At 38.6% G+C, this 72,089-nt stretch overlaps 1 protein-coding gene across 1 annotated transcript; it reads right to left on the bottom strand.

Annotated features, from left to right (window-relative positions):
- Positions 1–32,172: 32,172 nt before the first annotated feature.
- Positions 32,173–56,152, bottom strand: TSPAN8 (tetraspanin 8). Its single transcript, XM_060167032.1, has 8 exons — positions 56,054–56,152; positions 52,560–52,622; positions 46,633–46,770; positions 44,556–44,630; positions 44,355–44,456; positions 40,294–40,428; positions 36,863–36,946; positions 32,173–32,226 (listed from the first exon to the last, which is right to left on the bottom strand). Exons 1-8 carry the CDS (start codon positions 56,150–56,152, stop codon positions 32,173–32,175), a joined length of 750 nt encoding a protein of 249 aa, XP_060023015.1.
- Positions 56,153–72,089: the final 15,937 nt, after the last annotated feature.

Below are 72,089 nucleotides of genomic sequence, written 5' to 3'. Positions count from 1 at the left end.
GTTATTTAAAGCTCCCCATTTGACTCCTATCTTGCAAAAACGAGGAGTTCACCAGTTGTCCTCAAGTCCACGTGTTTGTAGCATCTCTGGCTGAGTAAAATGGATGGAAGGGGTACCAGTAACCAACTCAACCAGTCAACATACTTATGTTTTTAGGGGCAACAGCATGCAAGAGCATGAATTTCTTTGAAATCACTCAAACCTGGATCTTAATCCCAAATCACACTGGTAGTACCATCTGTGAGCTGTGGGACTCGGATTTTAATTGTAGTAATTGCATTATCTCACAATAATCCTTTTATTTTATTATTATCCTCTTTTATGGATAGAAAAAAATCAGGCTCAAAAGAAACCACCCCAAAATGTTTTCATGAGGGATATAAGAACAGAGCTGTGTCTTGACTGATCAATAAAATAGAAAGAAAAGACTTGCCTAGAGTATTATGAGCCAGAGGCCAAGGACAGAACCCCAGAAAGCATGTTAGGGGCATCAGATTGCATTTGTTGGTGCATAGGGCTCATACAGAATAGGAGATGTCAGCATTTAACCTGTATAAGGATTATTTGAAGAGCTTGAGTTTCAACTTGAATAAGCATTCGGTTTTATTTTGGTACATGTGATCCGAGGACCATACTTTAAGAATGAGTGATAATAATAAGAAATAAGAATGGAAATCTAGATTACAGAGGCTCTTGAGTGTCAGACTAAGGAGTCTGAGCTTAATCCAGAAGATAAAGAGAAATTAACTAAATACATTCCAGCACGAGAATGGCACGAGTCAGGCATTTATTTTTACGCAAGGTAATTCAGGTACCTCTGTGCTTCGGAGGAAATATTATCTGAAACCTTCTCAGCACAAAGAGAAAATCTGAAGTTAGTATTTTCTCAGATTTATGATCAAATCTAGCTTCTCTACTTCTGTGGTTACCTTAAAGCTTGCTTTTATAAAGTGCCTAAAAAGCTAGTTTAAAATTGCCTGATTAGATCTCCGTGCTGTGGGCACTGTAGACAGAAGACACGATTAAAATGGTACATTTCAAATAAACTATTCCCTCATTTCTTCTTTTTAGTTTTTTTTCTAATTTGAAGAGTTATTTTTCAAATATAGTCAGTAATGGTCTTTTTGATCCATCTTGTTCATATAGTCATTATGCGCAAGGATTGAAATTCATGCCTAGACAGGCATGAGGCATGATTGGAAATAATGATATTGTTTCCACAAGCCACTCATGAATACCAACCTCATGACTTAAAGTATCCTCTTATAGTTATAAAAATATATCTGGAAAAAATATTTATGTTTATTGAGCACTCAAAGAAAAGTAACATACAATACTATAATATTGTCCTTATTTGTTTACAAAACTTAAAAAAGAGGATACTTCCGTTCCAATGCAAAAGCCTCAAATACCTGACACCTGATTTACTCTTATCACTTAGAAATCATTTTAGCCCTAGTTAAATCACACAAAGTCCCCACTGATCTCTTCTATAGGATGCTCTTTGTTAATCTGGACCTCACTCCTCTTTTCTTGATTTATTTTCTTTCTATAATAAGTCCCAGAACGATAATGGTGGGTCATGTGCCTTGATCTTAAATTGATGATCATTATAGGTCAAAAGTCCACAGAAGAAAGAAAGGCAACATTTGCTGATGAAATCACATGAGTTGATGAAATCCATAAAGAGCAGCTGTTCTTCTAGTCAAGTCAACCAACATTTCCCTAAGAGTCACCCCCAAATTTTTATCCTGTGGGATTGATGGTGGCCCAAGTTTTGTGCTTTGGTGTGTATTTAGGAAGTTTCCTATGTGAACTTAGGTAAGATTTCACAGAAATGAACCTAATAAGGTACTGATTACCTGAGTGGATTCTGTGATTTCTTCAGGAAATTCTTGATGGTAGAAAAAAACACTTTTGTTCCTTCACTATTTGTTTATATGTCCTCTTATTTGCCTTTTATTATCAAGTTAAAATATCTTTCTTTCTTTCTTTTTTTTTTTTTTGACCTTTCCACAAACCAGTAAAAACTGCTCTGCTCCACAAGAAAGAAAAAGAGACCAAGAGTTAAGCCAGATGCACAAAGATTCAGCACACACGCATGAAACTCTCTTTGGTCTTATCTCCACAGAATACCCTTTCCTAATGCTTCAAAGACTGCCCGATACAAGCTCACACATACATTATGCCTAATATTTGATGATAATGTTCCTTTCACAGCTAAGAAAGTAATGAACAGAGTCTTCCACGGTAGTTTGTCCAAACCAAAGTTGTACAATTTGTAAAGATTTTTTTTGGAAGAACGCCCAAGTGGACTAGTGAGAGTCCACTCCACTTAACTTTTTTTTTTTTTTTTTTTGGCTGTGCCACGTGGTTTGTGGGATCTTAGTTCCCCCACCAGGGATCGAACCCGGGCCCTGGCAGTGAAAGCACTGAGTCTTAACCACTGGACCGCTAGGGAATACCCCCACTCTACTTAACTCTTAACTACAACCTTTTTTACCCACAGAATTTACATAGTAAAATTTAAAAATGACATAGAATTATTTTTTTCCTTGGGAAAGAGGAATATTATGGCCCTTAAACCCACGTGGTTTTAGAAATACAAAATCATACAGCCTACAGTGTTTAGAAGAGTGCAGGGATGGATTGTATGATGTTTCCTGCCCTTTTTTTCTTAAAAATGATTTAAACTTGTGGATATTTGCACCTGGGAATGCTTTTCCCACTAATCAGCCCGAAAAGACTATGAAGTTGGTATTTCCAATTTACTGGCAGACTCTGAACTGAAGTGGCATTTCACACATAATGTAACGGTCTTCCTTGACTCAAAACCTCCAAGCAGGGCTTGGAAACAGGCCAGCACATCTGCTATATATCCCTGGATATATCATCACCATCTAAATAGAGATACATTTTGAAGCTTGAACATTTTTAGAATAAGTTGTTTCTTCATTTCTTCTTTAGAGAATTTTAAATTGTTTCCTCGTCATTTTACTTCCAGATTGCCAGACTGGAACATTCACACAATTTGATTTTTTAAAATATTTTTAAATTAAATGTCAGGATAAACATCTATATTTTTGAACTTTGTTTCATGCACTATGAGACATCAGGGATTTTATAGAAAGCATTATTTTTAAAATTTCATACCAGAATTAAAATATGCTCTAAAATCTAAAGTAAATCCTTTTGGTTCTCTTCACACAACAGGTTTCCTTTCTGCTTATGTGAATTCTGGGGACTATCTCTTCTTCCTAGTGCACAACAGATTAAATATTTGTGCATGCCACTCAAGTTTTGAAGAGGATCTTTAAACAAAATGTTGAAGTCCCTCCTATAAACCAGTAGGAAAAAGACAGAAAACTTATTAGAAAAATGGGCAAAAGACTTGAACAGATTATTTCACAAGAGGATTTCCAAATGGCCAATAACTGTGAACACATGAAAAGGTGCTTACGTTAACCATCAGAAAAAAAACAAAAAAACCTGAATTAAAACTACAATGAAATATCAGTGCACACTAACAGTATGGCTAACACAGACAATACAAGTAATGATGTGGAGCAACCAGAACTCTCACATTGCTATTAGAAAGGTAAATAGATAAAAAACACTTTATAAAATAGTTTGGCAGTTTTCTAAAGCTGAATATTTGCATTTCCTACAACCCAACAACTCCCTATTTCGGCATATGCCTAACAGAAATTCCTACATATGTTCACCAAAAGACAGGTACTGAGTCTTTTTGGCACTACTATTCGTAGCAGTCCAAAACTGCAAACTATCAAATGTTTTTCAGTAGTAGAATGGATAGATAAATTGTGGTATTGTCCTACAATGGAATTCTAGCAGGAGTGGAACAAACGATCCTCAACTATATGCCGTGATATGGATGGACCTCACAAACAATGAACACTCTATGACTCCATCTGTATAAAGTACAAAAGCTGGCAAAATAGTTTATGGTCCTAGAAGTCAATGTAGTGGTTACCCTTAGCCAATGTAGTGGTTACCTTAAAGAGGAACACAAGGAGGGGTTGTGGGATTCCAGTAATATGCTACTTCTGGTTCTAGATGCTGCTTTAATAAGCTGTACACTTATGGTTTGAACACTTTTTATGAGTTATCTTAAACTCCAACATAAATATCTTTAAACGCTCTGATCGTTATTCCTACCAAGTCTCGTTCTAAGTATTCAACCTGAGGAACAATATTACAGTAAAGTTCAAATATATATCCTGTCCTACAAAGATGTTCATTATGACGTTAATTTAGATTGAAAAATTGAAAAAATTCCAAATGTCAAATAGTAGGAAATTTGTTTAAAATTTTGATACATTAAAAAATGAAATACAGTTAGTTATTTAAAAATATATTTGAGATACCTATTTATTTTACATAATAAATGAAAATGAAATAAAATAAATGAAAATGAAATAAATGAAAATAGGTTACATGAATACATATATGAATACATTTGATACATTTGATACGTCCCAAGTATGGGTGTCAGGGCTATGAAGTGCACAACCAGTCTAATGGTACATGACCATCCTTCCAGGAACCTACCAAACGTTTAGTTTAAAAACTGAAACAGGGAATTCCCTGGAGGTCCAGTGGTTAAGACTCCATGCTTCCAATGCAGGAGGCACAGTTTCCATCCCTGGATGGGGAACTGAGATCCCACATGGCATGTGGCATGGCCAAAAAAACCAGAAACAGGTTCACAGATACAGAGAACAAACTAGTGGTTACCAGTGGGGAGAGAGAAGTGGGGAGGGGTACAATAGGGGGAGGGGATTAAGAGGTACAAACTGCAATGTATAAAATAAATAAGCTATAAGGATATATTGTACAGCACAGGGGATATAACCAATATTTTATAATAACTTTAAATGGAGTGTAATCTATAAAAATGAATCACTATGTTGTATACCTAAAACTAATATATTAGTTTTATTGTAAATCAACTGTATTTCAATAAAAAATTTTTTTCTTTATCTCTCTGGAGAGATTATAGACATTTTTATTTTCCTCTTTGTAAATTTTCTGTGCTTTCCAGAAATAAATTTTTGTTTCTTCTTTTTTAAATTAAAAAAGAAGTTAAAATAATTCAAATCCCAGAACACTTACTTCAAATGTTATACAAGACAGCTAGAAACTACAATTTCATTATTTACTATTTTCACCAATTATATTTATAATTAAAAGTGAAAGAAAATTTATTTTTTACCTCCTGGAACCTGTGATCAAAGTCAACCTACAATAATGCAATGGATATATGGATATAAAGTAGAAACATATAGGAAAATGAACATTGGACATAGAAACCATGCTGAAAAAATATACCTTTACAAAACTCTCCCCTTTTCTTGGAACTCTCCACATTTTTCAATGGCCAGTTTAAGTCCCAGACTCCTTTATGAAGAACTTCTGGACCAAGCCACCACAAATGATCTGCTCTCCCTTCTCCAAACTCCAGTTTCATTTTTAATCACTACAACTTGTTCAGTTCTTAGAAAATTCTACCTAAGTTGTCTTCCCAATTAGAAGTTAAGCTTTTTGAAAGCAGGAAGGGCCAAGGTAAATTTTTACTTCTGAATAACTTCTTCTCTCCCCTACTTCACCTGTCATAATGCTTTGTATTACAAATAAAATATGTGTTAGTGCCCAATATTTGTTAGTGGTCATTGGTGAATCTTAGTGAAGGCTTCCATTAATACTAAGTTGTTAAGGAGGACACCTATGAACTCAATAGGAAGGAAAGGATGTAAGAAGATACTCAGGATCAGCTCTCACCAATTCTCAAAAAGTGACTGCTTAACCATAACAGGACCAAGAATAGAGGTCATCCATTTAATTAAATCATTTCAGAGAGAGTCCAGCTCTTCCCATGGACAAGAAGGGCCAAATACTGTGGGAAGGAGGCTTCTGGGACACCCCAAGTCCTAGCACCCAGCCTGCAGGTGGCAGAGATTAAGAGGGTGGCTTCAGATGGAGAGTACCCATCCATGGCAACTGGATTAAAAGCGCTTTTATCTGAGCCACTCTAGCCAGATTATCGTGGAGTGATAGTCCTAAAGAAGATGAAAGCGAAACTATCAAAAAAGCATGTATTCAGGAATATAAGTCTGGGTGAAGTTACTAGTATTAAAAACTCTGGACATTATGGTTAACAGAGACAGGAAACAAGATGGGAACCACGAGTAGAGTCCCTTGGACAAGTGAATTTCAGGGGAGGAGTTTCAGGAAAACAAAGTCAGGTGTTTACTAGTCGAAGCAATTACATAAATAGTGGAAGCATCACATCAAGTTCTAATGCTGTAAATGGGTGCTAGGAGAAGTGAGGATGGGAAAGAGACAGAAAAGGAGTAGGGAGTTTGGAAAGGGGTCCAACATGAGGCTGGGCCACCAGATGAGAGAGTTCCCGGGACTTAAATAAAGATCTTCCAGTACCTTTTCTATCTGATCCAGGCTCCAGCTCACCTGCTCTGTTTCTTTCAAGTTTCCTACATTTCTTAACAGAGGTATCAATTTGCTTGTATTGTATAAACTCAACCACTGTTGGAAATCTAAGAGAATAGAGAGAAAGCTTTTCTAATTCCATGGCTCAAGGTCACAAGCCTTGCAGCCTGCTGTGTTTAAAAAAAAAAAAAAAGAGAGAGAGAGAATTTCAACATGATTATGGCTGTATTTCCTCACTGAAAAAACTGAGAATCAAAAGAAACTCATGTGTTTTTTTTTCTTTTATGGCTGTTTTATTGATCAAAGTTTAGCTCCTATTCCACTAAAAATAAAGTCAGCTGTCCTAAAATCTTCATTACTTGCAGGTTCTGCAACTGACCCATAGCGAACCAGTTAGTGAGTGCAGATGGAGAACTGGAAGAGAAGGGGTGTGGGTTTATAAAAGTTTCTCCTGGACTTTAACTAGCCTCAGGCTACAATAAAATGTTAACGAAAATGCATTAGAAGAAACAGGACAATAATAATTAACCACATGAAACAACATCAAATTATTTAAAACAATGCCCACCCCCCTCCACTATTACACTTGCACAGAGAGAAAAAGTCAGATGGAAAAGATCTCAAAGCTTTGCCTGAAGGTCAAGGTCCTAGGGCAAACTACAGAGGGCAAAGAATTCCAGAGGACAGGATGGAACATCTGCCTGAGGTCAGATCTGGGGAGGTTACCGGAAGCACATCCCCCTGGATGCTGTCTTCAAATCCATGTTCAGATCCCTCCTGAAGGAGAAGTGTTTGGAGGATGGTCAGAGCAACTCAGTCTCTGCTGAAGATGTAAAGAGTTTACTTGTTAGTAAACTTAACCAAAATAATAGGAGTCAGTTGATGACTATAGTTTTCCACATAAGTATACATTTCTGTGTTTATCCTCTATCCGCCACCATACTGAACACAATACTAATTTGTCATACTTTGAGAAACAGAGTTTTGAAATCGCCTCATTTGAAGTGATGGAATGAAATGAAATGTTTTTGTAGTGCAGACAAGAAGAGTAAGGTGCTCTTTCAAATGCACTCATGCCCTGACCTGACACGTTCACAGGCCTTAAGTCCCACAGAACTCTTCACACAACAGAGTGACATTTGTTTTCCTAACCACAGGAGAAGACACCCTAAAGATGAGAAACTGTCCCCAGGGACGCAAAGTACTGGTAAAGCAACATGGCAACATGCATAATGCAAAAAATAGGTTAAATTTAGTGATCAAACATCAAACAATTTCTAGCTCTGTTTCAATTTAGATACTTACTCAAAGCATGTCGAAATGATATAAACCTCGTGAGCCTACATAATTGAGCTTAAAAACTTTTTTTCTTGAGCAGTTTTTCCTCACAACATTCTCTCTCTCTCTGTCTCTCTCCTTCTTCTTTTCTTGCCTCTCTTTGCTTCTCTGTATTTAATCTGGAATGTAAAAGTCAAGGGCTACACAAATATGAAAACAAACATTACAAAGTTTATAAATATGGTTCTGTTTGCTAAAGTGGGATTCAATTTTCATTCAGCCACTTTTCTACACCATCATATTAAACCCGTTTTCCTCATGCCTCACAGGATGGAGAGCCAACATGACCCCAAGATCCCAACTGTCTGCCGAGGATACTTTGTGGGTAACAAGGAGATATGTCATTCTCTTGGATAAAATAATACCTTCCTTTCAAATTTTTGATTTTAATTTGCTTATTTTTCTAATACTACTGTAATATATATAAGAATACATATTTATGTCCCAGTTAAGAGTAATGTAAAGGACAGAAGATTTGGAATCAGTTGGCCTCCCTGAGAGTCCAGATTTGCCACTTGGTTTCTTTACAGTAAAGTGTTCCCTTCAGTAAACTTGGAAGATGCCTTTGAAGTTAAAGTAAGAAAGTAGAAACGGTCACACCTGAAAGATCTGAAGACCGTTGTAGTGCTGTGTTTAAATATAAAGACAGAGAGACTCAAGGATTTGCCCTAGAATCGAGAATCCCCAGAAATCCTAGACAAAAGCTCCCAAACTTTTGAAGTTCTAGTCCTGGCCCTCACTCAATACCAGATGCCAATGTTTTGAAATATGCCACATGAATTACTTACTGAGTATACTTCACTCACCAGAAACTATACCTATCAACAGAATCAGAACCAGAAGGAAGAAAGGGTAAGGGAAACCTAAAAGCAAGTCTCTGAACAATACAAAACCAAGATTCTAATTCCACGCACATTTCTTAAAAGAGAACCACTTAAGCTTTCTCTACAACTATTTACTCTTACTTTATATAGAAGTCTAACAACATTAATAATACGGTTTGCCAACCCAGAAAAAATTAGAAAAGAAAAAAGGAACTCCTAGACACAGGCAATTTATAGAAGACATTCACTTTTTTTTTTAACATCTTTATTGGAGTATAATTGCTTTACAATGGTGTGTTGGTTTCTGCTGTATAACAAAGTGAATCAGCTATACATATACATATATCCTCATATCCCCTCCCTCTTGCTTCTCCCTCCCACACTCCCTATCCCACCCCTCTAGGTGGACACAAAGCACCGAGCTGATCTCCCTGTGCTATGCGGCTGCTTCCCACTAGCTATCTATTTTACGTTTGGTAGTATATATATGTCCATGCCACTCTCTCACTTCGTCCCAACTTACCCTTCCCCTTTCCTGTGTCCTCATGTCCATTCTCTACATCTGCGTCTTTACTCCTGTCCTGCCCCTAGGTTCTTTAGAACCATTTTTTGTTTTCGTTTTTAGATTCCATATATATGTGTTAGCATATGGTATTTATTTTTCTCTTTCTGACTTACTTCACTCTGTATGACAGACTCTAAGTCCATCCACCTCACTACAAATAACTCAATTTCATTTCTTTTTATGGCTGAGTAATATTCCATTGTATATATGTGCCACATCTTCTTTATCCATTCATCTGTCGATGATCATTTAGGTTGATTCAATGTCCTGGCTATCGTAAATAGAGATGCAATGAACACTGTGGTACATGACTCTTTTTGAATTATGGTTTTCTCAGGGTATATGCCCAGTAGTGGGATTGCTGGGTCATATGGTAGTCCTATTTTTAGTTTTGTAAGGAAGATCCATACTGTTCTCCATAGTGGCTGTATCAGTTTACATTCCCACCAACAGTGCAAGAGGGCTCCCTTTTCTCCACACCCTCTCCAGCATTCGTTGTTTGTAGACTTTTCAATGTTGGTCATTCTGAACAGTGTGAGGTGATACCTCATTGTAGTTTTGATTTGCATTTCTCTAATGATTAGTGATGTTGAGCATTCTTTCATGTGTTTGTTGGCAACCTGTATATCTCCTTTAGAGAAATGTCTGTTTAGGTCTTCTACCCATTTTTGGATTGGGTTGTTTGTTTTTTTGATATTGAGCTGCATGAGATGCTTGTATATTTTGGAGATTAATCCTTTGTCAGTTACCTCATTTGCAAATATTTTCTCCCATTCTGAGGGTTGTCTTTTCATCTTGTTTATGGTTTCCTTTGCTGTGCAAAAGCTTTTAAGTTTCATTAGGTCCCACTTGTTTTTGTTTTTATTTCCATTTCTCGAGGAGGTGGGTCAAAAAGGATCTTGCTGTGATTTATGTCATAGAGTATTCTGCCTATGTTTTCCTCTAAGAGTTTTATAGTGTCTGGCCTTACATTTAGGTCTTTAATACATTTTGAGTTAATTTTTGTGTACGGTGTTACGGAGTGTTCTAATTTCATTCTTTTACATATAGCTGTCCAGTTTTCCCAGCACCATTTATCGAAGAGGCTGTCTTTTCTCCACTGTATATTCTTGCCTCCTTTATCAAAGATAAGGTGACCATATGTGCATGGGTTTATCTCTGGGCTTTCTATCCTGTTCCATTGATGTATATTTCTGTTTTTGTGCCAGTTACCATACTGTCTTGATTACTGTAGCTTTGTAATATAGTCTGAAGTCTGGGAGTTTGATTCCTCCAGCTCTGTTTTTCTTTCTCAATATTGCTTTGGTTATTCAGGGTCTTTTGTGTTTCCATACAAATTGTGAAATTTTTTGTTCTAGTTCTGTAAAAAATGCCATTGGTATTTTGATAGGGATTGCATTGAATCTGTAGATTGCTTTGGGTAGTATAGTCATTTTCCAAATGTTGATTCTTCCAATCCAAGAACATGGTAAATCCCTCCATCTGTTTGTATCATCTTTAATTTCTTTCATCAGTGTCTTATATTTTTCTGCATACAGGTCTTTTGTCTCCTTAGGTAGGTTTATTCCTAGGTATTTTATTCTTTTTGTTGCAGTGGTAAATGGGAGTGTTTCCTTAATTTCTCATTCAGATTTTTCATCATTACTGTGCAGGAATGCAAGAGATTTCTGTGCATTAATTTTGTATCCTGCTACTTTACCAAACTCATTGATTAGCTCTAGTAGTTTTCTGGTAGCATCTTTAGGATTCTCTATGTATAGTATCAAGAAGACATTTACTCTTTGATGCATATCTTTGACAGCTGGGGCAAAGCTGAGGCTCAATTATGCTTTGTATGAATTTAGGTGATGCCATCACTGGTATCTAACAGATTTCCAAGATTTTAATTGTGCAAAACTATGTCATGGGAAGAACAAGGGCTCTATAACATAACTGGAGATTGGACATATGTCTCCATGTGAGACAGAATGAGAGAGAGATGGTCACAGAATTCAAGTTGCATGGGGCCCTTGCATGGAAAAATCGCCATTATTTTAAAAGTTGGTTTAGAACAGAACATGATGTGCTGATAGTAAGCAATTTTTCTGGGATAGACCATGAGGGCGGCATCTAATTCCTCTTATTCCATCCCTGAAAGGTTATAAATATATATTCAGGAGTCCTAGCAACTCTGCTTTAGGAACACTAAAAGGTGGATGCTAGTCAAAGACAGAAAGTTAAGAGCCTGACATCCAGAGGCCCATGGACCTGCAAGGTACTTAGAGCAGTAGTAGCAGACAGAGCATCCCAAGGAGATTTATATCACCTATTTTCCACCTCCCCTGACTTGAATACCCCAGGAGAGCAGGGATTTTTGTCTGTTTTGTTTAGTGTAGCCCAAGTCTATAGAAAAGTGCCCGGCGAATAGTAGGTGCTTAATAAATGATTTAATAAATGATGATTTTGATGCATTATTCAATTAACAGACCAGTGTAGGAAGTACAGGCAATGAGTAGATCCACAGCAATAATCACAAGAGAAAGTGAGAGCAGCTGGAGCAGAGGATGAAGAAGCTGGGAGGGGTGTGAATGCTATGAAAGGCAACCCTCCCTTGAGGGAAAGAGCTGAGACCCTGTCACCTGACAAGTGGGCACTACTGATTCAGCGGACTTGGACACAATGGTTAGAATGACCTCATTTAAGATCTACTACCTTGGGCTTCCCTGGTGGCGCAGTGGTTGAGAGTCCACCTGCCGATGCAGGGGACATGGGTTCGTGCCCCGGTCCGGGAAGATCCCACATGCCGCGGAGCAGCTGGGCCCGTGAGCCATGGCCGCTGAGCCTGTGCGTCCGGAGCCTGTGGTCCGCAACGGGAGAGGCCACAACAGTGAGAGGCCCGTGTACCGCAAAAAAAAAAAGATCTACTACCTTGTGGGATCCAGGGGACATTCACGTTATAAGTAAAAACAGCATTATGCATATCAAATGTTCTTGAGGACCTTCTTTCCTAGAAATGGAATTTTTAAAAATGTCCTTGATACTATCTTGAGATATAAAAAAGATCTATCATGTTCATTTTGCTTTGGAAAATCCATGATATATTTTAGAACTATTTTCATCAAAAGTATCTAAAATGTAAAGATAGGGAGGCTAGGTTTATGTTATCTTCTGTCTTCTGTAAGTATCTCAACCGCGGACAATGGAGCAGTGGCAATGCAGAACCACAGAACCCGTTCTCTGCCTCAGTCACACCAGAGATGATGCCTCTTGATTCGAGATGAACAGAAGTCTGGCTCCAGAGCTGAGCATCAGCACAGGAAGTGAATACCACAATTAAGCACATTCAGGCCAGAGAGACCTAGAACGAAGTTCCCAGGAAAGAAAACATGCTTAACAATGAGTCAGTGGACCCCGGAAGGATGAGACAAGGAGAAAACTCAACTTCAAAATATTGTCAGGAAACTGTAACGGTAAAGAGAAAAAGAGCTGTAAACACTGCCTTCTAGTAGCTCCTCATGGCCAAAGCTAGAGCAATTTGAGCAATAAATAAATGATGGTGGGATTGGATAACTTGCCAAAGAATAGAACAGACATCCATAAGTCCATACTGATATAAATACATGATTCATTAAATAAATAAAAGACAACAAATATGTATTATAGAAGAATTCAAAATACTAAATGTAAAAGGAACGAGGGAAATAGGAAACCAACATTAGAACACCACGGTATAACTGCTGCAGGCAAGATCCATGGATGAATGCTAAAATTAGTGGGTGAAACTTTTAGGAGAAACAGGATGTTTGAATAGCCTCAATGTAACTCCCCCAAAATATATATTAATTACTGTGGTGGTTTTAACATATGTCCACAAATTCTTTGATACTCCTCTTTCCAGATGTGGAGCTTAATTTCTCTCCCCTTGAGTGCTGGCTGACCTTAGTGACTTGTTTTCAAAGAATAGAGTATGGACAGGAAAAAAAATAGAACCTTCACAGTGGAGAAGCCTGGCAGACACCATTTTCACAAGGTGATCAAGGTCAACATCACCAGTGATGAGTCATGTTGCCATCATGTATCCCTTGATGTGAGAAGGGCACTTCACCTCTGATATTCTTCCCTAAAATACACTACCCCAGTCTAATCATGAGAAAAACCTCGATCAGCCCCAAATTGAGGGGCATTTTACAGAATATTCTTTAAATGCATCAAGGTCATAAAAAGCAAGGAAAGACTGAGAAACTGACACAGATTAGAAGACACTAAGGAGATATGAGTAATAAATGCAATTTGATATACTGGATTGGATCCTAGAACAGAAAAAAGGACATTAGTGGAAAAACTGGTGAAATCTGAATAAAATCTATAGTTTAGTTAATAGTTTAATGCCAATATTAGTTTTTCCGTTTTGATGAATGTACCATGGTTACATAAGATGTTAACATTAGAGGAAGCTGGGTAAAGGGTATAGGGGGATTCTCTCTACTGTCTACAACTTTTATGTAATTCTAAAATTACTCCAAAATTAAATGTGTGTATATAATACAAAAAAAGAATAAAAAATAAATGCCAGGGAACAGGATAAAAAATAAAAATCATTCATGTTGAAAACATAAATTTAGACTCAGCTCTAACACTGGCAAATTGAGGTTGAGAAATCTCAGAAAGATTCTCAGGTTTTTGGCTTCTTGTTGCCAAACAGTTGATCACCGTCGTGAACAAAGGCTGGGACAGGCTACGGAGTGGGTGATAAGTTTACTAAATCTTTATTATATGCATATAAGGTTGAGAGAAGAAGTCAACATCCAATTGATCTATTGATAAAACTAGAGTGTTCACTTACCTAGCTCATTTGTCACTCGAAAGAATGGTAAAGTGAAAAGGTCACATGATTTAGAAATACAGAATTTGGGTTCAAATCTTAACTCTCAGCAAACTATTTAGTTAAGTCAATCCCTTTACTGAAACACAGTTTCCTCATCTGCAAAACATAGGTAATAATAATAAAAATAATAATATCTATCTTATCCACTTCTAAAGTTTTGGGGAACCTTAAAAGAGATTATGTAAGTCAGAGGACTTGGCAAAATTCACCAAATGTAGTCCTACAGGGCCTTCTGCATTCTCTAAAAAGATGAAATTATAAACTGTGTACTTTTAATGATTAACAGATTCTAGGCATACTGTGGGATATGGGAAACTTTCCCATAATAAAGATATTTAGTTAACTATAAAGTCTTCCTCCTTCATGATGCTCAGAGACTTTTCTAAACTGGGTTTCAAGTAGACTAGAAGAACATATAGTTACAATAAAATTTGCTTCATTTCCTGGGGTTTCATCATCTCAGTATATAACAGGGAAAATGATAAACACTCTTCATTTCCTCACCTGTAAAACGTAGAGATTGGTAGGTGATCTCCAAAAATCTTCCCAGTTCAAAAGTTTTTAGGATGTCTATATTCTTCCAAAGGAGTGATAATTCAAGACAAGGCTTTGCCTGATTACAGTTGAGGCATAGGAAAAGAAATGTATAACCTCTGTAAGTGCACTGTAGTTTTCAACACATTACATAAAAAAAAAAAAAAACAGTCTTTGTGGTGAACGTCTTAACAACGAACACACCCTGAGGAGATCCTGAGCAAAATAATCTTCTTATTATAAATTGCAGTTTCCTGCTGAGATTTTTTGGGGATCTATCATCCACAGTGTTCAACCACCAACTGTCAATAATCTAACCAACAAATGAGCCAGAGTAAAAAATGTCACTGTGTTTGTTCTTGTCTCAGATGTTACAACTGAACTCAGTACATTCAAAAATTCCATTTATGTAATCGAGTGTGTGTGTGAGTGTATGTTTTCTTCATATGAGGGCCTCTGAATTAAGTGAAATTCTTATTAATTGTTTTCAGGCATATAAAATTGCCCAACTGACTCCAAATAGGCAAAATCAAAGCAATCAACTCATTTTATTTTCAACTTTGACCACGTCATAGGAAAGGAACTTACAAATCTAGTCCAAATAAATCTGTTACATATCAGTCCAGAATAATTACCAAGCCCAGCTCAATCCCAGTTCAATTGACCAATCCTTTTATCTCTGTGATGTTTACATAAATCTTATCACAATCATCACTCAGGGTTTGGCTTGAAGGCTTCCCAAAGAATAATAATTTTTTTTAACGGTAAAAACTTCATATTAGCCTCCACTTTTACCAGCTCTGGAGTGCTAAAAAGAACCTTCAGGATACATGACTAGATGTTGCCTTCTATTTTCTGAATTAAGAACCATTTAACATGTGAAAAGGTCTTCCTACTCTGTTCAGACTACCTCAGAGGTGTGTTTCCCTGTAAACACCCATAGCTACTGCCACATTTTGGCCTGGGAAAAATAAAAGTACCAGGTGTGGCATCTCCAATCCACCAACCCTAGACAGCATTTTCATTCTTGTAAATTCACAAGTTTGGGCATATTCCTAACGTAAGCCAGATATACTTTGGTATTCATATTTTTCAGATTTTGGAAAGGTAATAAGGATCATATACCAAGTACCATGCAGCGTCCCCAGGGAAGTCTGAGGAAACACCCAATCAGTCATAGGATCATGACTCCGGTGAAACATGAATATTCACACTCAGTAGAATATGTAAAGATTATTAATAGCCTCAAGTCAATTCAGGACAAGTTTTGTCCTCAAATGAATTATGAAAACAAAAACTCACTTTCAAGAATTTTTTGGATTTGGAAATTGAGGCTCATGAATTGTGGACCTGTAGTGGAACTAGGATTTGAGTGTGAGAAGGGAACAAGGGAAAAAAATTCATATGATTTTAGTGTCTTCCTGTCTAAGAAAAGAAACTATTTCTCCACTTGCAACAGTTAAAAGAGTCTTTTGAGGGTTGATCCTCTCTAATTGAGACCTCAGCCTCTCACCTTCAAAAGGATCCTTGCAAGTAGATAGTATGTGTATGTGCTTCCAACATATACTCTACAGTAATTTACTGCTTCCAAACTCCACCCAGTTTCTTTTATGATGTTCACAGTTTCAGAAGACAGTTCTGCTCAGGCCTGAAATAGCAGCCCACCTGGCTCCATTTATCCCCCTTTCATATTAAGGACAACGTAACCCCAAACCTTTACCTTCAACTTTTAAAGATTTTACACAGGCCATTTGGGAAATTTATTGTCGTCTTAAAGAGACTTGTCTTTTTCATTCAGTGAACCCCACTACAAAAACCAGCTTGGTACCTGTCGGCCATCTGGTCTCTGTGTATACACCAGGCCGAAATGTCCAGATTTCCTCCTTTGAGTTTGCTCTGTAGAAGACAAATCCGATTAGGTGAAAAATAATGCTGCAAGACTTACAAGCCATTATTCTGAATGCAAATGACATTTTCTTTAATAAGTGTTCCCAGTCTAAATAAGCTTTGAACTTCAGATCTGCCTGGGTGCTGGGGTTTGTTTGCAATATTCATGTAGCCAACATGACGACACCTTTGGCTGAGACCCAGATATTTTTAATCAGCAAAGCTGTAGCGTATGAAACAGATTCAAATGGCCCTTCCTTTTCCATGTCAGAAATTTCCGGGAACATAACCTAGTGATTCTAGCACAGAGCAAACAAAATTAAACCAAGGTTTATTGTATCATAACAGCCAGTGTCTACTGGTAACTTGAAATCTAGCAGACTCTCGTAACAATAAATAGGGAAGTATTTATTTTTTGAGAATACATAGGGTTATATGACAGTGACAGGTGGCAAGAGTTTTAGGTTCTGAACAAGCCATGTTAGTAATTTACTAACAATTATCCTTTCCTCCAGATCACTGTTTCTTGTCTCTACCTGTATATCAGTATCACCTGAGAAACTCTTTAAAAAATACTAATGTTTCACTCCATAGCAGAAATTAAACCACAAACTCTAGAGGTGGGTTTCAGAGTCTTTAGATTTTATGGTTTTCTTGGTAATTCCAATGCGTAGCTGATTTTGATAACAGTTACTCTGATATTCATTCATTCACTCAATTATTCAACAAGTATGTATTGACTACCAATTATGCCCTGGGACTACTCTAAACACTGGAGATTCCGAAAAAAATATCCAGAATGGCTGGAGGATGGTCATCAAAGGTCACAACTGATGTTGGACAGAGTGCAGGAGCTGGGTCTTGCAGAACCTTGAAGGACTTTGCATTTTATTCTAGGTGCAATGAAAAGCCATGGGGTGGGAAGGGAGAGGGTTAAGCAAAGGAGTGACATGATCTGACTTATATTTTTAAAAGATTATTTTGACTGTCTCCTTGGAGAATATCATTAAAATGAAATCAAGTCCAAGGACAGAACAAACCATCAGTTTGGGGAACAAAACAATAGAAACTATTGGACACTTGCTTTTATTACTGGTTTTGTCTTAGACCAACTGAGTGGTATGCCTGCTGTTTTATAGTCATCATTCCTCTGGGCCACGTTTGGATAAATTACTGCAGCACCAGTGCACTTAGTGAGCTTCCAGTGTTCAGAGGAGACTGCATATGACTTCCTCAGCTACTAGATAGAACTCACCTTCCGAGCACAGCACACATTTCTCATCTTGATTGTGCATGACTGACTGCTTCCCAGCCGAGGCATTCTCTCAGTAATAGGAGGATAAAAAGAATCTAAGTGATGACTCTTCCCAGCTGAGGCTTTATATGCTCATAGCCTAACATCTTCTCTTTGCCAAATATTGTTCGAATTATACGTTCATTAAATGATGTCACGGACAGCATCATCTTTCTGATCTTTGCAAAATGGAATTAAATATTTACTCCATTATATCCTTAAAAGCACTTTAAACTTTAACTATTTAAAAAAAAATGTTTAAGATATGTATTATTGTGATTATAAGAAGAGTAAGCCTCCAGCCTAGCTTGATTCTATTTTTATCCTAATTACACTTTAGAATGATAATTAAACAAGATATCTAGGCAAACTAATTTTAGTTGGCTGCCCAGTGAGGATACATTTACTTACATTTATCTACTACGTTTATTAGTCATTAACTTATGAATAAGTAAGTAGAAAGCCAGTATGTTACTTAAGCAGTGTGGTCATGCCCTCCAGCCCCCAAATACCTCCTTTTAAGCATGGTGCCAAAAATACGAGACATTCATTTGCTTGGGTCTCAGTCAAGTATTCATTTCATTTTGCAGAGCCCTCAGCTTTATTTTCTAACACCTTAAGAGATAAAGAATAGCAGTCAATTAAAAGCAAAAAATGCACATGAGGCTGAAACATCAGTCATAGGCTCTAAGCGTACGGTTACAGGGTAGGAGGAGCAATGGAAAAGAGGGCATTGGAGAAAGCTTTCTGAAAGAGAATGTAGAACAGTACAAAAGAATGATATTTCTGACTTCACAGTTATGTCCAAGATGATCCCTATAGTCCTAGACTTCCACTGTGAGTCAGAGCATAATGTTTCAATTCTTAAAAATATTAGCTTTTCTTTTCATCTGCGCCACCCGTTGATAAGATTACTAAGGGAATAAATGGAATTATTCTTATTTCCTGAGCTCTTTATCCCCTCTCAAAGGGTCAAGTTCCTAGAGGATGGTAATAAATGAACCATGATAGAGCAGTTTGTGGAAATTTTTACTTGACCTGTAACTTAGCTTTATAAATAATTATAAACAGCCATAAAATGACTATGCTTGAAAGATAATTGCTCGTTGAGGTAACAGAAAAACTCTCTCCATGCAATTCAGCAAGAATATAATATCCAGGACTTCCCTGGTGGTGCAGTGGTTAAGAATCCGCCTGCCAAGGCAGGGGACACGGGTTCAAGCCCTGGTGCAGGAAGATCCCACATGCTGCGGAGCAACTAAGCCCGTGCGCCACAACTACTAAGCCTGCCCTCTAGAGCCCACAAGCCACAACTACTGATCCCGTGCGCCACAACTACTGAAGCCCGCGTGCCTAGAGCCCGTGCTCTGCAACAAGAGAAGCCACTGCAGTGAGAAGCTCACTCACCGCAGCGAACAGTAGCCCCCGCTCGCCGCAACTAGAGAAAGCCTGTGTGCAGCAACAAAGACCCAACGCAGACAAAAATTAATTTTTTAAAAAAGAATATCCAAAAAAAGGCTCTCATTTAAAATTATGTTTTCTAGCTATTATTTTTGTATACTTTGCTAATTATATAACTTTATTTTTAGAAAGTATACATTTTACATATTTTAAAGGAAGAGGAAAAAATACTGTTCCAGGATGTTTTGTTTTGTTTTGTTTTGTTTTTGTGGTACGCAGGCCTCTCACCATTGTGGCCTCTCCCGTTGTGGACCACAGGCTCCAGACGCGCAGGCTCAGCGGCCATGGCTTACGGGCCCAGCCACTCCATGGCATGTGGGATCCTCCTGGACCGGGGCACAAACCCATGTCCCCTGCATCGGCAGGCGGACTCTCAAACAATGCGCCACCAGGGAAGCCCCATCCCATAGACTTTGGATCATCGTCTTTTCACTGTCGTTTGTTTCTAGGTAGTTTTTGATTTCCTCTTTGATTTCTTCAGTGATCTCTTGGTTATTTAGTAGTGTATTGTTTAGCCTCCATGTGTTTGTATTTTTACAGATTTTTTTCTGTAATTGATATGTAGTCTCATAGTGTTGTGGTCGGAAATGATACTTGATACTATTTCAATTTTCTTAAATTTACCAAGGCTTGATTTGTGACACAAGATATGGTCTATCCTGGAGAATGTTCTACGAGCACTTGAGAAGAAAGTTTATTCTGTTGTTTTTGGATGGAATGTCCTGTAAATATCAATTAAGTCCATCTTGTTTAATGTGTCATTTAAAGCTTGTGTTTCCTTATTTATTTTCATTTTGCATGATCTGTTCATTTGTGAAAGTGAGGTGTTAAAGTCCCCTACTGTTATTGTGTTACTGTCGATTTCCCCTTTTTTAAAATAATTATTTTTTTAACTTTTGGCTGCATTGGGTCTTCACTGCAGCATGCAGGCTTTCTCTAGTTGCAGCGAGCGGGGGCTACTCTTCGTTGCAGTGCACGGGATTCTCATTGCAGTGGCTTCTCTTGTTGCAGAGCATGGGCTCTAGGTATGCAGGTTTCAGTAGCTGTGGCACGCGGGCTCTAGAGCACAGGCTCAGTAGTTGTGGCACACCAGCTTAGCTGCTCCGTGGCATGTGGGATCTTCCCAGACCAGGGATCGAACCCATGTCCCCTGCATTGGCAGGCAGATTCTTAACCACTGCACCACCAAGGAAGTCCCTCAATTTCCCCTTTTATGGCTGTTAGCATTTGCCTTATGTATTAAGGTGCTCCTATGTTGGGTGCATAAATATTTACAATTGTTATATCTTCTTCTTGGATTGATCCCTTGATCATTATGTAGTGTCCTTCTTTGTCTCTTGTAATAGTCTTTATTTTAAAGTCTATTTTGTCTCATATGAGAATTTCTACTCCAGCTTTCTTTTGAATTCCATTTGCACAGAATATCTTTTTCCATCCCCTCACTTTCAGTCTGTATGTGTCCCTAGGTCTGAAGTGGGTCTCTTGTAGACAGCATATGTACGGGTCTTGTTTTTGTATCCATTCATCCAGTCTATGTCTTTTGGTGGGAGCATTTAATCCATTTACATTTAAGGTAATTATCAATATGTATGTTCCTATTCCCATTTTCTTAATGGTTTTCAGCTTATTATTGTAGGTCTTTTCTTTCTCTTGTGTGTCCTGCCTAGAGAGGTTCCTTTAACATTTGTTGTAAAGCTGGTTTGGTGGTGCTGAATTCTCTTAGCTTTTGCTTGTCTGTAAAGGTTTTAATTTCTCTGTCAAATCTGAATGAGACCCTTGCTGGGTAGAGTAATCTTGGTCATAGGTTTTCCCCTTTCCTCACTTTAAATATGTCCTGCCACTCTCTTCTGGCTTGCAGAGTTTCTGCTGAAAGATCAGATGTTAACCTTATGGGGATTCCCTTGTATGCTATTTGTTGTTTTTCCTTTGCTGCTTTTAATATTTTTTCTTTGTATTTAATTTTTGATAGTTTGATTAATATGTGTCTTGGCGTGTTTCTCCTTGGATTTACCCTGTTTGGGACTCTCTGTGCTTCCTGGACTTGACTGACTTTTTCCTTTCCCATATTAGGGAAGTTTTCAACTATAATCTCTTCAAATATTTCCTCAGACCCTTTCTTTTTCTCTTCTTCTTCTGGGACCCCTATAATTCGAATGTTGGTGTGTTTAATGTTACCCCAGAGGTCTCTGAGACTGTCCTCAATTCTTTTCATTCTTTATTCTGCTCTGCAGTAGTTATTTCCACTCTTTTATCTTCCAGGTCACTTATCTGCTCTTCTGCCTCAGTTATTCTGCTATTGATTCCTTCTAGAGAATCTTTAGTTTCATTGATTGTGTTGTTCATCATTGTATGTTTGCTCTTTAGTTCTTCTAGGTCTTTGTTAAATGTTTCTTGTATTTTTTCCATTCTATTTCCAAGATTTTGGATCCTTTACTATCATTATTCTGAATTCTTTTTTAGGTAGACTGCTTATTTCCTCTTCATTTGTTTGGTCTGGTGGGTTTTTACCTTGCTCCTTCATCTGCTGCATATATCTCTGTCTTCTCATTTTGTTTAACTTACTGTATTTGGGGTTTCCTTTTCGCAGGCTGCACATTTGTAGTTCCCGTTGTTTTTGGTGTCTGGCCCCAGTGGGTGAGGTTGGTTCTGTGGCTTGTGTAGGCTTCCTGGTGGAGGGGACTGGTGCTTGTGTTCTGGTGGGTGGGGCTGGATCTTGTCTTTCTGGTGGGCAGGGCCATGTCCGGTGGTGTGTTTTGGGGTGTCTGTGAACTTAGTATGATTTTAGGCAGCCTCGCTGCTATGGGTGAGGTTGTGTTTCTGTCTTGGTAGTTGTTTGGCATGGGGCGTCCAGCACTGGAGCTTGGTGGCCATTGGGTGGAGCTGGGTCTTAGTGCTGAGATGGAGACCTCTGGGAGAGCTCTTACTGACTGATATTATGAGGGGCTAGGAGGTCTCTGGTCATCCAATGTCTTGAACTCAGCTCTCCCGCGTCCGAGGCTCAGGCCTAACACCAGGCTGGAGCACCAAGACCCTGTCAGCCACATGGCGCAGAAGAAAAGGGAGAAAGAAAGAAAGACAAAAAAAAAATTTTAATAAATAAATAAAATTTTAAAAATTTTTAAATAATAATAATAAAAAAGAAGAGAGTAACCAAACCAATGAACAAATCCACCAATGATAACAAGCACTAAAACCTAAACTAAGATAAACATAAAAATCAGAGGGACTTCCTTGGCGGTCCAGTGGTTGAGAGTTCGCCTTCCAATGCAGGGGGTGCGGGTTCGATCCCTGGTAGGGGAGCTAAGATCCCACATGCCTCACGGCCAAAAGAACAAAACATAAAACAGAAGCAATACTGTAACAAATTCAGTAAAGACTTAAAACAAAAAAATTCAGAAACTAATCAGTCACAGACAGCAAACCCCAAGTCTACAGTTTCTCCCAAAGTCCACCTCCTCAATTTGGGATGATTCATTGTCTATTCATGTATTCCACAGATGCAGGTACATCAAGTTGATTGTGGGGATTTAATCTGCTGCTCCTGTGGCTGCACAGAGAAATTTCCCTTTCTCTTCTTTGTTCGCACAGCTCCTGGGGTTCAGCTTTGGTTTTGGCCTCACCTCTGAGTGTAGGTCGCCCTCAGGCATCTGTTCCCGCCCGGACAGGATGGGGTTAAAGCCGTGGCTGATTAGGGTGCTCTTGCTTGTTCAGGCATGGGGGCGTGGGGGGAGGGTATGATAGTCATAACCGGAACGCGGGGCGAGCCTGCGGAGGCAGACATTGCACCAGCCTGAGGCGCTGTGCGTTCTCCCGGGGAAGTTGTCCCCGGATCCCGGGACCCTGGCAGTAGCGGGCTGCACAGGCGCCAGGAGAGGAGGTGTGGATAGTGACCTGTGCTCGCACACAGGCTTCTTGGTGGCGGCAGCAGCAGCCTTAGCATCTCATGCCCGTCTCTGGGGTCCACGCTGATAGCCACGGCTCGCGCCCGTCTCTGGAGCTCCTTTAAGCAGCACTTTTAATCCCCTCTCCTCGCACACCAGGAAACAAAGAGGCAAGAAAATGTCTCTTGTATCTTTGGCAGCTCCAGAGTTTTTCCCGGACTCCCTCCCAGCTAGCTGTGGCACACTAACCCCTTCAGGCTGTGTTCACGCAGCCAACCCCAGTCCTCTCCCTGGGATCCGACCTCCAAAGCCCGAGCCTCAGCTCCCAGCCCCGCCCGCCCCGGCGGGTGAGCAGACAAGCCTCTCGAGCTGCTGAGTGCTGGTCGGCACCGATCCTCTGTGCAGGAATCTCTCCGCTTTGCCCTCCGCACCCCTGTGGCTGCGCTCTCCTCCGTGGCTCCGAAGCTTCCCCCCTCCACCCCCCGCAGTCTCCGCCCGCAAAGGGGCTTCTAGTGGGTGGAAACCTTTCCTCCTTCACAGCTCCCTCCCACTGGTGTGGGTCCCGTCCCTATTCTTTGTCTCTGTTTTTTCTTTTTTCTTTTGCCTTAGCCAGGTACGTGGGGAGTGTCTTACCTTTTGGGAAGTCTGAGGTCTTCTGCCAGCGTTCAGTAGGTGTTCTGTAGGAGTTGTTCCACGTGTAGACGTATTTCTGATGTATTTGTGCCGAGGAAGGTGATCTCCACGTCTTACTCTTCTGCCATCTTGAAGGTCCCCTATCAAATAATGCAATTTTAAAACAAATATTCTTTCAACTTATACAGTGCTGTATGTTAATTATATCTTTAATAAAACTGGAAATAAAGAATCTAAGCCTAATAAAAATTAAAAATATTCTTTCAAATGGGCATTGTTAGGGAGCTATTCTTCCCCGTATCTGATATTTCTTCCATATTCAGGGAGCTCTGTTAGTTTAACTCTGGAAGGCTCTCTTCATGCCCTTCTCAGCCCCTCTTCAACACCAAACTATCCTAGGGGCCTCCCCTCCCGAGGGAGGTAGAGGGATTCATCTGATGGTAAATTGGAGATGAATAAACTGGGCTTAATTCCTCCTTTTCCCCTTTGGAAGCCAGCAAGTGTCTCAGATAGCTCACTTCATGGCCGAATTTTATAGTTTGTGAAGTGTTATCTGAAGCCCAACTTTTGGTGTATGTGCTTTGACACAGAAATAAAATTGAGAGTAGAATTTATAGACCCAAATAACATATTAAGAGTATTCTTGCAGGGCTTGGATTCACGGACAATGGACTTGAATGTGTGGGGAGGGAATGACCCTTTGGCAGATCATAAAGCCTGACTTACACTGTGCCAGGAGGGGGTTTACCATGGTGTGATTGGAATTTAACTGCTGCAACTTGACCTTGGCAGGTGATTCCTACTTTTGGCAATTTTGTCCACAGGCTAGTGGCTGTTTCATACAGGCAGAACTGTGCACATGGGTGGATTCATGCAAGTCTTTGGACCATGTAGGCCTCAGCAAAGGCATGGGGGTGGGAGACCTGGGGTGGGTTGAAGAGGTGCAGTTCTAATCTCAGGGAAAATGTGTGCCATTAGCCCACCCTAAGCCAAATGCTGGAGGCTTTATAACACAGGCTGTTGCATTTTACTCCACAGGCACACCTGAGGCAGAGACTCAAGTCTAAAAGACAGTCATTCCACATGAGACAGTAGAAGAAAGAATAATGTTTGCTGCATTCAATGCAAGACTCTTGAGTCCTTTCCATGCTCCAGAACACTGGGGACATAAGAGCTATGAATTATCAGAGCCAGTCTTTACGAAGGCAGAACTTGATCAGCTGCCCCAAATTCACTCTGAAATAAGGATGAGATGGAATCTATGGAAGGCCTAATACTGAATTTATGAAGTTTGTCCACAGGCTCAAGAATAGAAAATATTTAAGAATTATTGGGTGTGTTTCAAGATGATCCCATTATTGTAGGTGGCATGCAGGTGCTCTGAGGGAACATGTTTGAGAAAATTTATGAAGTTCAACACAACAGAAATAGGTACTGTGGAGCAGAAACTGGTTCTCACTGGACTCCTCTAAGTACATGGTTCGCAACTGCACAGCACATATAATCATCAATTAATTCAAAATCTCTAGGGATAGGAGCCAGGCATTGGTATTGAGATATCAACTTGGAATAAAGTATGTAAAGTGCCTAGCCTTGAACCTGGCAAATAGCTGGCATCTTCTAGATAGATATTGGTGCCTGTCCCAATTTCCTCCTCTACACAATGTGGTCTTTCCTTTTCCTAGGATGACTGGGTAAATTACCCAAAGAATTTAAATAGTCTTACCAACACTTTTTCACAACAGGTAATCCAACACTGCAGTTTAAATCCAGCCATCTCAGAAAAGCTTATTTGAACAGTTATTTTTCTTTGAAGACTTAGTAGTCTCATAATCCCAACATTGTTCCTTCTTTTTCCCCTTCCCTGAACTAAAAAATACAAGTTTCTCAGTTCTTTAACCAGGACACACATCACTACCAACCATAAAGATATAGGATAATTACATATAAGAGTAATCTGAGCAGTAGGGAAATAGAATTTCTGCTTTGTATGTTTCAAATATATGCTGTTTCCAAGATATTTTTAGACATTTTATGGCTGGATTCTTCCCAGGAAAGTTGGTTCTTCCATCAGAAATTTGCTCTTTCTATCTAAGGATTTTCAGATCTTTGGAAAGTACTTTCCAAAGTCCAGAATTTTAAACCACTGAGGGATAATTAATGAGGATAAAAAAGGTATTGGGGGTTTAGCCAGCATCGCACAAAGCCAGGCCCACAGCCTGACAGCTCCAGCTGCCAGACCCATGAGACTTTGCTTTTCCCAGGTCAACAAGGATTCACCGCATCCTAATGCTCATTATACACATTTGATATTCATTTTGTTTCTGAGTACTTATTGGGCTTAGTTTTCTTGACTTGACTGTCTCTAGGTTAAGATTTTTTTTTTTTTGGTTATTAGAAAAAAGAGGTTCGATTGCCAGTTATGACGGCTTCCAGTTATGAACTTATTAACGATTTTTTGCATGTTTATAACATTCCTGACCATTTCCATTTCAAATTTTGCCATGACCCTTAACCTGTTTTGCAAAATCACAATTTCTGCAGAGAACAACATGTTTTGTTGGAATCACTTGAAATAATGTCACAAATTACTCTTGGAGATATCGTGAGCCAGGTGCAATGTCATGTTCGCCTCGTTTAGTTATTGCTCTTGGCTTTGCTGCAACTGATGCTCAGATTGTACTAAATAGACATGACTTATTCGGGTCTCACCTTACCGGCAAAGCTGACTGACCTTTCTCTCCACTTGATGTGTGCTGTTTAACATCACGATGATTCCTGGATTACATCCCTTTTCATTTACTGTCTGTCATTCCATGCGGCTCACTTCCTGGCTCATTATTCCTTCTCTGTCTTTTTGTTCCATAACTTAACATGATCGCTGGATAGCAGTCTTGGAAAGAGTCTGAGCAGATTTATCATTCTGTGGAGGAGCTGGTGTCAAAATCCATTTCAAAAATTCAGATCTTTGAAGATGAATTCCTTGATGGCCCCAAACTTTCTTTGAAGTGTAAAGAAGCTTCATAATCAAAACCAAAACTCGATAAGTGAGTATTGAAATGCTAATGCTAGGTCTACTTATTCTTATAGTGATGGTGATATTACAGCTACTAACGTTTGTTATGTACTAACTGTAGTATATGTTCTAAATATTTTGCATGCATTGATTGCCTCATTTAATCTCACAACAGCCCTATAGAGATTTCTTTTCATCCTTGGTTTTCAGATGAGGTACAGAGAAAGTAAGTAATATGTCCAAGATCACTCAATGACTAGACAGTGAAGCCATGATTGGAACTTGAACAAATTTGATTCCAGATTCTATAGCTCTTAATCACCACCTAGTGTAATAGGAAGAGGAGATCAAAGTGGTACTAAACAAACTCTTCTCAGGAAAAAGGACAGGATATTTTCATCTTCAGGTATCTTTTGGAGTCAAGTTAACTGGTTGTAAGTCATAGGACCTGTCAACTTTCATTTATGGATATGGCAATTTTAATGTCTTTAAAAACGCAAGCACTATTTCTTATTCTTTCATTTAATAAACATTGGTTGGATAAGCATCTGTCAGAAGGTACCATACTATGTGTGGGTAGTACATAAAGTTAAAAAAGACACATTTCTTGCCTCAATTGTTCCCCAAAAGACTAAAGCAGCAGGCATGAAAACAGAGGCTTGAAATACAGAGTGATACATGTTATGATGGGGGCGTGCACAAAGCATAAGGCTAAAGGAAAGGAGACCACTCAATTTGGGTTTATGGCATTATGTCAACATACTCTGATATTCAGGTATTACCCTCAGCAATTTAGCTCCTCTGGAAAGAATCTAAAACTGTTTCTGTAACAAATCAGCTTTTTTCCAAGAGATATACTACAGTGTTGTGTTTTAAGAATGTAAGCTGTGGAGTCAGCATAGTTGAATTTGAATCCTGGCTCCATGAACTTTGGGCAACTTACTAAACCTCCCTGTGGCTCAGTTTCCTTATCTATAAAATGAGGATAACAATTTTAATAATGGAATTGTTGTGAGAATTGAATGAGTTAATACATGTGAATTCCTTAGAGCACTACCTGACATATAATACATATAATACTATATGTATTAAATATTTTTACTATAAATAAAAATATTGATAATCTATGAAAAATCTTTATAAACTAAGAATGGATAACTTTCTTCAAATGGACCAGGTATTATTAATGAGCCTCTAATATATTCTAGGAACCTTGCCAGGGTGTGGGGAACAAATTCAATTTAGGGGCTCAGGAATACTCCAGAAGCTTATAATGGAGGCAACAAAAAAACTAGGCAAAATACATTAGAATAAGTGATATTTAAATATAAAGTGCTATGGGAAAATGCAGATGAATGGAAAAAATTAATTCAGTCCTGATGGATCCAGAAAAGCTTCACTGACATTTGAGCCAGACCTTGAAGGAATCCAACTAAATGATTACCAAGGTCATTCCTGGCATAGGGAGCAGCATGGAAAAGATATGAAGAGATAACAGAAGAAAAGAAAGTTGAAGGCTCATGAGGTGCTACTGGAGCAGTGTCTGGAGATGAGCCGGGAAGAGGGGGATTAGTTCTTACTAAGAGCCTTGTAGTCAATTCCAAGCTTGTGAGCGAGTAATATAACATGATAACATCTGCATTTTAGAAATATCATTCCTCTGGCACAATGGGCAATGGATTTGAAGACAGTATAAAGTAGAAAAACTCATCAAGAGATTGTTGCAATGATCTTAGAGAGAAGTGATGATGACCTGAACCAGGGCCATGGCTAAGGGAAGAGGAAGAAAGAAGATACAATAGAAGTATCAACAAGGCAGAGTGACAAGCTAGACATGGTAGATAAAGAGATGTACTGTAGGATGTTTAGCAGCATCCCTGGCTTCTGCCCACTAGACACCAGTACCACTTCCCCTCTACCCCAGCTGTGACCACCCTTCAGACATTGTCAAATATCCCCTGAGGGGCAAATGGCCCCAGGTAAGAACAACTGCTCTAAAGTCCTCTCTATCTCTAAATTGCTTTGAATATTCATCAAAGCAGAAAGAATCCAGGAAACTTCATAGAATTTCACATGAAAATTTTAAATCTTAGTTATACTTTCCACAATTTTCATACCCTTTAATCAAAAAGTTCAACACCTGTGTGCTTGCTCTCTAAATCTCCAATTGCTGTGGCAGTCTTCCCGGTCTGCTTAGTCCAATCCTTGCCTATCTCAGCTTTGCTTTGCATCAGAGGAAACTGCCTTTCCCAGGCTCCCTTGCTTTCTGGTGTCCAGGTGAGGTCAGCCAACGGAAGGCACTGTCAGAAGACTGGAGAGCGGAAGAAGGAAGAAACCATGGCACGTCTCCCTTTCTCTGTTCTGACAGTAGCCACTGAGTCACCTTCGTGGCTTCTATTCCTGCTAGACAGTCCTTCTTCTGTGTCCCTGCCATGGTTCCATCTTCCACCAGATGGCCTTAGATCCTGGGATCTGGTAACATTTTCTCTGTCCCTCCAGGCCTACAAGTGGTAGCAACTTCCTACTGTTGCTAATCTCTGGTTTACCTTGCCATCGCATTTGACTTCTTACTTCTTCCGTCACCTACCTGTGCAAGCAGTTGCTACAAACTAAACTGTGTCCCCCCTGCACCCCAAATTCATATGTTTGGGCCCTAACCCTCAGAGTGGCTGTATTTGGAATAAGGAAGTAATTAAGGTTAAATGAGGTCAAAGGGTGAAGCCCAGATCTGACAGGATGGCTGTACTTTTAAGATGAGGCACTAGAGAGCTCACTCTCTCTCCCTGTCATGTGAGAACGAAGCAAGCAGGTGGCTGTCTGCGAGCTAGGAAGACAGCTCTCACCAGGAACTGAATCTGCCAGGACCCTGATCTTGGACTCCCAGCCTCCAGAACTGTGAGAAGATTCATTTCTGTTGTTTAAGCCCCCAGTCTGTCATATTTTGTTACAGCAGCCTGAGCTAACTGAAACAGCAGTTCCCTGTGTTATATTTCCATTATTTGTAATGGCTAGAGAGGTTTTGTTTCTCTGCCTACCCTGACTGACACAGTTCTTTACATCATTGATACCATAAAATATTTACCACGAACGATCTTAGTATGCAAAGGCATGCAAAAGGCATGTTCATATTCATTTCCTAATCTATTTCTTCCAAAAACTCTGTAAGCTAGGGCAAAATGATACAACATAAGGAGCACAAGTTCTGAGTCACTTGACTCAGTCACAACTCCTCTACTTACCAGCTGCATGACCCAAGAAAAGGTAGTTAATCTCATTAGACCCTGGTAGCCTCCTCTATTAAATGGGTCTAATAATAGTACTAACCTAAGAGGGTTGTTCTGGATTAAATGAGTTACTCTATGCAATGTACTTACAATATTTTTAGGCATATAGTAAGCTCTCAATAAATCTAAATATTATTTTTAGCTACAATTTATTGAGTGCCTATTATGTGCCAAGCCCTGGGATAGGTACTAGGGACATAAGGACAAATAAGAAACAATCGATGTCTTCAAGGAGTTGCAGTATAATCACAGAGGCAAACACATAAACAGGTAATCATAATAAAATATGGCTCCTTTATTAACAGACATATTCTGGGAAAGCCAAATAGAGCACGATCCACAGACAGGGTTTGAGAGGCAACTGTCAATGTCTGAATCCCAGTTCTGCCAATTACTTATGGTTTGGCTCTGGGCAAATTACCTAACTCCTCTAAGCCTCTATTTTCTCACCTACAAAATGAGCCTAGTAGTAGTATCTACGGCATATGGATGTGGTGAGAAGAAACAGATAATACAAGTAGTTTCTGGTATAGTTCCTGGAAGATGGCATGCTCAGCAAAGGATAGTTATATTTGTCATGAATAGGGAGCAGAGAATCGGGTTGCCTAACCTAGCCCAGGGCTCCCCCAAGTTCTTGCTCCCCACTGGTTCCTCTGATCTATTTCATCTACTTCCTCTTCCTCCTCAGAAGAGGCGGCTGAGTCTATCATACTTTTCTACTATGAGTATAGATTAATATAGCCACTTATAAAATTTCTCTACAGACTCTATGAAATCTAATTACAGTATATGTATACAAAGCAGTTCTACTCCTGCATGTCTACCTAGAAATGAGTACATACGTGTACCAAAAGATGCAAGCAAACCCAATGCCCATCAACAAGAGGATGGATAAATACACCGTGATATATTCATATAGCATGGGATACTACATAGCAATGAGAATAAACTAAAGTGACGCCAAACAATACAGATGACTCTCACAGACAACATGTTGAGCAAAAGAAGCTGGAGTTCAGACTTTACTTTCTATTTAAAGAAAGTTCAAGAAGGAGTAAAATAAATCTATGGTCATAGAAATCAGAAGAATGGTTACCTTTGGGGAGGTATTTGCTGAGAAGGGCAGTGGTGTACTGGTAAATGTTTCACAACCAGCACTCCAAAAAAAGCCCTGATTTTATAGAATTTGCCTATTTCTATGATGTAAATACTTAAATACCCCCAGTGTGGTGGATTTCAAGTTACCAACTTGATGTCACTGAGCACGAAGTTGGGAAGAGATGGATATGTATATAGTCTGCTCTGGCATGTCGGTGAGCTCCAACTCCAGCCGCCCCGGGGGGTAACATGAAGGGGTGCTCTGCTGTGCTGGAAAAGCTCTATATCTTGATCTGGACAGTGCTTGCTATCCAGGTAGTGAATACTTAAGATTTGCTCACTTTATTGTGTGTATACTATACCTTGATATAAAGTAAAATGTAAAAATGCCTGTGAGAGCTACAAAGGGAAAAGCACTTAGAACTATTTCCCAGAGGAAGATTCAGAGACGTACCAGAGATTCAATGGCTGGAAAGGCAGCATTCAGATCTTCTTGTCCTCACAACAGAGAGAAAAAGAAACACTATTAGTAGACACTGGCATAAACAGACAGGAGACGGTGACTCTTTTAGCTGGGCCACTCTCAACCTTCCAACATGAGGCTTAATTCGATCTTACCACCCATGGTTGACACATCACGCAAGACAGAGTGTTGCTTCTGAAAAGCCTAGACGCACTGCCTTAACAACTACGGTCCTGTTACTTAGAGATTATTATTCCACTGGGTGGGTCCAGATGAATGCTTTGAGCACAGTACCACCTGAACACAATGATCAGACAGGAAAAAGCATCAATGTAAACAATGTTACTTTTATTTTGAGGAAAAATGCACATTCATCTAATTTCCTTGTGTCCCTGAAATCTTAAATATGTTCAATATGACTGGAAGATCTCTGCGATCTAGCTAAATGACACATTTTAATAGGACAGCTGCTCTTAACACAGCACTCATATATTTAAAGTTACAAATCCAAAACAAAATTTTAAAGGGGTTTGACCGATGATGACTTGACACATCTACAGACTTATTTCTTCCTGATCTGGCAGTACAGGACAATAGAAAGTATCAGACCAAGTACCTAGAAAATAAGAGGATTAACATGGAATTTAAAGTAAAACACTAGAGATATTATAAATAAAAAGAACATTGTATATGAAAAGATTCTGGCTACTGACAATTCGAATGTTATTTATCTAAGTCATCTCTCTTCCTGGGAAATTAGAGACTCTAACATTGAGAAAACGCTCAGTATTTTTGTGTTTCAATCAGGGTTTTCAGCTAGCAGTCTGCCTCTAACTGGCCCTATTTGATTGTGCAGTAGCAGCTGTCACTGAAGCAACCCACCCTTCTGGAATACACACACCCTTCTGTAGGGCATGGCCATGGAACTCTGGGGAACTCAGGCCTCTGGGTCTAAAGATGCCTACTGCTTCTATGAAAAGCTTATAATCATCTGGTTTAGATCATCCACATAAAAATCAAGGAGTCTAGAATTTCTCTTGCCATATTTTTAGGCATCGCCAAGAGGAATGAAAGAAAAAGTAACCCTTTTCTTAAAAAGCTTCTAAATTGAAGGGGAATGGCATCATTCAGGAATCTCCTTTGAAGTGAAAATGTACAGCTGAAAATCTGGGGCATAATTTCCATCTCATTAAGTGGCTCTCCCAAGAATGAGGGACCCCAGCACTTGCCCTAATTGGCTCTAAAGTTGGTGAGTGGCATGCTGTGGCTTTGATGTAGAAATGACAGAACCTGTGTGTATTGCAGATAGAAAGTTTCCTCTCCACCAGCCTCCTCTGAGGGGAGTCAGGGAGAGGATGAGATGCCATTTATGCTGAGTCATCTCCAGCGCTCCTACTATACGGAGATGTCCTGCTTACTAATTCTTTCCCGGAAATGCCTTTCAAATGAGAACTGCTGCCCAATATTTTTTCCTTCAAAAAAAAAAAAAATACTGAGGGACTTCCCTGGCCATCCAGTGGTTAAGACTTTGTCTTCCAATGCAGGGGATGAGGGCTCGATCCCTGGTCGGGAGCTAAGATCCCACATGCCTCGTGGCCAAAAAACCAAAAAGAAAACAGAAGCAATATTGTAACAAATTCAATAAAGACTTTAAAAATAGTGCAAGTCAAAAACTCTTAAAAAAAATATTGACACCAATTCTTTGCAAAAATAATGACTTTCATTCAGAATGTTCTAAAAGTCATTCTTTTTGAATGGCCGGAGAAAATGTTACAATTTAGTCTTTTGCTTTGGTCCCAAGCCTTAAGTCTGGGAGATGAGTATCAGGAAAGAATCACGAAAATGGGCAAAACAGTGGGATAAGGCAGCTATCATCTTTCACTGTCACATCCGTGAAATAGAAGCCCAGCTTGCATCAGCAGACTAGACAGTTAATACCATACTTTCTTGCATTTCACTGCCTCTGAAAAGAAAATGTATCATTGTTCGTAAAAATAGGTAATAATTAAAAGAGATTCATCCTATAGTAATGTATGCTAAGACTCAGGATAAACTTGCTAAGTAACGTACACATGCTCCCCATATTCTGAAGCCATCTAAAAAATGTAAAATTATTTTTTCTCTCTTTTAACTGCTCCATTCCTGGGACCATTCCTGGGTCCATTCCTGGGACCTCCTGTCAGGATAACTTTTATCCTACAAAGTGGTGACTATCAGTGTCAATGGCTTTTTTTTTTTTTTTTCCTTAATTAAAGTGAGGAGAGAAAGTGCTGATCATTTTTTGTGCTTGTAAGTTGCTGTAGTCAAATAAGGCGAGATATGATCGTCTGGTTAATGCAGAATAATGAGAATTCCAGTGTCTATAGATAACATTTTCTTACAAAATAAAGCATTTTGCATAGATTTCTAGCATCCTACCTGAGAAGAATCCCTCAGGTATATGTTCTTAACAGAGCCTTGACAAAAACCATCGGCCATTCCATCAGAGCCTATGCCTAAACAGACTAACGCCAATGATGTAAACGTCAGAGGGTGGGTTTTTTCATATGATATTTTTCTATGGAGATAGTTTTAAGTGTATTTTCTGCAGGGAGATATTTGCTTTGTTTGCTTCTTAAAAATATTTATTAGAAGTATTTTTCTGTCTATATATCTTTATGTTTTCTTGAATTTGAAGTTGGGGAAAAGAGAATGTAGATGGGCCTAAGTGTTAGGCAACTAGTATTAAGACTGTAAGACAGACTGATGGACATTTTTTGGATACGTTTTTATAGAATAGCTACCTTAGCTATAGACTATTTTCAAAGCTATTTTTTAAAGTAAAAATGAGAGGGAATACAAAATGATTTTTCTTTCTCTTCAAATCCCAGAGGGAGGGCAGATTTTCTATTGAGAGAGTGAATGAAAAAAAAATTTCAAACAGTTCTTTGAACCAACTATCGTATCTACATAAAGTCTACAAATCACACTTAACTGGCATAACTTGAAATGGTTATAGTTTGTGATATTACCATGTAAATTCTATACCTAAAAATTCCTCTATGAAAGGTTTTCAGTAAGGTATTTTCATATATATATATATATATATATCTTTAGAACAACCAATATCTAAATATATAACAAATATATATATGGAGTATACCAATTTCATAAAATACTGAAATGCTATTCCTCTTGTAATCTTATTTTCCATCAGATGTCTTTAGATTCTTGGCAATGTCTTTGGCTATGATATGAGAGACATCAATCTTCCCAGCTGATTATGTCCTTTTTTCCCCGGCTTTGCTTTTGAGAAGCTTCTTAAAAGCATCTGTGGGTTGTGGCCAAAGTCAATTGTCTGAATTTGAGTCTAAGATGGAATGTGACACTTATATTGACACTTACATTGAATACCTCAATTATTTTTTTAATAAATTTATTTTATTTTTGGCTGTGTTGGGGTCATCGTTGCTGCACGTGGGCTCTCTCTAGTTGCGGTGAGCAGGGGCTACTCTTGGTTGTGGTGTGCGGGCTTCTCATTGCAGTGGCTTCTCTTGTTGCGGAGCGTGGACTCTAGACGCAAGGGTTTCATTAGTTGTGGCACACGGGCTCAGTAATTGTGGCTCACAGGCTCTAGAGCGCAGGCTCAGTAGTTGTGGCGCACGGGCTTAGTTGCTCCGCGGCATGTGGGATCTTCCCAGACCAGGGCTCAAACCTGTGTCCCCTGCATTGGCAGGCAGATTCTTAAACACTGTGCCACCAGGGAAGCCCTGAATACCTCATTTAAAGCTGGCTCATTTAAAGTCTACTTTACCAACACATGTGTGTGTTTTAGTTTATGGATGTGTGAGTACATATGTGTGATTGCTCACTTACATCCACAGCCATTAACTCATATTTCTAAATTAGCATAAACCCAAAATTAGCATAAGCCCAATTAGCATAAACCCAAAAGAGTTTATGCTCTTTGTAGAGCATAAACTCTACAAGGCAGAGAAACAAAGGACATTTTACAGTGGGTAGAACTGACAGAAACAGACCTAATGCACAGCACCATTTGACTTTGGTCATATATCAGACATAAAGGAAGACAGCCGCATCTACCAACAAAAAATTCTTCATATTTGGACGTATTCGTTTGGGCTACAAGGAGGTCATGTTTAATAGCCCAATTTGCTTCTCATAGTTCCCGCCCTTTCTCTTATGGTTGGCTGAGAAATTCCACCGGTAACCTAAATGACCACTTAGGACACTAAATTGCTTCAATCTCAGCTGAAGTTACTCGCTGACAGTGATGTGGCACAAGTAAGAGGTAAAAGCTACCAGAAAACCCAAGGAGAGCGTTGTACAATATTTCATGAGAGTGAAGTAAAACTCACTTAGCTGAGCAAACCAGCCCGCAGAGGCGTTAACTAGGGAGACACCTAACATCGTTAGGATTCTTGCCAATGCCCTGACGTGGACTGGTGAGTGAATTTGACTCACTTGATATCTAAATTAGCAAGATCTGGGATGATTACAAAAACACTTCCCTGAAATAGTTTTATTTCATCTTTTTGCAAAGAATTTCAGGCCACGTTAAAAAAAAAAAAATCCTTCAGGTTCTGAAAACACCATGCCAGAAGAGTCTAGCAAGATAAAAATCCTATACAGCATTTTTTTTTCAAAGTCAATAATCAAATTGATGAGAGTAAATGCAGAAACCTCAAGCAGAGCGTCCTTAAACACTTCTCCAAGTGAGTCCATAGTCCTTACAGTGAGAAAATCAAAGTCAACTGTCTAGTTTTTAGAACTTGTTAGATTTCTCTAGACTAGAATAGCAGGAAAACAGTTCTCCACACTCTTGAGCTCAGTTTTTATTTTCTATTTCAAAATCAGAAAGAGGGATAAAAACTTGTAAAGCTTGTGTTTTTATTTTGTTTGGTGCTTCTTCTAACTTCAGGAAACATTAACCCTCGTGCTAGTTTTCAATGGGAAAAGGATATCTGGGACTAAGAACTGTGTGGAAATTAATTCAACTTCTTCTTCCCCCAGGAGAGAGATTATTCAGAAATAATAGCTTCTGCCCTGCCAATTTCCTAAGACGATAATCCCCTCCCCAGACCCAAGGCCAGTAGAGGCAGATGCTGGGCCTTGGGCACTTGGTACCCAGTGCTTTTCTGAAGCACCTGGTTTTTATTTGGCTCTTAGATTTGTTAGAAAAATTTGTTAGAAAAATTAATGAGCAAACAAGGGAATAAACAAAGAATTAATAATGCAAGATAATACTATACCTCAACAGCTGCCAGTCCAAACGCTAGTCCAATAACTATGGAAAGACTTCTTGAAAATAAGCATCTTATCAAAGAAAAGCATGACTGTTAAAAACATTAAAAATTTACCTTTAGTCAAATTTTGACCTTATTTTAGTACAGTACAAATTTTTATTTATTGGGCTAACTTTTTACATTGCTATCAAGGAACATACTCAACAGAAAGGAATTGGATTATTCCCGCCACTCCAAGCTCCTTCCCCGCTCCGAAAGGTTATAACTGTTGTGGTTTGTTCATACATTAGGAAGCATTTGAGGAACAAAGTTTTGCTTCAACCACCTAATTACTGAATCTAGGGCTATTTAGTTATAAATACTCATTTTATCCTAACTTCTGATTGTTCATTTTAGAGCTGTTATCACCTTGACTGCGTATTTTTTAGGTTTGTAACCTGCAGCAGAGAGTTCCCTCGTTGAGGTTTCAGCTAATTATAGTGTAGGTTTTCATTTTTTTAATGATTTAAAAAAATTTTATTTATTTTTTGGCATGTTGGGTCTTCGTTGCTGTTCCTGGGCTTTCTCTAGTTGCAGCGAGCAGGGGCTACTGTTCGTTGTGGTGCCCAGGCTTCTCATTGCAATGGCTTCTCTTGTTGCAGAGCACAGACTCTAGGCACGCGGGCTTCAGTAGTTGTGGCACACGGGCTCAGTAGTTGTGGCACACAGGTTCAGTAGTTGTGGCTCACGGACTCTAGAGTGCAGGCTCAGTAGTTGTGGTGCACAGCTTAGTTGCTCCGTGGCATGTGGCATCTTCCTGGACCAGGGATCGAACCCATGTTCCCTGAATTGGCAGGTGGATTCTTAACCACTGAGCCACCAGGGAAGTCCCTACATTTTCATTTTAAAACAAGGTTTTTTTCAAAAATCCCTTAATATGTGTCAGGGTTATTTTTACCTTAAAAAGGAAAAAAAATCATTATGTCCACTGTTATGCTCTTACTTTAGACAAAAAGAGAATTTAGAAATTTGTCTCTCTGCCACATTTTTAAACATTTATTCAAACCAGCATGAAATTTCAAGCTTAACATATTTTAGACCAGACCTAAAAATTTCAACAATTGTAAATTATATGAATAATTTTAAAAATGGAAAAATAATATACAATGTAATAGTGTTATTGTCTGTATTGCCAGAAAATATATCATCCCTATGATGGTCTTATATGTGCAAAGGGCTAACAAAATATTGCTATTTGTTAAATAAAATAAAAGTTCTCCATGAGGTTAAGACAGTCTCTTCCCCTTCATTCCTGAATGTAATGGGTTTCTCCATTCTCATCTGATCCAAAGTGGTAAACATTAGAGGAAATTATTACATCATCTAAGATTAACTATGAGATTAATGGTATCTACTGAGTCACATTCATTATATTTTAGGGGTTTTCTCCCCCTCCCCCCTACATAACCAGGTTATCTTGGCAAAAGGGAGGGGAAAAGAGAAATGTGAATTATGGACATTCCAGATTTCTTATTTTTCCAGACTTCTTGCAAGTGACACAAGGCAGATGGAAGTCTTTCATGAATTTATGATCTTCCTTTTGGGAAACTGGTGCAGCTATAAGTCTATCTTCAGCTGAATTATGTGTGAATTTGGAGGGAATATCTATTATTTTTCAGGATAATGCTAGGGCATTACAAAATCTATCCTGAGGAAACACATCTTTGAGTTGAATCTTTAACAGGACACAGATAGCAATCTACAATTTAATTTACTAATTTCCTCATTATCCTAAGTGGAAACTCCACTTGTTTACACCATAGTTGTTTCCCCTCCTCCTTGTGGATATTGCGTCACTAAAATTACATAGAGAGGAGGAGAGCAGGGAGGAATATAAAAATTAATAATGAAAACTTTTAGTGATATTACTTTGATGATGAAAAGACATGGTAGCTCTGTAATCTGGTAGATAACTTCTCCCCCATGTGTTACTTTAAATATTAGTAACAGCAATTTCCCTTCAGAACAGTCTCCTTTATTTTGATAAAATTAGTAAAAGGGATGTGATAGTCAACAGGAGAGACATTTCCCCTGAGATACTTCCTATTTCCTAATATATAATTAACCTCAGTAGCCATTACTAAACCAATGCTAGATTGAAAATATTCTTTAGGGATTACAGAAATTAACTCACTGAACTATAATAGCTTCCATGTATCTCTCTCTCATCTAGCCTATAATCTCCTAGAGGGTCCACAAGCATGTCTGATTCCAGCAAGGGTCTGTCTGACACCTAGTAAGCAGTGAAGAATAACAGCAAATAAATGAAACATTAATATCAACTGTCATTTCTGTACACTTCCCTTCCAGGCAGAAGGAACAAATTATGTAAAGCCCTATGGTAAGAGACATATCATGTCCTGCAGGAAGCTGTATCTTGAACCCCAAAGACTGAGTTAAATGGGGTCCCATCATATCCTGTGCCTGGTCCTATCCAAGAAATACCAATAGTTCATTGGATTGAAGTTGCCTACTTATCTTTCTCTCTTCCCTATTAAAGCATTCACTCTGTGAGTGCAGACATTGCGCCCTATTTAGGAATGGATCTCCAGCAGTTGGTGAAAGGCCAGTACATAGGAAGTGGTCAATAACTGTTTGATGAATTAAGGAATAATAAGAAATATAACATCCACATATTAACATTCGCAAGTGACTTAAATATGTCATCTCTACAACACATGAAAGACAAACCTAAGTTTTTCTTTTCTTTTTTTTTTTTTTTTTTGGCTGCACCAAGTGGCAAGTGGGATCTTAGTTTCCAGACCAGGGATGTGCCCGCTGCAGTGGAAGCACAGAGTCGTAACCACTGGACCACCAGGGAAGTCCCCCAAGTTTTTCAATCGACTTTAAAGGCATGAGGCAACTTCTCAATTGGAGCAGCAATTAGGCAAATTGGTAGGTACACTTAACAACCAGAGCGGAAACCTCTAAAGCCCAAGTTATTTCTTTACACCCAATACAATTACTTGAGAAAGAGAAACTTTGATTGGAAAAAGAAAGCTTTACTTTGAAAATTAAAGTGAAAATATAGATTTCTAAGACCTATGTTAAAATAGAAAAATAGAGGAGGATAATGATTAAAGTCACCAAAGACAGGACAAAATAAACTTTTATCTGTTAGCTTGTACTTTGCCTCCCCTTGCAGTAGAATGTTTCTTTGATCTACTAAAGTTGCATTTAAATGATGCCAGACTCATAGAAGAAATAAAATACTTTCATTTTTATATCGACTTTTATCTTTAAATAAGGATTTTTTTTAAATTTGGGAAATTCCTGGGACTTTTATATCATGATTCCCATTGTAATTGCTGCAATTTAATATTTTGTGGAGACTTTCATTGTGGGAAAAAAAAAAACCAACAGAAGCACTTACCGTGCCAAATTTGATTTGTTCTCACCTGTTTGTAAATAGTTTTTCCATCATACTTTGTACAAGAAGAATCTGATGCACTTGGACATTCACATGACTTGTAATAGTATTGAAAATTATTTCCCCAATCAGAAGCTCCATTGATCAAACCACAACATTTTAACTGTTTGATGAAAAGTAGATATGAAAAACAGTCACGAGAGAAGACAAAAACATTGTCAATACATTGAATCACATTCTTCTGAAACCACTATTAAGATGTTTCTTATACTAGCATATCGTATAAGTCACCTCACTTAACTCCCTGAATGAAGAAACAAAAATGAAGGAATCTTCCATTTTGGCCTTCATGTTAATGAAGGAAAAGATAGAGTTTCAGATGAAAAAGTCTGAAGAACTTGGAGAGAATATAAAAAACTCACCTTCTAGTTTTTAATGAAAAAAGAGAGGGGAAGAATCAGATTTATGCTTCTTAGGTCTTAGAAAAGAAGCTTCCAGAGAGTTCATGAGAGAGTCAAGGTCTCTTTAAAGAACTTTTACTCAAAAAAGATGAGAGGTTTGAAAAGTGAAATTTCTATCTCATGACCTTTGATCACTTTTGGAGGAGAGGGGGAAAAGAATGAGAGGCATCTCAAAGGCCAAAGAAGATGCTTAGTGGACCTTCCATGAGACTGAATTTTACACGGACATCTGTAAAACAGCTAAGGGGTGAAAATGATGAATGAAACTCTTAGAATAATGCCGGGAAGGTTAAGGCTCAAAATAAACCAAAACATGGGGAAACACTAAGGAAAGTTGTGATCATGTTTGGGGAAGTAAAACAAGAAAGGGATAAGCCCAATGACTCAGAGTAATGGCACATAATATTATTAGATGAAAGAGAGAGGTCATTATCTCATCTTGCCCTATTTGCTTTAATTAGAGAGAAAACTTCTCATGCAGAAAGGTAGAAAAAAATTGAAGAAAATAGAACCAAGACTGGGTGTTTTTCTAAGGCTCAAGTGCATTGCAATGGTAGGCTATTGAAAGGACTTACACTTACTGGCTGGTGACCATGTTACCCATGTTACTTAAACCTCTCTGTGCCACAGTTTCTTCATCTGTAAAATACAGATAATAATAGTCGCTAATGATAGTATCTAATTCATAGAGTTGTTGGAAAGATAAAAATAGAATACCCATGTGAAGATATGAACTGTTTAGCTCAATGCCTGGCTTGTAGAAAGTACTCAACACGTGTTAACTGTCATCATTGTTGTTTTTGTTTTGTGTTTATTGTTGTTGTTTCCTTTGTGCTCTAACATGAACATGATCTGTTCAACATTGATACCAGTACTTTAGATAACATTATAGAAAGTGTCATTTCAACTCTGTAGTTGATATAGAGCTGGGAGTGATGATTAATACATTGGAGAACAAAATGGAGTTCCAAAAATAGTTCAAACAATGGACTTAAACTAACAGGTTCAACTGTGGCAGATATAAAGTCTTGTGCTTTAGGTCAAAGATTTACTTGCACAAATGTATGACTCATTAGACATTCACGTGACAAAGAGCTGGAGATTTCTGATGGTCTCAAGGTCAATCAGTATTAGCAAAGAGAGTAATCTTGAAACAACTTCCTTTCTTGTTTCCATGGTAGACATAATTAATTGCTCACTCTTTCTGATTAAATAATCTTGAATGATATTGATACAGACACTCCAGATCAAAAAGAATATGTCCCACTATATACACTCACAGGTCAATCCATTTTTGGAATACAGTATTCCTTAGGGAGGTATAGAGACACACTTACAAAAGACAGAGCAGGAGGTAGAAAGGCTAAACTTGGTTAATATCTAGTCACCAGATCAGATGTGGGAGCAGCTGGGGAAGAGGTTGGTCAGGATGCATTGAAAGTGTGATAGCAGTTGGATGAACAAGGCACTGTTCAGTGAATGATACAACAACCTCTAGACAAGTAGTCATCACTAAGAATCCAAGAGAGGCACATTCCACTAGTACGTTAGCAGAGAATTTCTGTGGGAATTCCCTGAAAACCAAAAAGAAAGCCACTTAATATCTACAAATTGTCTATGTGTGATGGGGCCCCAGGTCACCTAGCCAGAGTCTGGGGTAGGATTCTTTTCCCAAACAGGCATTACTAAAAAAAAAGAAAAGAAAATCCTTGTGGATATACATTTAAAACAAACAAACAAACAAAAAAAGAATAGACAATAAAAGAGAACCATAGTCCTGGGAACCCAAGGAGCTTCAGGTACAGAATTTGTGTACAAGAGCAGAAGTAATTCAGAATTGTGCTACATCAAACAGAACATTTAAAACCCTATGGTTGGCACTAAGCCCTTGGATACCAGGGACAACGTGCAACAAGTGTGATGCAGGACCCAACCCAGAGACCCAGTGGTTACCTGTAGTACATTTTGCCCTAGATCAGCAAGCAGGGAAGATCAAGGATGCTTGGTCCCACCCAGTGGAGAAACTGAGTTGCCTAAATTCTTCCTGCTTTTAAACTTGGATTAATCTGGACTCTAAAGTGGGAATAATCCTGGAGGAGAGAGGATCAAGGAGTACAGCTCTGGGGGAGCTAGGAAAAACAATACACAGAGGAAGTTAAACAGAGACTAACTCATATCAGGTTTCAGCTCCTGGAAATGATGCTTTAAGCAGAATTTTTACAAGCTGGGGTCTATCCAAATAGGGACTGGGGAATGCTCTGGGAAAAAATGTCATCTGATAAATAGTTCAAGAAACAAGTTCAAAATCAAAACTTTTAGAAGTCATGAGAGAAGCCATTTTCAAAGAAAAAATTGCAATATGTAGAAGTAGATTTTTTTTTCCTCTGAAATTCCAGAAGGAAGAACTAAGACTAAATGATATAAATTCTAGGGAGGAAGATTTTGTTTCAAATTAAGAAAGAACACATTAATCATCAGACTTAGATGTAAAGGGAATGGGATGGAATGGGCAAAAATGGACAAACTTTCAGCTCTTCAATATTTAATTAGAGGGTATGAACATAAACATAAAATACTTCAATTAATGAGAAGTCAGGTTAAATGTCCTGTAAAATCTAGCTCCCCTCTAAGATTAGGAGGATCTCTATGACATATGTGAAATAAATGCTACACGTAGTTAATATGATGGAAATTCTGAGTAAAGAAGGTGTGGTTGGGAGGAGTTTCACAGAGCAATACTTTAGTCAAACCTCAAAGCACATGTAGTATTTGTAAAGAAAGAAAAGTAGTAAGTACATTCCAAGGATGAGGAATGATGCAGAGGCAGGAAGGCAGATTTGTTTAAGAGATCCTGAGAAGACAAACCTGGTTGGACTAGAGTGCTTTCTTCATGGAGTAGTATTTAGTAAAGTTAAAATTTTAGGTAGGATCCAGATAGTAGAATACCTTCAATACCTGCCCAAACTTTGACTTTACCCTGAAGACAGTGAAGTAGCCAAAGTAAATACATACATACATATATACTGGAAGGGCTACTGTACTGCTTAGAAAGAATTAGTGAGTCAGACAGATCTGTATTCAAATTCCAACCCCATCACTTGTTAGCTGTCAGACCTCTCGAAGTCATAATCCTCTCATCTGTCTAATAAAGATAATGAGGATAACGATATTATCCACCTCATAGAGTTGTTGTGAGAATTAAATGAGCTACTGAATGTAAATCTGGTACACACTAAGCAGCAATAAATGATAGCTATAATTAATTTTATGAGAGAAGGGTGGGCATGGAGGCAGAGAAGGAGAGAGAGAGAAACTCCAAGCATCCCAAACACACTATCCTTCTAAATGGTAAATATTAAAATCCTTATTGATCTGGCTCAATCGAGGCTTAATCTTTCATAAACATATCTTCTTAATCTCTGTCCTATGCTGCCTCAGAACTTCGTAAGAAGGTGGGGAAAAAATCAGAAATATTCCTGGATTTTTCTTATGGCATAGTGACAGAATAATCAGTCAAAATCTGCAGAAGGGAGAGACATTTTTCAGTCTTTAGAGAATACACCTGTTAAAAATTAAGTAAACAGAGAACTACGTCCAACTCTCCAGATAACTTACAAACTCTAATTACCTTTTCTTGAATTTCAGAAAAGGCTTTCTGGAATAGTTTTCCATTTGGTGCACTCAAAAGATGTACATTCGTCTGGAGAGTCTCTTTAAGAGCACGTTCAGTCTGAAAATTGAAAAGTATTGTTAAATTATTCATGCCAGAAGGTAGCATGTCAATTTTTCAGACTTTTCCAAGATTATTAAGTATCATACGTGTACACACCTTAGATTTGTTAGTAGCTCCTACGATACCTGCCACCACTTGCAGAAGTAGGACCAGAATCAACCCTATGAAAAACTGAAAGAAAAGAAAAGGAATGTATATTACACCCAGTACATTCAGTAACATCTAGGGACATTTTGGCACCATGCTTCTTTCTGCAGTTGGGATCATATTACAGTTGGAGTATTAACCATGCTCTTCATTTACTCCATCCTTTGCCTCAAGAATCAAAATTGGGGTCATTACTACTCAGAAACATTCTCTCCAAAGACTGACTAAGGAAAATGGTTAAAACTAAAATTGACTGATAGGACTGTATGCATCGGTGTGATGTTGAATGGAGGGAAGTTTGAAAACTTAGATGAAGTTATTTGAATATGATCTTTCTCGTCCTTCATCAAACACAAACTCAAACTTCAAGACAAACTTCAGAACTGAATACAAAACAACATCTCTACCACTATTAGAATCACCTGGGGTCTTGGTATAAATATAGAGTCCTGAAATCTGCCTCAGATCTACTGAATCCTACTTTTGGAGGATCCCACAAATTAGTTTTTTTGTTAAAACAAGTTCCTCAAGTAATTAAATTCCCCAAATTGGGGCTTCCCTGGTGGTGCAGTGGTTGAGAGTCTGTCTGCCGATGCAGGGGACACGGGTTCGTGCCCCGGTCCGGGAAGATCCCACATGCCCCGGAGCGGCTGGGCCCGTGAGCCGTGGCCGCTGAGCCTGCGCGTCCGGAGCCTGTGCTCCGCAACGGGAGAGGCCACAACAGTGAGAGGCCCATGTACTGCAAAAAAAAAAAAAAAAAAAAAAAATTCCCCAAATTGCAAATGAAGCCTTATTAATCAAAAAGCAACCACCAGGGATGCTATTAGAGTCCCATTAAAACTCTATCTTTACCTTCCCTCATAATCAACCATCAGTTAAAAATTATTTGTTCAGGGACTAACACAATACTACTTTTTTTTTTTTTTATGTATACCTATATCTACATCTATTTTAGAAACCTGAAGTGAAATAAGAATGATGAGAATTGCTTATGATTTTGAAAGTGTCATTAATAAAGTATAGTCCCCAATCTGCATAATTTAGTGATCTTAAATTATACCAGCTATACTTGAAAGTGTTTCATGTTACTCTCAATAATTTTTTTTTAACATCTTTATTGGAGTATAATTGCTTTACAATGGTATGTTAGCTTCAGCTTCACAACAAAATGAATCAGTTATATACATACATATATTCCCATATCTCTTCCCGCTTGCGTCTCCCTCCCACAATACTACTTTTATCAGAGAAACAAGTTTAGATGAGCTCTGATAAACTCATGTCAGATTTCTATCTAGTAAATACTTGATGAATTTTTCTAATATTTTTTTCTATACCCATTTATGATTTTCTACTGTATATGTGTTAAAAGTGAATATCTGTGGGTTATCCCAACCCAATCTATCCTTGAAGCTTTCTAAGGGACAAATTTGATTATCTCACACCCTTACAATTTTCTTAGCATGGACTACGATTTGACTGTAGCCCACACCCAGACCCGTCTTCCATTATTTACTGAAAGTAGCCCTTGCACTCTCTAGCCATACCCAAGGCTTTGCAGTTCCCCAAACATGCTAGCATTGTACTGCCAGGTCCTCTCCCTGGAAAGCTCTTCACACACTCACCCGTACAAACACCTTATTCACTTTTGCTTCTGGCTTGAAAGTTCCCTTCTCTATCCTTGCCCTTCTCTTCTTGGGCCACCTTCACTGTTGCTAATTGTTTACTTGTCAGTCTTCCCTAATGGGTTCTAATTGTTTTCATATCTATGTATCTTTTAGCACAGTATCTGGCACATAGCAGGTACTTAGTAATTGAATGAATGACTGAATGAATAACTAAAATTTGTCTTCTCTCACAGTATCCTCTAATCTAAGATAAATATATTAGCTTCCACAACCAAACCCTCTAAACAAAAGTGAGAGAGTTTCATCAATCTTGGCAAGTCCTTTTGACAGACAATGGGGATGGGAGATAATCCTTAAAGTCTGAAGGTTGGGTATTGGGATTTGTCGGGAAAACTCACCAAAACAAGCACGAACTGGTTTTCTTTCATGGCACCAAAGCATCCCAGGAAACCCAGAATCATGATGGTAACACCCACAACAATCAAGATATTCACAGCAATATAGGGGTTAATGGTAGCAGCCCCAGGACTGAGAATCTGAAAATGAAAAAGATCAATGACAGAAAATCCCTTTTCTTGATGTTTTTTATTCAACAAATATCCACTGGGTAACTACTGTTGTGCCAGGCCCTGTTTTAGGACCTTGAGATACCTCAAGGATGTAAACAAGCAAAAATTCCTGCCTTCAAGGCACTTACATTCTATTCTATTGAGGTATTACTTGTCCAGATAATGTTTCCAATTTTATATTTTTTGAAGATGATATATTGGACGTTGGATGGAAGAAATGAAATAGGCTTTTAAAACATCAGTTATTCTAAAAAGCTTAGAAGGACCGGTAGTTTCACCCATGATGTGATCTTTGATTTGCATATTTTGTGTTTTATACCTGACAGTAGCATCATAAAGCATGTTTTTATGGCAGTTTAATTATTTAAATTATAAAGCCTAAGTTCCTCAAACAGATAGACTCAACAATATGAGTGAATCTCAAAAACATTTCATTGAGCTAAATAAACCATATTCAAAAGAGTGATTGCTGTATGATTCCATTCATATGGCATTCAAGAATAGGTAAATCTAGGCAAAAATAAACAAATTGGTCCTAATCAAACTTACAAGCTTTTGCATAACAAAGGAAACCATAAACAAAATGAAAAGACAACCTATGGAATGGAAGAAAATATTGCAGGCAATGTGGCTCACAAGGAATAAATTTCCAAAATATACAAACAGCTCATGCAACTCAACAACAAAAAAAACAAACAACCCAATCAAAAAATGGGCAGAAGAGCTAAATAGACATTTCTTCAAAGAAGACATACAGATGCCTAACAGGCACACGAAAGGATGTTCAACATTGCTAATTATTAGAGAAATGTGAATCAAAACTACAATGAGGTACCATCTCACACAGGTCAGAATGGTCATCATGAGAAAGTTTACAAAAAAACAAATGCCAGAGAGGGTATGGAGAAAAGGGAACCCTCCTACACTGTTGGTGGGAATGTAAGTTGGTGCAGTTACTATGGTAAACAGTATGGAGGTTCCTCAAAAAACTAAAAATAGAGTTGTCATATGATCCAGCAATCCCACTCCTGGGCATATATCCGGACAAAACTACAATTCAAAAAGATATATGCACCCCTACGGTCATAGCAGCACTATTTACAATAGCCAAAACATGGAAACAACCTAAATGTCCATAGACAGATGAATGGATAAAGACGATGTAGTGTGTGTGTGTGTGTGTGTGTGTGTGTGTGTGTGTGTGTGTGTATAATGGAATATTACTCAGCCATCAAAAAGAATGAAATAATGCTATGTGCAGCAACACGCATGGACCTAGAGATTATCATATTAAGTGAAGTAAATCAGAAAGAGAAAGACAAATACCATATGACATAACATATGTGGAATCTAAAATATGACACAAATGAACTTTTATGAAACAGAAACAGACTCATAGAGAACAGACTTGTGGTTGCCAAGGGGGAGGGGGGTGGAGAAGGGAAGGACCGGGAATGTGGTATTAGCAGATGTAAACTATTATCTATAGAATGGATAAACCACTAGGTCCTACTGTATAGCACAGGGAACTATATTCAATATTCTGTGATAAACCAGAATGGAAAAGAATATGAAAAAGAATATATATGCATGACTGAGTCACTTTGCTGTACAGCAGAAATTAACACAACATTGTAAATCAACTATATTTCAATTTTAAAAAGTATCCATTTGGGGAATAAATAAAAAAGAATAGGTAAATCTAAGCTATGATGATAGAAATCAGAGCAGTGCGGCCTTTGAGCAGAGTATAAAGGAAAGAAGGAACTGACTGCAAAGGGATATGAAGGAACTTTTATGAGTTAATACAGATGCTTTGCATTTTGATTGTAATAGTGATTACATAGGTCTATACATTTGCCAAAACAAACAAAAATTTAAACTAAGAAAATAAAATAAGTCTAGTTTCTAATATTCCATATCAAGTCTATCTCCTTGTTCCCAGGAAGTATAGTATATAGTGTCTTCCAGAGACTCTTTATTTTGACTGACTATTTAGTAATGGGATATTGAGGAAAATATCCTAGGGCCCATTACGATGGGTTGGGCTACCCATTCTGCATAATTTGGTTCTTCTCTGCCCCACATGTATACTCTTCATCACTTTCATAACACCTAGCCTCAATCTATCTCTTGCTCTACAGATATGTCCAGAAGTAAATCACAATTAAAAAGTGAAACCTTGTTCCTCTGTTATATTCGAGTGCTATGTGTAGCCCATCTACCTCTTATGACCTCTATCTACTGGGCTATTTCTAGGTAGAACACTAGGTCTTACACTAGCTCAGAGACTGCCTCTTGGAATCTGCTGCACAGCATGTAGACTAGCTCCTTTAACAGGAAATACCAAAATAAAAAACAAAACAAGCAAACAAACACATACTACTATTCATGACCTTTACATTTTTAAAGACTTTTTAAATCAACTCATAGCCTAGACAAAACCTTTATTTGATAATCAGGAGGAAGGAATATGCTAAAGTTGTAAGAGCACTAAAAACTAAAATCTATATTCCAGTCAGAGTCTTTATAAATAACTAAGTTTCTAACCATAGAGCAGTCAACTAACCCTACTGGGCTCCAGTTTCTCACTTATAAAGGTATCAGCCTCTGTGATACCTAAGGCTTCCTTTGTCTCTAAGAGTCTATGCTTACAGATGATGTTTCAATTTACATATTTAGAAAGCTGGGTTATGTCCTAAAGATTTTCTTTTTGTCTCTTTTTCAGGTTTTCTGTTTGTTTTTTTGTTGTTGTTGTTGTTGGTTTGCTTGTTAAGATTGGAGCTAAGAAATCAGTTTTGTTAATAAACAGGCATGGTAACTGAGTCAAAATAGGTAATGACAAAAAACCCCCCAAAAAAGCAGCATTAGAAACCCCATTCTATCTACTCACCATCAAAGACTGCTTCACTAGCACATTGTGGCCAATGCAGGAAAACCCTAAGGTATCTAAGACAGTTTAAGCCTCAATGGCTGAGTTATGAAGACTTGGTTAGTCAGTCCAGATATAGAAACAGTAGGTCAAATACCTACCAGTGAGACCTGGATAGTGCGGCCAGCACTTATTTGGCAGGTAATGAGGCACTTCTCTGAGACTGATCTGGGCAGAGTGACCCACTGCCAGAGTGGCCAGAAAGCCATGTGTTGGCTACCTGAGGATCACTGCTTCAAGTCCAGCCCAACAAGTGGCTATTCTTATTCAGAAAAGAAATAGAAATCTGAGTTCAGTATTTGTTCCAGGGGAGAGACAGCAGAGTTTTAAAAGCTGTCTTGGATGAACACTGTCTCTGTGTGTCTTAGAACAAGGGGAGAATTTCTACAGGAAGGGACATGGCTGAACTTTGAAGAAGAGGGCTGAGGGTCTTCTTTGGATTATAAAGGATCTCCTGGGACAAGGATGGTTGTGCATACGTTTTGCCTCATGCAGGGCTGAGTTCATCCTGATGGAGAACAAGGCATCCCTAAGAGACACTTTAGCACCAAAAGCTTTGCTAAAAGATGTTCATAAAGACATCCTGACATCCTTGTTTTCTGTGTTTGCACTCAGGTTTCTCCTTCTAAAACTTCTTCCTCTGTTTTTCCACTAGTAAAATTCAGTTTTCTGCACAGTCTTGATTCTTTGTCACTGACTTTGAATAAAAATAAATCAAGCCAATTTCACGTAAGTCAAGCTGGTTAAAATCGTCCTGGAAGATACTGACTTTTGTTTAGGGTTAGAGGCTGACAGAGCACAAGAGTCAAAATGTAACTAAAGATGCTGCCTAGCTCTATTAAATCATTCTTATCCCCAGATTCATAGTAACACCCTCTCAAGGACGACAGTTCTTTCATACATTCAATGTGTGTGACTTCTTAGACTAAACACCAAGTTTGTTTACCAGAAGCACTGGGGGGAAATAAAATGTTCCCATATCAAACAGAAATAAAATAAAATTTAAAAATAAAATACAGGCTGCACACACATCTCAAAAAGGCCAAAGCACCATCTAAATCAATAGCTTTTAATCTCTGTGCTTAATTATGAGTCCCAAAGTCAAACATCAGCTTCTAAATGATTCTAAGAGTCTTCAAATACTCTTCTAGGACTCAAATCCCAGAGTCCAAGGGCATCAAGAAGTCACAGATATATTTATATCACTATAAAACAACAAATGAAATCCTGATGGACTAGAATGTTACCAACTATTGCCACACCTATCCCCATTCAACTTCTTCACCATGGGGAGGCACAGAATGAAGAGGCAGTGAACTGCCACTGTGATTCTCTGGGTTCTCTAATGGTAGAAAGCAAATTTTAAGGAAAAAGAAAAGAAAAGGAAAGAGAGAAGAGAAAATAAAAGAAAGGGAAAGGGAAAAAGGAAAGGAAAGGGAAAAGAAAGAAAGAGACGGAAGGAGAGAAGGAAGGGAAAAAAGGCAGGAAGGAAGGAAAGAAAGAAGGAAAAGAAGGAGAGAAACAGTGAGACAGCAAGGAAAAAAAGTCCAAAAAAACCAATCCTTTTAAAAAGGGAAACAGAACAGATGTCAATTTGCTTTTGCTTTTAATATTTCTTTCAACTAGGCTATGCCCAATGGCATGTAACTGCACCGTGGTATAAGTTTTAATAGAAAATGCATTACCTTAATTTCTGTTTTAATAATATCTTAATAATTATTAAATAGGAATCAACATTCCTCTTAGAGAGGGAAACTTTATTTAGGCAAATACTTCGAAAGGGCCCTAGGAGTACATGTGAGCCTGAATAGTGGCAAGAGCCCAGATAACAAAGAACAAGGTAACTGCCCTGCGTGAGATAAGAATCGTAACTTGCGGGGCGGAACACCCCTGGGAAGAAGCGAGCTGGGAGAATGGAAGCAGGGGAGCCAGGAAATGGTGCCAGGCACTGTGTTAAGTGAAACTGACAGACCAACCCTCCCACATGCTCACCCTGCTCCCACCCACCACACACACAATCTTTCCACACTTGTGACACTGTGGTACAGAACAGAGGCAGTGTGTGTGGAATCCAAAGACCAGAGCTAGAATTAATTGTAGGAACTAAACTTCCTCCAGACCCACAGAAATCTTGGTAAGACCTTTGCCACCCATGGAACGGTGTGTGGTGGGGCACAGGGGATCATGCTAATCTTATCTTGATGTCAGGAGGCTGGACATTGCCGGTCAACTCCTGAGTTACACCGGTGACCAGCCTCTTGCTGTTACAAGGGGTTACCCTCAATACCAAGTGCCCCAAGTAATTACCAACTATCTTTGTACTTTGCTGCCTTTAAAACACAGATTCAAATTCTTCTTCTCCAAGAGAACCTCTCACCTTCTTTTCTTTTAGATCACTACCCCACCTTGGGAATCAGCCAAATTATTGTCAATACCTTGTACAAAAATTGCTCTTGGTGGGGAGGCAAGGTGGTCTATATCCTCTAGATAACTTCAGGCTGCACTTCAGCAAATAACGAAGGAGGCTAATTTCTGCTTTGGCCCCTTCCTGCCTCCTCTTTCATTCCCATCTTCCTATTAGGGGAATAACATCTTCTCCATTCTCTAGAAGGATTGATCAATGCCTAGCACAGTGCCAGGCACATAGTGGGTAATTTTGATTAATTAAATTTAATTAAATTATAAAATCACAGATCAGCACAAATGATTACATGAGGCAGTTAAGGAAATGCTATAGAAATATTTTTTATTATTACTGTCATTACTTTCATCATTATAAGAGAAATAAACTACTTTGGCAGCGGAGAAACTTGTATTTATTTACCTCTGGACCATCTTTGCCTGTTCGTAGCCAAATTGCTACTGCCAGGATTGAGGCACCACATAGCTTCAGAAAAAAGAAAAAATGTTAGAGTACGCCCAAGATAAACTACAACTCTAATTCCACACACCTCTAGCCATCTGGTAACAATGGTTTATCATTAATTCTACCATTACAACCTAAAAGACATAAATGAGGCATATTTATGTGTAGGTAATTGCTAAAATGTTCTGTTGTAATTGGAAAGTTTGATAAGAATAATCTGTTTTCCATCCACTACAGGGGACGGGAAAGATGGTTTTCCATGTTTCAACTCTTAACTGCGTTTCTGCTAGATTTTAACATACAAAAGATAAGTAATAACAGTTTAAAGACAAAATATCCTTATTGGGCCTCTGGGTTTGTCTTTGAGAAGCTGTCTTAGACCATAAAGGAAGGGAATAACTGATTAATCACCAAACGTTCCTTCAAGATTCAAGAAGTCGGGATGTAGAGGGAACAGCAGAAGATTTGACAACATTTGCTGTTAAGCAACAAGGGTTTACGACACTTTTTGTACCCAAATAAGCTCTTTTAAAAATACGCTCTTTTAGGTAGTAAAGCTTACCTAGAGAAGAGGAACAATGAGGAACAGTATTTAAAGTCTTAAATTACTTTAATGACTTTACCAGATTATTTAATTTGGACCAAGACCAACACATAAAATGTGAAACACATTTTACTTTAATGTAAGAAAAAAACCTTGTCTTTCAGCTTTGTTTTTGTTTTGTTTTGTTTTTTAAGGTATAGATGTTGTGGCCTCAAAAAAAAAAAATCAAAGATCTATTATTAGATAGAGATGTTGAGAACAAGCTTGGTAACATACCAGACACAGCAATAGACTTTGGAGGAGTTTCTAGACTATTCTGGCCTTAGGGTTCTCTGACAGAGAAATACCTGAGTCCTCCAAACCCCATGACTTTGTAGTATCATTGCTTTCATGTATGGTTGGGCCATATGCCCAAAACCCCCAAACAGCAGTTTCACTTAACGGCTTCTCATTACGTTTGCTTTGGGAGTAGAGTCGGGGCTTTTGTGAAAGGAATACGGAGTGCAAACAGCAGCTGAACCTATGCTCCCTAAAAGATCTCAAAATTCATCTAGGTTCAAGCCCTTTATTTCAGATTAAAGAAACTGGAATCCCAAATGATAACAACGGTCACATGGTGAAAATCCAGCAGCACTCCTAATCTAGCCCCACCCTTACTACATGCTTCAACTCCTGCAAAACAACAAATGCAATGGAAAACCAAAGCTTTTTACCAAAGAGCTCTTTGCCAAATCACCAAATCACCTATACAACTTAATTATCTTATAGGTGTGCACACGCACACACTATAAACTGCAAATCTTTGAATAAACAGCTTTAGAGCCGGAAACCTCTCCTTATTTCTTTTCCTCTTTTCCACTAAATCCTAATTTCATTTGCAGATGGAGATACATGCTCATTTTAGTGGTTCTTTGTTAATAAATAAACCTGCAAGAATTTATATCAAATGATAATGAGACCCTCTGTGATTTTCAGTAATTTTATAACAGTTGGATTTTTTGTTTTTCCATTTGTTCACCGATATTTTTCTTTCTCTTTTTTTCTCCTTTCATATTTACATTGTTTGTCTTAATAGTCACTCTGGCTTTCAGGTTTAAATGAAAATAACATTATCTGAATAGCTATTATGATTATCATCTTAATCTGATGTTTTTATAAAACTATCGATGAGAATATTTTAAGAAATGTATCATAATTTGCTAATTAAATTAATTAAAAGTAATTGGTTTTCTATCAAGAACAATCAGTGTAGAGCCATGATTGATACTAACCTGTTTTATCCCAATTGTTATAAGATTGATCATCATAATTGTTCTTTGAGTCCTTTCTCCAGTTTGGCTTTAAGGGTTTGCCCCTGATCTTTTTATAATGTTTTAAATAATTTGGAGTATGAATTAAGAAATAAGCATCTAAGTATGTCCTTCTTTCTGTTGATAAGGTTGTAAAAGGAAATTAGCTGATGTGTTAGGCCCCCAGGTTAGCCATCAGCGGACACTGCAGAACTTACTAGGCCTACTCCCCACTACCCCTTTATGGTTTCTCTTTGAAGAAAGTCACTGTTGTTGCCATTCAGCTCTCATGGGACATCCTTCTTTTTGAAATTAGGATGCAGTTGGTCTGAGCCAGCATTCTAAGAAATTACGTAATTGATGTTTGCTTATGAATATGCTATGCACTGAATTATGTGTCCCTAAATTCATATGTTGAAACCCTAATCCCCAATGTGGCTGTATTTTGAGATAAGTACCCAAAGTGGAGGCCAGACTCAGGGTGAGCATCTCCCTCCAGCCCCACAGATTCCTTGCCCCACGAGGCCGGAGGAGGATAAGAGTAGGACTAAAATACTATCACACCAGATTCCAATATTTTTAAATTAAAAATCAATACGATTGTTGGAATTGGGAGAACAGCATTAATTGAATTATTATTGTGTGTCAGTCCTTGGTCACAGGCTTTCATAAAGTATCTTAGTTAATCTTCACCATTGACCCTGCTGCGTAAAATTACCATCCTCGTTTAACAAGTGCAGAGACTGAGGCAAAGAAAAATCAAGGAACATGTTCCAGGCCACAAAGGAATGTAGATTCAGGATTTGAATCTCAGTTTGCCTGTTTCTTCAAAATCAACTTTCCAACATTCTTCTAATTTATGATAGAAGAATTTCTGTCTTATCATAATTCTTGCCATTTTATTTCTTCCTCTGTTTCAAAATCCAAATTGGAATTTATTCATCACTGCAGAGTGGTTTCATACTCCTGACTCATAAAAAAGCCTGTACAATGATGACTGAAATGTCTGTTTCTTAAACATTTACTTAGCATTATTCTGAGTTCTTTATATGTATCAAACCATCTAAACTTCACAACAACCCATGAAGTAGATATTACTACTATCCCAATTTTACAGATAAGGAACTATAAAGCACAGAGAGGTTAACCTATTTCGCCAGGGCCACACAGCTGGTGGTGAAGGAGGTGAGGTTCAGCTCTTAGCCTCTGGGCTCCAGTGTCTTTGTCACTGTTTAAGTTCCAAGCTGACTGCATAGTAGCAGGCAACCACTGTATTTACAAAATTCACACATTTCATCCATAGTCAAGTCTATCTTGGGGGATTTCATCAATCAGAATGAAATATAATTGCACCTTATTTTTCAGTTATCCTGTCTCATAGTTATGTCTGCTCTGCTTCAACTCTCTTCATTGCGCTCGGCACAACCAATCTAGCGTGCCAGGTACCATATAAAATACAACGATGACATTGAAATGCTGGTTCTTGAACTCTCTCAATTCCTGACTTCCTTCTGCTCTCTTCAAAACTCTTCATGGTTGGCTTCCTTCAGTTGCTAACACCTTTGGCTTTACAGCTTGTCTCCTTCTCACCTTCCCCCATTTGGGTTTGGTAATGTTACGTCACTCTGCTTTCCTTCATAAAGAGCCAGCCTTTCCACAGCTCTCTGCCTCTGGCAATGGTTCCACTGAATCTGTGGGCTAAAGGCCCTGTTTTCCATGCTTACCCAGACCCCTAAGACGCTCCAAGCATCCACAACACTCCCATGCCTGACTTATCTAAGAGGAGCATAAGAAAATGTGGGCAGTTTATCTGTTTTGACACAAGACTCAGAGAAATAGGTTTTGCACCTATGATTTACCTATTATCTACCGCACCTCTAATTCACTCTAATTTGCATCAAACTCTAGCATGAGTGATTAGGAATGATTTTTACTTTCTCACGTTTTTCTTCAATTACTAATTCTAACAAATAGAAATCACTGCGTATTTATGTGGCATATCTCAAGTTCTCTCACAAAAGAAACTGGTATGTTTAGCTTAAATGACCGTATGCATACTTTAGAGATATTCCAACATCTGGCCCTACTGTGCAAAGGCTTAGTTTCTCTAAAGTTACACCAGAAAGAATTCATTTGAAAACATAAGGCCACGGATGTCTATAAGAAAACCACATCAGTGGGACCGTAAAATATTTGCTTAAGTAAACATTAGAAATGTGACAAATTGCTAATTTCCTATGAAGGATTATAAAATTCCAGCTGAGAACTCTGGGCTGGGAGTAGAGGGGAGAGTAGAAATAGGAATGGTTCCCTAACCTCACAGACTCCTGCTCTAACTTTTGAATGAAAATATGGATGTCACCTGTTGGCTGAGAAGTTATCATTGGTCTTTACAACTGTTGCTCTTACTCAAGATGTCTCATATAAAGATTATAGGTCCCTTCCCATCACTGTGCTGATGGGAAGAACAAGGCCTTTTAAGGGAAGTCAGAAATATCGAACTGAAATCCGTAGCATCAGAAAGACTTCATTATCAGAAAAACAGAGATAGCGGTAACCATAAAATAATCAGAGCTCTCCAGGAAAGCAGTAACAATGACTGGGTACAGTATTGTACAGATGTCTACAACTCACCTTGTACTCTTATATCAAATTTATAATCCTGAGCCTATAACATACCCCTTTCCTAGACTGTCTTTTTCATTTCAGTTTAAAATTCAGATCTGTTTCAAATTCCTATTAGCTACTGAATAGCTATTCATTAGCTATTTAATGAAATACTGACCTCTGATGTATTTAAAACAGCCATCAACACTTTGTATGCTGTTTTTATACAACATGGATATATTCTGACTATTTCATAATTTGAGGATTGCGACTAGTTTGAAGACATTGAGACGTTATTAAAGTAGAAGCCATGCATTTATTAGCATATTTATATTTTCGTTTGTTTAAATGGCCCATATATATTCTGCATCATAAAGAGACAATGGTTGCAGCTTTTTAGAAAGAGATATCAAGATTTCTTGGAGAAATGCTGATTCCAGGTCTGGGGCAGGAAATAGGGAAGGGAGCCTGGAACATCTTACCATCCCAAATAGTGAAGAAGTTATCAAAGTTATTAGGGTCACATCAAAAGGATTCAGGAGCCAACTTGAAGACTCTCCCACTGGCCAAAAATGGAATAAATTGCACATCAACGAGGATAAGAACTGTGATGGTATTTAAATCTATTATTTCATAAGGATATTTAAAGAAATACTTGCTTATCACCGTTGTATGATACCAGAAAATAAACTCATCATTTTGAAATCTGTTGAGTAAAGAGTAAGAAACAGGGCTTCCCTGGTGGCGCAGTGGTTGAGAGTCCGCCTGCCAATGCAGGGGACACGGGTTCGTGCCCCGGTCCGGGAAGATCCCACATGCCGTGGAGCGGCTGGGCCCGTGAGCCATGGCCGCTGAGCCTGCGCGTCCGGAGCCTGTGCTCCACAACGGGAGAGGTCACAACAGTGAGAGGCCTGAGTACCACACACACACACAAAAAAAGAGTAAGAAACATTTATGCTGCCTTTCTCAAAAAATAAAAACTGGGCACTAATGGTAACCAATTAGTAAATGCTAAATCTCTCCTTATTGAAAGTATTCCAGCTAGTAAAGGAAGAAAATGATAGAAATAGTATGTCACCAGTTTGAAACTCAGTGAACTGATGGGTTGAGGTTCTTAAGCATCAATAGCTACTAACATCACAAAAAGTGAGATGGTCAGACAGTATACACCTCTTGATGAAAGAACAAAATATCACTTATAAGCTAGTTATGCCCCATCCCCCGAAATAATATCCTGAATCTTATCAAACTGCCAAGTGCAACTACTAAGTTAGAGGTAACACAGAAGACAAGGGAACATGTTAAACTATACCGTGGGTATGCAAATAGCAAAATCCAGATCACAGAAAATGCAATAGGACAAACCAAACACACAAGTACATAAAACTTCCAGGGTGGGGGAAAGATGAAGATGGATGGAGAACCTAAAGATGAAAGTTGACATAAAAGATATATCAACCAATCAACCACAGTCGTGGACCTTGTTTGTATTCGGATTCAAAGAGGAACACTTGTGAGGCAATTGGAAATTTGAACCCTGGATAGACACTTGATAATCAGTTTTAAAATTCTTATTAAGTTTTTAGTGTGATGACATCGTGGGTACATTTTTTCAAAAAAAGAATTATTTGTCTTTTAGAAATATACACTAAAGTATTTACAGATGAAATAGTATATCCAGGATTTGCTTCAAAATAATATGGGGTGGGGAAAGTGGATGAGAATATGGACCGGGAAAGATTGGCCATGGTTTCATGGCTTTGGGGGCTGGATGACGGGGTTGATTATCCTTTTCTATTTTGTGAATGTTTGAGGTTCTCCACAGTAAGAAGTTAAAAGCAAAACCAACCAAAGTACATAGGAATTTCTTTGTTTATATTCTAATCTCAATGTTTAACCAATTTTAAAATATTTCAAGGGAAGAAATTTATCAGAACAAACTTTTAAACTCTGGCATATATTCATGAGCTTCATTTAGTATTTGCAAAAGCAGCCCATTTTTCTAAGGAAAAGAGGAAGTACGAAGAACAAACCTTTCTTATTTTATTCATTTATAGTCTCACTTACTTACTTACTTAACCAATATATATCACTTGTACTCATTAGGGCTACTGACATTGAATGGTAAGTCATTCTAGACAATAAGACTATATTCATCTATTTAAGTTTAGTTAGGTACATCATTATTTTAACAGGACAGAAATTTACCAACATGTAGATACCAGCTGCCTGTTTACTAAAGATAACCAGGTAAAAAACAAAACCAGAACTTTCTCCTGCTTATACTGCATAAGCCATTTTTTAATCCAGTACACAAAATAATTTTTTCATTTAAGTATTTTGGGCTATTTCTATTGACTTACTTTTCAACAATCTTTAATTGCATCATTTATATTACAAACGATAACATCAATTTTCCAACATCCCAACATCTAACATCCCTTAACCACTTTGCCTTTCCATATTTCATTTTTCAACTTTCCAATGTTAGATTTTGCTTATCAATTTATTTGTTATTTCTTATGTCTACAGACTTTCAAGAGAAACATAAGAGCTAGCTAAAACACAAACTCTGTTGATTAAAAGATGGGGCAATGACACATCAAAATACTAACTTTAAACTTCTGATACAAAACTAGTGCCTTAGTTTAATCTTTCCATGATTAAGTAACTTTACTGTTTCTCTTTAAAGTTTAGCATGACCATTGTTTCTTCTTTGGATCTCTGAAAATGATCCTCTTCTCACGTCTTTCTCATCACACCCCACCATTCACCTGTTTCAAACCCAGATGTAAAGGTTAGAATTTAGGAGCTAGGCTCCAAATGGAATCAAATCAGATTCTTCCCACAGGGTCCTTAAACTAGGGAGGCCTGAATGATATACAACTAAGAATTGTCTTTTAGTTAAGGGGTATTTTTTTCCCTCTGTGATTGTTTTGTAACAATATCAAAACATTTATGAAATGTTTACCCCCACAGAACCCAAAGTGCACTTTTTTGAGTCATTGGCTCATTTTCAATTACTGAAATAACCAAAGAAAGAACAAACACATCCAAACAAGTAAATGGAAAATACACTCTCCTCCTCTTCTGTTTCTCTAGTGCAGAGTCTGTTCTCATTTATGATATTTATGATATCAAGATCCCCTTTCTTGCATAAAATTGATCATTACAAGAAAAACACTCACCCAGGACACGAAGTTGAAGATAAACATAGAATATTTTATACAGACACTCACACCTGCCATGTCGGAAAAGGATCAGGAATCCAGATGCTGTGAGTTTAACCGTTCCTTCTAGGATTGTTCTGCAATGGCTCTGGAGTAATTTGCCTGCAGAGATTTCTGTGTTCACGGCCTCAGAGCAGAAATAGAAAGCAAAGAAGTTGGGGCTGGGGGGTGGAGGGTGGATAATCCAGTTATTAAAGTGGATTAAAAAAGTAACACACACAGTTAAATATCACAAGGTCTATCTCTAGGCAGGTGTGTTCTTTTGCTTGTCGTGGCCTCTAGGGTACTGGGCCAGAATATTTATGATCTCTTCTCCAAAACTGCCTTCTGTAAAGTAAACGGATACCAAGTTAAGGGAGTGGTGCTAGAGCAGGGAGAGAAGGGCACAGCCATACAGGCTGTTGATTTCGGATACCACAACCCGACTTCCCCTGCCTCTATTTCAACTACAGGGAAACAAGATTGTTTTGCCCTGAGATAAAGGGACATTGTGTCTCAACTCATTTTTGCACTGTCTTTTCTCAAGAGTGCAAAATTTCTTCTAGATACAACAAAATGCATTTAGAACTCTGCAAAGTCTGAAGGCTTAAGACACAGCAACCTTTCATCCTTAACCCCAGAATGGTGGGAACAACCATGGACCTGCCTTTCAGAGCTTCTAAATTTATTTCAAAACCGTTCCATGGAGCTGCCTTCAAGGCAGTGCAGCTGGGGGAAGTGGGGAGGGAGAGGTTGCCCTCTCCATCACAAGACCATTTAGTTTTTATCTTTATTTCTTTATGATGTAAAAGGGAAAAAATTCTCAGGAGTTACTCTCTGACTGTCCCTACTGTGTTCATTTTCTAACATGTAGCCATTCTGAGAGCTCAGTTTGTTTTTAAGGTGGGCCCTCTACTCTTCCTCTGACAAATTGTATCTAACAACACTCCTCTCCACTAACTCAGTTTCTGGATTCCCTGGTCCTCTTGGACAAAAAAATTCAGAATGAGAAGGTGGTCATAGTTCAGTGACCATAGATTGTACAATTTGTTTTTCGTGCTAATAGAAGGCAGCTGGTACAGGTAAAGGCAAAATTCCCTGGCCTAATCAGGGAGGTGTAGACTGCTTTTCTGTAAACAGTTTGGGGCATGCTACTTTCCACGTCCTGCCTCTAAAAGGGAGCTCTTTTCCCCCAAATAAAAGAAACGTATACTTCAAAAATTGTTAGGGAAAATAATTCTTTAAAATCTTTGTGAAGCTCTATACAATAAGCAAGCATGGACTTCTTAAAAATTTGATTAGTTAAAAGAATATTTTTCTAATTTTCACTGACAAAGGTGTCTTTGAAACAATCCCATTACCTGACTATTAAACATAATATATTTTTAATGTACTAGTGACAATAATATCTAGTGTTAAGACCAAATTTAGGATTAGTTCAAAATAATGGCTTAATATTTAAATAATCACTAAAGAGAGATTGGTGCTCTTATGCTGTTTCCTCCTAGAAAATGGAAATCATTTCACGAACTTCTACTGAGACATTCATGTATATAGGATTATCCATGGCTGAAAGAAGAGAGTTTTTGCTTAAATGAAGAAACAAATGGATTGATAGACCTAGAAGTGATTATTTATAGTTTAGAGATAAAATGAAAAGAAATATATAGATTATAATGCTGTTTTGTTGACAAGAATATATTGAGTACATAGCAAAGTCCAGTTTGGAACAGATTTTTTGTAGATGCTGAATCTCCTTAAGAAGAATATAGTCTTTAGCTAAATCATCATCGAACCCTAAAACATAAAAATCGATGGATGTGCTTTCACAGCAAAATTACTCTGTGTAATGGAACACCCAGTCCAATTCAACTCTATATGAAACAGTTCACTCCTCTAAGCTCCTATCTCAGTAAATTTTATAATCACACAACATTTACCCAAGCTAAATGCTGCAGAGTCATTTTGTATTCCTCTTTCTTTGTGGCCTTATGTCCAATCACTTCCCGGAGTGTGTTGAGCTCCTACATTTCCTTCAAACCTGTTTCTTCCATCTCATCCTTTTGCTTTTCAGCTTTTTATCACCTCTTACTTGAGCCATTTCAATAGAATCATAATTAGTTTTCTTGCCAACATTTTCCCCCTCCTATCCGTCTTAGCACTCCAGAATTTTCTCTTTTCTTTCTGTAATTCCCTTTATAAAATACTTATTGATCATGTAATTCCCCTGATTAAAAACCAATCTAAGGATGGTTTCCTATTACCTAAAGGATAAATTCAGACTCCACAGAATGGCACTTAAAGCACATGGCAAACAGGCCTCTACTCATCTCCCAGAACTTTCTCCTGTTCTTCTCTCCCACTCTTCCACTCTTAGATTCCATAACCACAAAATTGTTTCATAGGCCTAGAATATACCTGGGGCTTTTATGCCTCTGTGCCTGTTGTTCCTTCTTCCTGGACTATCCTTTCCCACTTTCTCTACTTAGTGAATTATTGCAACCACCCCTTGGTGCTCAGCTCAAATGGCATCTCACCTGTGGAAGCGTCCCCTTCTTTATCCACTGCCCCTACTCTGGGCAGACCTCCTTGCTTCTCAATCCTTACGCCCATTACAATTTGAACAAAGCTTTAGTCTAAAATTGTCATCCTTTACAACACTGATTTTTGTGTCCACCCTCTGATTTTTTAATACATGAAAGGCCAAGATCCTGACTTACTTATCTCTATACCCACAGCAGCTGGCATTGAAGATAAACAGATGTGTGATTACAGCCAAGATTTCTAGAAAGTTCAACTGAGATTCCCTCATGGATTCCCAAGCAACTACCAACGTGTTTCCTCTCCTCACAATAAAAGTCAGTTATTGGGTAAAGAAAAATATTTCCTTTATTTTGGGACTTGTCAGCACCTTAACTTGCAAATGTTTAAGAAGGTGACAAAGTACATAGCAATTCCCAAATGCATGTGACCCGAGAACATATTTCTGAAAGACATCTACATGGATCAGTGCTATAGCACTTACTTATAGAAACACTGATCTAGACAAGCCCACACATTTTATACATGAGAAAAGTGTATCCCAGAGAGACTGAGTAGCCCAAGCTCACAAAGCTGGTTAGTGGCAGAGCTCTTTCTAAAAATGAGGTCTCATGATGATCAGATCAGTATTCTGTCCACTTGCATCAACTATCTCTTGGGTTAAGTAGTGTGATTGTAAGATGAGTCAGTTACCACCTTAGATCATGAGAAATTGTCATATAACATAGTTAACAGTGAAGGGAAGGGGGTAGGGCAGGGCTAGAGAGTGTAAGCAATAACTCTTAGGCCCAGTAAAAAAGGCCAGGTCTGGAAGGAGAGGCAATGAAGAGTGGGATATCACAAGAAACAATAACTGAAGGAAAGCGCAGAACGTAAGTCTCAATAATTTTAGATAAAGTTTTCCTAATGCTGCCATCATGTCAATTATTATCACACACAGTAAATGCACAGGGCAGAGCAGGAAGAGGATTCAAATCTGATTAATCATGAAAACTCTCCACGAGGCAGTCATATTAAACTAGGTTTTGATAGCAGTATGGGGGACCCTGGCACAGAAAAAAGACAGAGAGAGATTCTCTGTGCTCAGAGTAGAGGAAAGGGCATGAATAGAACCGTCAGATACCCTATGTAAAATATGGCATTTTCTCTAGGTCATCAAGCAAATCAGGCCCACATTTGGGGCTTGGACCAGAAAACAGGCATTGATAGGAGGTTCATATTTTTATCACTATAACATGTTTCCCTCTACAAGATATGCCCGATAATTCATTCAACAAATGTTTTGAATGCCTTCTATGTCCCGTGCATGATACTAGGAACTGGTAATACTGCAGTTAACAAAATAAGATAAAAACCCCTGCCTTCACGGAGGAGATATATATATATATATATATATATATACACACACACACACACACACACACACACACACACACACACATATTAGGTAACTAGATTTTGGAAACAAAAGTATAAAAAGGAAGTTATCTTTTCATTATAATGTGAACAAAAACAGATGTTCTTTGTTATTATTAAAAAATAAATTAGCATATTCCGATCACTTGCTATTTAGTCATTCTTTCAACAAATATTTATTGATTACCTACTATATTCTGAGCCCTGGGGATATGGCAGTAAACAGCAACACAGAAATACTCCTGATCTCTTGAAGTTTACATTCCAGAAAGGAAGGTAACTTCCTCTTTGTATTTTTGCTTCGAAAATCTAGTTACCCAATATATTTGTCAGTGGAGTGTGTACTGAAAAACCAAACCATGTGTTTCAGAGAAAAGATTACATTCTCTTTCATCTTATATATTCTCCCATTATCACCATCACTCTATACTAAAGGGGCTTTTTTATGGCATTGTGAATATTCAATTCATTTTCTCAAAGGCTGATAGCAGGAGCAAGAAAAATGACGCTGAAGTTTCTCTTCCCTATGACTGTGCTTAGGCGTGGGTGTGTGGGTGCATGAGGTCATGACGTCATGCATTCTAAGCAGAGCGAAGAGAAAGTTACGGTACTCTTTAGCATTTCTCAATTTCAAAAATCTTTTTTCTTATTTTAGGAAAATTGAGGTTGCTCATTTGTGGATTTTATGATCCCTTTTACAGGAGCAGAAGCTTGGCGTTTGTCCTCCAGTCCGATTCCAGCATTCCTGAGACCAACATTCCTCTTATGCTTTCATTTGAACACAATGCTCTATGCTTCCTATCCTGTGTGCTTATGGAGCCTGGCTCATAAAAACCTTCTGCATATTCCCACTGGGAATGGGAAGCATCTGGTATGAGAATGATCCATCTCCTGCTTTGCAGGACATTTTGAAACCACCATATCTACTTGCAGTATTAATTCCAGCTCAGAAAAGAACGTGCTTGGAATTGTCATTGTGAAATAGCAATATGGTGTTTATAAAGAATGGGTACCGATATTCTTCCTCTTTTTATAGATACTTTTATTCTAAAATATACACGATTTTTACCTGGACATTAAGTTAATAACCAATAAAGGTCATATAAAGAAAAACATGAAAGTATGTATAAGAGAATAGACTCTGGATCACCAAAATCTCTTGTTAAGTGTTTATAAGTAAAGATCGAGGCAAAATGGTGCAGTAATTAAAAATGTGTATTCTGACCATGATGGATTAGAGATGCTCATGAATTCTTATTAGCCTCACTGCCATGTTTATACTCCTTGTATATTTGCAACAGTTACAGCAAAATGAAAAAGTGGCCAGCTTCTGGGTGCGGTCCAGGGTCTGGTCCTTGACTTGGCAGCCCTCTAAGCTCAGCTTTGCCAGCCTTTCCTCAAGTATCTCACAGGAGCCAGAACGTCAATTTCTTACTTTATCATGAGAAATGCACACATCAAGCCACCCAGCATAATATAAAAGCAGATCAGAAAATCCTCGACCATAAAGAAAACAGACTCATAGATATAGAGAACAAACTAGTGCTTATCAGTGGGTAGAGGGAAGGGGGAGAGGCAGTAGAGGGGTAAGGGATTAAGAAGTACAAACTACTATACATAAAATAAATAAGCTACAAGGATATATTGTACAGCACAGGGAATATAGCCAATGGTTTATAATAACTATAAATGGACTATGACTTTTAAAAATTGTGAATCACCTGAAACATATTATATTGTACATCAACTATACCTCAATTTAAAAAGTTTAAAAAATAATAATAAAAAGAAAGAAAATCCTCTTCCTATAAGAAAACAGCACTGAAGCAGAGCATACAGAGATGGTTGCTTGGTGGAGGGAGTGGGTGGTAAATTCAGTAAAGGAGGTAGTAGATACGTTGCCAAGAGTTGATAGGCTGCTGGTGAGTATAGAACCATCCCAGGAATCCAAAAGCTAAACCCTCCAGAAGATGCTCTTCTCCCTCAATATGGCTGTGACACACCACCTTATTCTTTCTCCCCCAGGTTGCTTTCCCTGTACTCTCTTCAGTCCATGCCCCCTCTTGTGATCACAGTCTAACCCTAGATAAGAGGACATCAAAATTCACTAGGTATTCATTTACCAAACTGTAATTACAGTTCAGTCCTGCTTCCAAGATTGCCTTTTCATTGCATTTTAAATATTTCCAAAATACTTCACTTAAACATGACTGCTTTCTTGATCCATTCCTATAGATTTTACTAGTTGATTTCTTGGAAGTCAATCTTATTGTCCTTCTCTCCAAATTGGAATGTGTGCCCTTGTACAGACAATGATATTCAACAAGAGAATGAAGGATACAAAACAGAGCTTTGTAATCACCAGCCCAGAATCACTGGATTCTCCATTTTTGTGCTGAATATTGGCCCAGTTGTTTGCTTTTAAATGTAAAGTTTAAATGCCAACCTGCTTTCCCGTGAGTTCTTTCTGAATCAGACTTACTTTGGTCAGCTCACAAGGTACACATTGGCTGCCAGCATGATTAGGCTCTGGGGTACCAGTGATTAAGAGGTAGGGAAGTAAGTGGAGGCCACCAACACAGAATTTAAAAAGAAAAAAAAAAATAGAATAGGGTGGGGATATTTAATGCTTGTATCGGACACCAGATTCTCATACTAAAGGAGCCAAGAAAATGTGACACAGAATCTAACACAGGCTTCTCCCATGACTGGTCAGGAAAAACACAGGCATTTTACTCATAATGCTAATTAGGATCTCACAAGTGATTAATTCCAAATTATAGAGGTTTATTCAACCTCACAGAGTGGGAATGAATTGCATGGCTATTCTGGTTCCCAGGAGAAAATAAAATAACAGGAAGTCACTATAAAAGGTCATGTATCAGGAAATCCCAAACTTCCATTTTATACCTTTATAAGAAGCGACAAAATGTACCCCAAATAAGCTCAGGTAGAAAAGAGCTCAGACTCTGGTTTGAATTTTTTTTAAGCACAGAGAGTCCTATTTAGATTTTCCTTGAGCACTTGGAAGGCCTCTCTTAATGCGAGAAGGCAAAAGAAACAGATATCGCAGGAAGCCTGTGGTCTAACACTTAGACCATCATTCCTGAAACAAAGAGGGTCTGGCTGCATTTCCCTCACTGTCAACCCATATGAATGCATCACCCTAATTTCAAGCCATATGAAATGAAAGTACACTCTCCAGATGCAATCTTTAAAGACACAATATCCAAATGGAATTTTTCTAGAAACCGGGCATGGAATACACCATTTCTCCTAGAAATCTCCTCTAGCTCCTTTCTTCATTTATACTCAGGCATTAATGTATCCTTCCCTGAACTTCCAAGTAATTCTCTTATTTATTAACAATGTGACTGATTCAGAAAATGCTTCATCCATAGACCAACCATGTGAGGAGGTCAGAACATTTTTAAATAAGCTACTCTTGGGGTCATCAAGTGCCTATGGGTAAAACAAAACCAAGGGATTGTTTTTCTTTACATGGAGTCATATTGACCTCTAATTTTGCCTACACTAATCATTAAACCTTCAGGAAATATTTCAAGGGAAAACATACTGATTTTTTTAAATTGTGGAAAGAACCCAAACCTTTTCTGCATGCTAATATATTTATACAAGTTCATATTGAAGCTTCATTGAGCCAGAGAATTCCTGTAAGTGCTCTGCTCTCTTTCCTCTTCACTCTTCATGCTTTCTTGAATACATGAGTGTGAAGAGGTATTGTTAAGCCGAAAATATTGGCCTAGCCAAGTCCCCCACAAAGGAATGTGCAAATCTGGGAACGCATTCCAGGATTTCTAGCTACCAGTACAGGGCCTGAAGTATAAGAAGTACCAGCCAGAAATATCGAGTTTCTTGAGAATCAGTGCGTCTCAGCCAATCCCCTGAAGAGCTTTCTGAGAAGTAAATAGTTCAAAAAGCAATTCTCCATGCAGTAAGAGATTTACTTTAAATTTAAATAATAGTAATAGATATCACTTTAATCTCTCTTTAATAGATATCTCTTTAATAGATATTTAAGAGATTTCCCAGGCTTTGAACCCTCTAATGGATTCCCATCACAATTAAAATGAAATCCAAAGCCACACAAGATGGGCCCTTGGCTGCCTCACTGACCTCATTTCCAACTACTTTCTCCCTCACTCATGCTGCTCCAGCCACAGTGGACTCCATGCCGGCCCTTGGACTTGCCAAGTGTACTCCCAGCTCAGGGGCCTTTCCATCTCCTCTCTCCCCTGTGGAATTCTCTTCATCTGCAGATGGCTTCATCCACAGAGGAGATGGCTCATCCTCTCCACTCCCTGTATTATATGTTCATTTGCCTGTTTGTCTTACTGTCAGTTTCCTTTTGGAGTGTAAACTTCAGGAGATCAGGAACAATTTCTGTATTGTTCATTACTTATCGCTGGGGCTCAGAATGTAGTAGGTGTTTGGTAAATATTTATTGAATGAATGACTAAACAGCAAGTTATGTGAATAACTAATTTATTTTTTAATAATAACAAAAAGCATCTGTTGTGTTCCCCATTACACTCTCACTGCCTAGCACAGTGACTGGCCAATTATAATCTCCATACGTGCTGGGATACAGCACTGCAAAAGAAAAATGAGGCTGCTTGTATGGACCTTATATTCCACCAAACAAACAAATACACAAATAAATATGCAAGAAAACACCAGGGAGAGAAAAATGGCAGGATCCTGTGCTACAGAGTGACCAAGGGAACTACTTATTTCACAGGAGATGGAATGCTTAAGGAGGTGACACTTAAACTGGGTCCTGCACCTGGGTCAAATCGTGAAGAAACACTGAATAAGCCCAAATCAAGGGCATTCTACAAAATAACTGGCCTAAATCAATTAAAATGTTAACATCATGAAAGTTAGGGAGAAACTAAGGAATTAACCCCTATTCAAGAGAGGCTAGGGCTTCCCTGGTGGCGCAGTGGTTGAGAGTCCACCTGCCGATGCAGGGGACGTGGGTTCATGCCCCGGTCCGGGAAGATCCCACATGCTGCAGAGCGGCTAGGCCCATGAGCCATGGCCGCTGAGCCTGCGCGTCCGGAGCCTGTGCTCTGCAACGGGAGAGGCCACAACAGTGAGAGGCCCGCGTACCGCAAAAAAAAGAGAGAGAAGCTAAAGAGACGTGGCAACTTGGTGAAATGCATGACCCTGAATCGGATCCTTTGCTATATAAAAGATGCTACTGACCAAATTAGTGAATGTGAATGGGGTCTCTGAGCAAGGATGTATAGAGATTCTTGATATTGTTCTTGTAACTTTTCTGCAGGTTTGAAATTACTTAGAATAAAAATAAACGGCCTCTGTGGGGGGAAAAATTGAGGCACAGAAAAGTGAAACAACTTTCCCAAGGTCCCATAATATGTGATAAAGCCTGGATGTGAACCCAGGCAGTCTAGCTCCCAACTAGGTGTCTTCAACCATGTTGCTTCTATAAAATAGAGTATATTAGCATAATGCCTCAGGCAAAGTAAGCTCTCAAGCAATATCTATCACTATTAAAAATTAATATACTGTAAACAAACAAATAAGCTGAGTCCTGCATGATAAGAGGACACAAGCCATGCTAGGAGCTAGGGTAAGAGAATGCCAGACAAAGGTAACAGAGCGTACAAAGGCCCTAAGGTGAGCACAAACTTGGCATGTTGGAGAAAAAAGTCTGGTGTGTAGGTAGCATCAAAAGTTATGGGGAGCAGGGTTTGAGATGAGATCAGAGGCAGTTCTTCAGGTCAGACGCTGCAGAGAGTTGTAAGCCAGGAGAAAAAGAATGTAATGTATTTGCGTGTTATTGGAAGTGTAGGCAAGTTTTATGGGTTGAATTATACCCCCCCCAAATGCATATGGTAAAACCCTTACCCTCATTGCCTCAGAATGTGACTATGTTAGTGACATCAGCAAGATGTCAGAGTAGGGGGCCCTGGACCATCCTTCTGCCCACAAACACACCAAATAAGCAATAGTTCACGAATTCTTTTTATGAGGCATCTAGAAACTAAGTGAAAGGCTCCTAAACACTGGGTGACCATGAAAACAGATTTATTGAAACCAGTAAAGGAGTTCAGGATATCCTCTTCCCGGAGTCCCTTCCCCTGGTGCAGTGTCACATGGTCAGAAAGAGACCTCCTGGCTCCTGACTTCTCCCCTTCTACCAGGGGAGGCGAGGGGTTGGTCTGCCTATCCTGTGCTCCTCCCCAGAAGTTTGACCTCAGTCCTGTCAGTCTTGGAGGCTAGATGGGTCTACCATAGCCTAACAGCCTGAAGGAAAATGGAAACAGCAGCGTGGGATCACAGACACATCATAGCCCTACCTCCTGCTCAGCACAGAGTGTGTGGATGAAAAAGCCCCGCCCTCAGCTTCCACCAGGGAGGGAAAGAGTACAGCCATGTGTACAGCACCCCTACTTTTCTGAGGGGGCTCCCCCGGGGACTGACCTCTGCCCTGCCTGACTTGGAGTTACACAACTTAATAACAAAAAAACTAATAACCTAATTTAAAAATGGGCTAAGGTATGAATAGAAGAAGACATACAAATTGCCAACAAGCATACAAAAAAATGCTTATGGTCACTAAGATAGGGAAATGCACATCAAAACCACAATGAGCTATCACCTCACACTTGTACGGATGGCTATTATCAAAAAAAACAGGCGCTTCCCTGGTGGCGCAGTGGTTGAGAGTCCGCCTGTCGATGCAGGGGACACGGGCTCGTGTCCCGGTCTGGGAGGATCCCACATGCCGCGGAGCGGCTGGGCCCGTGAGCCGTGGCCACTGAGCCTGTGCATCCGGAGCCTGTGCTCCGCAATGGGAGAGGCCACAGCAGTGAGAGGCCCACGTACCGCAAAAAACAAAAACAAACAAACAAAAAAAACAACAGGTGTTGGTGAGGATGTGGAGAAATTGGAACCCTTGCACACTGTAAACAGGTATGGAGAATGGTACAGCCACTATGGAAAATGGTATTGGGTTCCTCAAAAAATTAAAGATAGAACTACCATATAACCAGCAATCCCACTAGGTGCATATCCAAGTGGACTGAAATCAGGATTTCACTGAGATATCTTCACTTCTATGCTCATTGGAGCACAATTCACAATAGCCAGGATGCACAAACAACCTAAATTTTGATCACCAGATGAATAAATAAAGAAAATGTGGTATAAACATAAAATGAAATACTAGTCTTAAAAAAATAAAGAAATTGTGCAATATGGGACAACATGGATGAACTTTGAGGACATTTAGCTAAGTGAAGTAAGCTAGACAAAGGAAGACAAGTACTGCATGACTCCACTTACATGAGTTACCTAAAACAGTCACATTCATAAAATCAAAACCAGGAACTGGGGGCGGGGCGGGGAGGAGGGGATGGGGAGTTATATATTAACAGGCATAAAGTTTCAGTAAAGATAAATAAGCTATAGAGATCTGCTTTACAATATTGTACATTCATTCAATAATAAGGTATTGCACACTTAAATTTCATTAAGAGAATAGATCTCAGGTTAAGTGTTCTTACCACAATAAAACAGAAAGAAAGAAAGAAAGAGAGAGAGAGAGAGGGAGGGAGGGAGGGAGGAAGAAGGAAGGAAGGAAGGGAAAGAAAGAAGGGAAAAAAAGAAGAATGTGGCTATATTTGGTCATACCTCTTTAAAGAGGTAGTTAAGGTAAAATGAGGTCATTAAGGTGGGCCCTAATCCAATATGATTAATGTCCTAATAGGAAGAGAAAATTAGGATACAGACACACATAGGAAAGACCATGTGAAGACAAAGAGAATACCACCTACAAGGCAAGAAGAGAGGGCTCAGAAGAAATCAACCCCACCGACACCTTGAGCTT

The sequence above is a fragment of the Lagenorhynchus albirostris genome, chromosome 11 (assembly GCF_949774975.1).
Source record: "Lagenorhynchus albirostris chromosome 11, mLagAlb1.1, whole genome shotgun sequence".
In the NCBI taxonomy this organism is placed as follows: Eukaryota; Metazoa; Chordata; class Mammalia; order Artiodactyla; family Delphinidae; genus Lagenorhynchus; species Lagenorhynchus albirostris.
This window is presented reverse-complemented; position numbering and strand designations above follow the sequence as displayed.

Bases quoted from the DNA above. Each gene is read 5' to 3' on its own strand.
- TSPAN8 (XM_060167032.1), bottom strand. From the start codon at position 56,152: ATGGAAAACAGGGCCTTTAGCCCACAGATTCAGTGGAACCATTGCCAG. The intron at 44,631-46,632 runs GTGAGTTTTCCC...CTTTTCTTTCAG, and splicing joins ACCAGTTCGTGCTTGTTTTG to TTTTTCATAGGGTTGATTCT. The intron at 44,457-44,555 runs GTGTGTACACGT...TTCAATTTTCAG, and splicing joins GAGCTACTAACAAATCTAAG to ACTGAACGTGCTCTTAAAGA.